The 71,852-nt window shown below is 43.6% G+C and overlaps 2 protein-coding genes across 4 annotated transcripts; both read right to left on the reverse strand.

Moving 5' to 3' along the window:
• Nucleotides 1–5,940: 5,940 nt before the first annotated feature.
• Nucleotides 5,941–39,543, reverse strand: BBOX1 (gamma-butyrobetaine hydroxylase 1). 3 transcript variants are annotated; one of them, XM_084270762.1, is made up of 8 exons: nucleotides 39,483–39,543; nucleotides 33,939–34,372; nucleotides 32,295–32,409; nucleotides 19,176–19,374; nucleotides 12,488–12,593; nucleotides 10,693–10,889; nucleotides 9,406–9,572; nucleotides 5,941–7,592 (listed from the first exon to the last, which is right to left on the reverse strand). In XM_084270762.1, exons 2-8 carry the CDS (start codon nucleotides 34,320–34,322, stop codon nucleotides 7,432–7,434), a joined length of 1,329 nt encoding a protein of 442 aa, XP_084126888.1. In that variant the 5' UTR covers nucleotides 34,323–34,372; nucleotides 39,483–39,543; the 3' UTR covers nucleotides 5,941–7,431. The 3 variants fall into 3 exon arrangements, with proteins under 3 accessions (XP_084126888.1, XP_084126887.1, XP_084126886.1); XM_084270761.1 differs by lacking the exon at nucleotides 39,483–39,543 and adding an exon at nucleotides 38,944–39,023; XM_084270760.1 differs by lacking the exon at nucleotides 39,483–39,543 and adding an exon at nucleotides 38,895–38,998.
• Nucleotides 39,544–47,682: 8,139 nt separating this feature from the next.
• FIBIN (fin bud initiation factor homolog) lies at nucleotides 47,683–49,447 on the reverse strand (the record flags this gene model as incomplete). Its single annotated transcript, XM_084270730.1, has 1 exon — nucleotides 47,683–49,447. One exon carries the CDS (start codon nucleotides 49,445–49,447, stop codon nucleotides 48,812–48,814), a length of 636 nt encoding a protein of 211 aa, XP_084126856.1. The 3' UTR covers nucleotides 47,683–48,811.
• Between the last annotated feature and the right edge of the window lie 22,405 nt (nucleotides 49,448–71,852).

Raw genomic sequence — 71,852 nt, forward strand, 5'->3', positions numbered from 1 at the left:
AGGGTGGGCATGTCTTGAGTCTGCACGTCCTCCTGTGTAGGTGGAGGTGGTGAGGTTGTTAACCAAAGCTCTGGAGTGACATGCTGAAGGTCTCTGGTGGATCCAGCTCTGGATGACACCTCATGGTCTGCTCCAGGTGCATGTTTCCTGTGGCTCCATATGTGTGGGGCTGTGCTGCTCCAGGTGCTGGGCTGCAGCCCTCTGAGGTCCTGTTTCTATCCCCTGAACGAGGATTGCTGTGTTAGGAATATTTCCAAGCAGAGAAAGATATGTTGCTGTGTTTGTTCATGGGAATGAATTGCATGTGTAGAAAGGACATACTGATTTCTTTGCTGCTCTTGTGACCATGTAGTTTGGAGCTTGAGTACAGACAAGGGCTTCCTCAGGCACCTGATGCTCAGGTGAGGTTTGATCATCGTGTGAAGGTGTGTGTTTAGCCATTAGTGCCAGCACAGCGCGGTGCTGTCCCACGAGAAGTCCAGAGCTGTGTGAGTAAATGTACAGCCACTGAAACCACCCTCACTGAACTGGATGTGAGCCTAGCCAAAGGCTTCTTCTCTAAGCTCACAGAAATCCAGTTGCAAAAGAACCACTTGCTGTAACAGACAGAAGGCTAACATGGGAGAGGTGGATTATGCTTACAGCTTCTCAGCTCTTCTGCTATGACCTGTGCCATGTCTGGAAAGAAAAACACTCTAAGTGGGTATTTGTAGGAGCTTTTCATTCTTATTTAGCTATTTTTAAGCATTTTCCCATGAGGTTGTCAATAGCACTACCTATTCATGATTTCTACAGCAGGTTCTAGAGGCTTGTCCTGGGGTGGGCAGCCCTGGCTTCCCCGTGCAGTAAGGGAATGCTCTTGTAGTGCAAGAAGCTGCTGGGAGCCGGACCTCCTGCCAGACATCCCTGTCAGCAAGTGATCCCATGAAGAGTTGTTGATGCTAATTTGCTTAAAAAAATCATTGTGTTATGAGTAGACTAATCCATACTCCTGCCTAACTTGGGCCTCTGCTGTTTGTGGGCTCCCTCCACTGTTGAGGGATGCAGCAATGGTCATGCAAGAGAGGCCAGCAACTTCTTTGTCTCATGCCTACCCTTGCTGTGGCAGCTGCTGTTGGGAGACTCACTCTCCTGCAGAAGGCCGGATCCTGCAAGCACCTTGGGAGCTGCATTGCTGCCTGGGGTGCTTGGGGCTGCCTGGGGTGCTCGGGGCTGCCTGGGGTGCTCATGGTGCTGGGCTCTAAGGCTTTGTGGAGGTTATGTACATTGGCAGCCAGGAGGGGACCATCCCTTCCCAGTGACACAGCCATAAATGGAAAAACCTGAAGGGAATGCAATACATCTGTCCTGAATGGGGGTTGTTTTGGTGTTCTGGCTCCCCGAGATGTCCTGGGACTGTCTGCAGGGGTATTGCCAACAAGCCAGGGAATGGGGAAGGTTTTCCCCCCATGCTGTGAACCGCTTTGAATGGCAGCACAGAAAATGTCAGGGAGGATCACCCATCTGGGAATGCTAGTATCAAGTGGAAAACTTTCAGGGAGTTTTTCAGCTCATCACAGTAATGTGATAAATCATTGGTAAAGTGCTTTTCCAGCAGATGTGGCTGCGCAACGTGCAATGCATCTGACAGCAAACATCTGTCTGGGCTGCAGCAACAACGTGGTCTGTTTTTCCTATCATAGCAGTTTACCTTACTCATCTGATGGAGATAAAATTCCCCTGAACTTTGGCTTCCCCTTGGTTGCTGTGCTTCCCAGCTGAGCACCCTCCATTGCATACACTGAAGCTGGGGTGGTGAGCAGACCGAGTGGCCAGGCCATGATCTACTGCTGAAAGAGCCACTGGCTGGGGCTGGCACATGGCTTCCATCCTTGAGGGAGTTTTAAGATTAAACCTTAGCTATGAGGATTTAAGTTGACTCAAATTGGGTTATGGGTTGCATCCAAAAAAAGGAAGAGGGCTTACTGTCCTCCTCCAGCTGGGCTAAAGATGTCATCTCACCAGCCATATTAATCTCACTGAATCTTAGTGGACCTCTCACAAGATGTTGATCTCACTACATTTCCACAAATTTCATCTGAATTGCTATAAAAAGCAGCTAAATGTCTGATGGCCAAGGTCCCAGTTTAACCGCAGGTGAGCTTTTGGCCTTCACTTGGTTCCCATACAAGAAGATGGCTTTGTACTTCAGCTTGTCTGTATCACTTTTGCTGGGTCCAAAGAAAGAAATGTGAACAACCAAGTGAAATCCACTAGGCTGGTTAAATCCCACAGGGTGGGAAAGGAGCTCTTCCCACAGCAGGCATAGCTGGAAGGAGACTAAATACATGGGGTTACCTCTCTACAGTGCCTTCTTATGCATAAAGAATTAATCTGACTAGAGAAAGAGTCAGAAATAAACCCTTAGCTCTGGAGATGAGTAGAGGGCATTAGAGGAGACACTTCTACCCTCAGACACTGTTGGTTCCTTTAGCTTTGATAGCTACTTGTTTGTGGAGATGGGTGATGAGCAACACGCAGTTCAATATGGAGTTTAGGTGAGGCCATTTCTTGGGTGAAATCACACAGATTATAGACCTTTATTACTGCAGACGTGCAAGCTGCTAATTGGTTACACACACTGTTCACACCCCACTGATTGGTTAGTGATTATAACGAGTTCTGATAAACATATCTTACAGCTGAGCATCCTTAGTTCACCTTTGATGCCTAAAAGCATCCACACACCTGCTGTTTGGACCATCTTATTATGGCTGGTTCTTAACATGTTCCTTTACTCCCAGGTACCTTCCCATAACTGCTTCTTGGTTTAGGGCAGTCTGTATCCCTGTCATCAAGACAGCTGTGCTTTGAGAATGTGATTATCAGGATCCTCTCAGCATGAGTAACTTTTCCTGTCTCATGGGAACAGGAGGATATTGTCAGGGCCTGTGTCTTTGGTGAGGAGAGCTAGGCCACCAGCAGGCCTGCTGTCTTCCCTGACACTTGTTATGGAAAAAATATCATTATGATATTTGAATTAATAATGATGGAAATAATAGCAATGAATAAGAAGTAGATAGTACACAAAGTATATAACTTGTAAATAACAACATCCAGAGTTAAAGAAACAAGTTGGTTGGGTGTCTCTGGGCAAGGAGCTGATGTTGAGAGGGTACCAGAGTGATAAAGTCAAGGAGAAGTTGCAAATAAGATGCACAAAGCTGTCTCCCTTTCTTTTTAGGACATGCCTGTAAGAGATCTGCCTCCACGTGCTGTTGGGGAAACATGAAAGGATAACAAAGGCTCTTTCTAAGTCTTTGCAGTTGCCCCCTTCTCTCCTCCCCCCCCGCCCCCCATGTGATTCTATGATTTGTTTTTCTTGGTGATCTTGTAGATCTTGGGTAGAGTTTTCCCCCCACCTTACCCCAGAGTAGTGCGTTTACTTGTCAAAGTGAAAAGCAAGTTGTAAGGAGTAGTGTGGGAAAGCTTCATCCTGAGCAAGGTGCTCAAGACAGCAGAGAACTAGAGACAGAGATGGGCTTGGGTGGTTAGAAGTGAGAGGGTTGTGTCCTGCTGGTTTTCAGACATGCTGTAGGGAGTTAACCAGCTTCTCTGTCAGGAGCAGCGTTCCCATGGTATGCTACCACACAGCTCACTGCAGCAGCCTGAACCTCACCCGCTTCCTTTCAAGGACGTGTGTGTCTCAGCACATTTTCTCAACATTCCTGTTTGATTTAAGGAAAAAAAACCAGGCCAAGCTTGCAGAAATTGAGTCTGACACGCTCTGAAAATGGCTACATCTTCTCCATGTCCATTGTTCTGTGATCTTTGCGCTTTGAATGCTTCCAAAGAGATGCATGGCTCAATTATTGCCAACATGAATAGTTATTGATCTAAATGGCCTATTGGAAGGAAAGGATGATGAGAACCTACAGTCTGTGACCTCTACTTTTGGACCTCCTGTCTTACTCTGCTTGAACTAAGTGGGGAAGGATGCATCATGGCATGGCAACAAAGAAAACCCTCTGCCTTTAAAGTTATTGGGTGCTTTTACATATTAAAGAAAAGTCATTAAAATGCATGAAACCCTTGACTTTAAACATATTTTCCTAGCTAAAGCAGGTCATATCCTACAAAACACCCCAAAAAGCAGCTCCTAATCTTTTGTTTGACCAGATGCCCTTGATACAACATGGGGCAAACTTTAAAAACTGGCTGGACGTATGATATATATGAAAAATATGAAAAAAATTTGTACATGAGAACAATTCCATGGGATTGGATCCAATGTCCACTGTTACAAAATGTAATGGGAGAAGAAAAAAGCGAGTACAGAAAAGGCATTTGCAACTAATAAAACCAACATACCTTTTCCCTGTCTCTCTGCCCGGGCTGTGAGCACACTGGGTGCAGCCAGATGCTGGCCACAGGCTGGATAGTTGGTGTGTTATGAACAGCACAAAGGTTAATGTGGAGTTGTAACTTCTGGGCTACAACCAGCTAAGCAAAGCCATGTCCATCAGCACCCATTCGATACAGCCCAAAGCTGTTTCAGAGTTGTCCTGCAAACACCTATTACAGCTCATTTTCCCCCCTGGCTGTAGGGCAGTACAGACGCTGTGCCTGGTAGCGCGAAGGCTGGTGTACCCATGCTGGGTGACCTGGACATGTCAGTGTTACAGGCAGATTGGACGCTAGACCTATCTGAAAGCTTTGCAATGTCATTCTTTGCTATGGATTTAGAGATTAAATCCATTACTTTGCTTAACCAGGTACCAGTACAATCATCAGGACACCTAGATTTGCAGAGAGAGAAATACTCCCTTTTCCCTATTTGACTATAGTAATATGCAAATATGTTTAAAATCAAAATTTGTGATGTACATAGTAGCTGGATCCTAGAAAATGAGCAGAGGGTTGACAGCTGGAAACATAAGCTTGGATTGTGTATGAGGTTTGGCTAGGTAGTGTGATCCTTTTCCAGTTAAATTGGATACCGTGCTCATGGGGGTGTTGCAGGAATGAGATTTTGTCTGTGCAGGACTTCACATTTCCACTGAAGAACAGTTTTATCATCTTTTATGCTCTATTCTACAATAAATACTTTGTTGAATATATAGTAGCTTGAATTGCATTTATATATAATACTAAAGGATTTATTTGCTGCAAATTGCGTGCAAGAAGAGTAGTTGTGCTGTTGGGAACCTGGATCCACAGTATTCCTACACCCAGCCATTTTGTCTGGCTATGTGGCATACACCTGTGAGCTGCAAAACTGCCTTTAGGAAAAGAAATAATAACAATAATAGTAATAATTTGTTATTATTTATTATCATCATCATGATATTTAATGTTGACACTATGTATTTTGGAAAAATGTGGAGAGCTCAAGGACTGTGGCTATATAAAGTACAACATACCTCAGGCAGAAAGCATGACCTCTGGGATCTCTTGTGTGAGTTTTTATAGATCCATTAAAAGCCTTGATTCATTCTATTGGGGTTTCATTTGGTTTTGTTTTCCCAAGAGCCATTCAAAGCTGTGTGTTTAGCTGTATGTTAACTACATGTTAAGAATATGATAAAGCTAAAGGAAGGGAGGTTTAAATTAGATATTAGGAGGAAGTTTTTTTACAGAGAGAGTGGTGAGGGGCTGGAACAGGCTGCCCAGAGAGGTGGTGGGTGCCCCATCCCTGGGGGTGTTCAAGGCCAGGTTGGATGGGGCGCTGGGCAGCCTTGTGTAGCTCCAGGCCTGGAGGTTGGTGGCCCTGCCTGTGGCAGGGGGGTTGGAACTCTGTGATCCTTGGGGTCCCTTCCAACCCAGACCATTCTATGATATGTGACAAGCCTTAATGGGTCCAGGTCTAATTGTATTTACAAGCATTTGCAAATCACAAAGATGACTTTGTGTGCAGGCTGTTACATGTGTGATTAGACATGAACACAAACCAGGCCTCAGTTCCATAGTAGTTTTTAATAAACAGGCACTTGAATAAAACAGTTTTTAGAAAAGTAAAGAATAAAAGCAGAAAATAATCTCTATTAACTGTCAGTGCTAAGAGGTCTTGTTTTAAAGTTAAAAATTGCAATTGTCCCTAACTTGTTATACAGTAAATAGCCCAGTACTGCTGGTGCTACATTGTAACATCAAAGCTTTGACAAAACCCATGTCACTGCTTAGTACAGAGGAGTGGACTCAAACCAGGTTCCTGACCAAATCCTGGTTGAGTTTATTGGATTATTCAGCTGAGATATCTGTTGACTGTAAAGGATGAGAAGAAGCTATGGAAGTGTTCACAGGGTGATGATAGGGTCTCACTTGCACTATGATTATTTTATTCTGTGGCTCTGGTTCTGTTGGTTTAGCCTGCTAGGAAGAGACATTGATTGGAGTTTCAAGGAATAGTTTGAAAAATAAACAGTTGAACAGAGGAGATCTGAGGGTGGAGATGTGGTTATTTTGTCAAGTGCTCAGCATGGGGCAGAGGGTATCCTGTTAACTCTGCTTACAAGGGCAGTGAAAAATAAACTCAGTGGACATTGTGCTGGGTAAAAAAAAATAAGTATTTTAAAATTCTTTCTCTTTCAATTTGGCATCTGAATATAAGGAAAGACCACTACTTTGGCTGCAGTCATTTTTACATAATGAGATCTCTATTCAGAATGCAACCTAGAGGAAAATATCCTGCAGACCGAGTCTGTTGGAGGCGTGTGCTTGTCTCTGACATAACAGAAATAGGCCACCACTTCTCTGTCAGCTGTGGAGTCCATAACCACCTCTTGTGCTTTGTGATTTCTAGCTACAAAGCAGCATCAGCATTCCTCTTCCTGCCTTTACTCAGCTTCTGAGCTTACTGACTTAGCAAGGTAGTGCCAGTTACCTGTGGCTGTGACAGCCCTGGCACGTACAGTGGGCTATAGGGAATACAGCATCTGCTGAATGAGCTCTTGTATTAAAGTGGAGTTCTACCAGAGATGCATACCAAAGTAACACTACAGCAGTGATTGCTTATTTTGATACTGAATTTTAGGTACGATTTATGCAATAAAGGATGCTTCTCTGAAAGTAGAGGAGGGTGCTGTTCATAACAAATGTTTAGGAAATAATACTCCTCAGCTCTTTATTGATACTCTGTTCCTGGGGAGGGCAGGTATATCTGTACAGGAAAATGAAGGCGTTGCAATACCTGGCCAGCCCAGTAAAGCAATAATCTTTCAAGCCATTTTGGGCACCGACTTTAAAAACCAAACAAAGTGATGGACGTAGTGATGCATTTTATAGATTCAAAGATCAGGGCACAGATAAATCATAAATTGTTACAAACAAGAAGTTCACTTCTGGGACTCAAAAACATATTTGTGATATTAGTTCCTGAAAACTTTTTAACATTTTATTTATTTATTTATTTCTCCTAGATTAGTCAATCCAGGTTTTGCTCATAGAATTAGCTTAGTCCCTGTTCAGGACCCTCTTCCTGAGGAGCCGGAGCCTTGACATGACCACATCCCAGTCTGCATAAGCACCTTCCAGGTGACGAGTCACTTCTGATCCTGACTGGTAGCTCTGACGACCATGAAGCACACGCCAGTTATCAAATGTCACTATGTCCCCTAGAAAGAGATTGCACCAAGTTTAGCTCTGGTATGTTATAGCTGATTCCTTCACACAGGTAACATTGAGGTAGATTTCTATTGACACCTGGGGAACAAGAATTTCAAGCAGCATATCTGGAGATACACATCAACGACACAGTAATTTTAATTTAGCTGGGCATTCTCAACCAGTGAAGGCAGGTCCCTTGCAGCCTCTGCTTCTTTTCTTGTATAACCAGGACTTAAAAAGCCCAGTGATAGGGGAGTTTCTGCTGCAAAAAGCAACTACAGCAAATCCACAGGAAGGATGAGAAAGGTGAAAGCCACTGGGATGATTTTGGTTTGATAAGTCTGGTATGAGTTGTACTATAGACATCCTGCATTACTTTCCTTGATAAGAAAATTTTATAACAAACTCAAGCCACTGAAAGTTAGGAAATTGCATAATTGAGGCTAGTATGCCATTTTAATTTTTCTCCCTTGTGGGTGACTATTATGATAAATCTCTAATTAAAAAAACCTTATAGTCTTTCTTTTCTTCTCCCCCTTCCCTCTACCTTGGTGTGTTAATTGATGAGAGGGAAGGTACTAATGTAATGTGAGGTACTTTGTTTTACTGTTTACTATGTGTTCTTATAAATTATTTTATTGCATGTTCCCAATAGAGAGATTCATTTCCTCATAGACATTTTGAAGCCGCTAACATCATGCATGAGGCAGATACACTAATGAATTTACTTTTGAGTAAGTCTCTTGAGAGATGGGGGAACTATTCAGATCTTTATATTATTGCTGGGAAATGAAAGAACAGAGATTAAGGCCCAAGTCATTAAATACATGCACGGGCTGACTCTTAAAGAGTGAAGGGCATTTTTTCAGTGTGTTTTATGTTCGAAACACAACCCTGTACAACTCCAGCTGAAATTCAGAGCGCTTGGCACTTCTGCAAACCCACCTCCAGGTGTCTTGCCTAGGCCACCCAGAAAAAGCAGCGCAGCAGCAGTGCCCCAGTGAGGCATCCAGCATCAGGCTGGCGGTGGGTGTCTGGCAGAGGCGGTAGCTGACTCCCCGGCACAGTCCCGCTGCCTGCAGCGCTGTGCGCCTGTTGCATCTGTGTCACCTTTTGGATGTTGTGCAACTCCTGCCGCTTTGGGAAGGTGCCTCGCTGACCAATTAAAGCGTCATAAAGACAGACACAAGCTCTGGCTTAATGTCTGTACTCTGCATCAAACGAAGGAGAGACGGAAAGTGTGTGGTTGTGTATCCTTTAGTGAACAGACACTGAGTGGGATGGCACGGCAGTCTTACACTGGTAATTCCTATCTGTCGTGCCATTGATACACCAAGTCACAATTTCACAGAATCACAGAGTCACAAGGTTGGAAAAGACCTTTAAGATCATCAAGTCCAACCATTCCCATCCTGTGTTAAACCATATCCCTGAGCACCTCATCTACCCGTTTTTTAAACACACCCAGGGTCGGTGACTCAACCCCCTCCCTGGGCAGCCTGTTCCAGGCCTTGACAACTCTTCCAGGGAAGAACTTTCTCCTAACATCTGATCTGACCCTGCCCTGTAGTGTAAAGATGCCTTGGACTAATCCATAGACATACTCCCCACACCCCCTCCTTTCTTTTATTCTTTTTCCTTCTAGCAATGTACCAATGGCAAAAGAAATCCATGAGATGGAAGGATGGATGCAGCATGAAATAAAATAGGTCGCACAAGGACTGAAATTTCCTCTTGGTACCAACACTAACAGCACTCGAGTGTTTTGACTGTTATGAAGAAAACAGGGAGAAGAATTGTGAGGAGCAGCAACTTACTGACCTGGTTTCAGCTTGTAAGTAAACTTGTGTTCTGTGCTGTTTAATAGATCATTAAATTCCTTCAGAGCCGTGTAAAACGGCCTCACTTTTTCAGCTGGTATGTCAAACACTGTGTCTCTTGTCGCGTTGTTATAATTGATGCGGACTGCTTGGCCTCTGGAATCCACACTGAAACAGAACGAAAGGGAAAGGAAAAATAATGTCTTATTTTGTTACTAAAACATTTCAAGACGGTTAAACAACAACTGAACTCTCCTTCTGGAATTTCAATATGGTTCTGTAGTGAAACACAGGTTGTTACTGGTTGGATCTCGATAACTAAGCCTAACTAGGAAAAGGGATAATCAGGAAAAAGTATAGATGCTGTATTTCCTCAAACATCTATGTTCTAGACACTTTAATTGTCAAGTTTTAAATTTTTTAAAATTCAGACTAGATTATGGTCATTTGCATTTCATCTTTTTATAATGTATAGTTGATGATCTAAATGTTTCAAATTGTCTCTGTGGTACAATACACCTGTACGTCGGCTGGAATTCTTCTTAACAGCCCCAGCTGCTGTTAACCTGTGTCTGTACCCAGGAGTTGGTCTAAGTGCCACCACCTCGTGCTGGTGTGTTGGAAAACCACATAAGCAAAACTGTGTTGTGGTGGTACAAAGCAAAGAACAAGGGATAAGCTGGCAAAAAACCCCATCCAAACTACAGACCAAGTTAAGCCAGGGCTTCCTTATAGAGAGTCCAGAGGAGGCTACGGAGATGATGAAGGGCCTGGAGCATCTCCCCTATGAGGAAAGGCTGAGTGAGCTGGGGCTGTTCAGCCTGGAGAAAAGAAGACTAAGGGGGGACCTTGTTAACGTCTATAACTATCTGAAGTATGGGATGCAGGGGCAATGGCCAGCCCCTTTTCAGTGTCTGTGGGGACAGGACAAGGGGCAATGGCTGCAAGTTGGAGCACAGGAAGTTCCGCACCAACATGGGGAAGTACTTTTCCCCAGTGAGGGTGAGGGAGCCCTGGGACAGGCTGCCCAGGGGGTGTGGAGTCTCCTTCTCTGGAGAGATTCCAGACCTGTCTGGACGCCTCCCTGTGCAATATGAGCTGGGGAGCTGCTTTGGCAGGGGGGCTGGACCCGATGAGCTCTCGAGGTCCCTTCCAACCCCTATGTCTATGATTCTATTCTGTGATTCTATGATTTCCCACAAGGTGGCAGGAGCAGACCTTCTTCTACCAACATGAAATCCACCGCACAACAGGGGTTTTGTTTTTCGGTGCTGTTGAAACTACTCACTCTATAATCCTTTGTTTACATTGCACAGCAAAATCACAGTAGTCCACCCCAACATCTGTATAGTCTACCGCAGTAGAGGAGAGGATCTGATATGCTTCAGGATTTTGTTTCTTCAGCTTGTTGGAGACGTGAAATCCATCTACAACTTCGCTTTCACCTCCTGCGGCTGTTTGCTTTATGCAGTGGAGAAACTGAACCTGGAATGAATTAGCATCTCATTATGAGAAGAATCAGTTTGCATATTTAGCAGTTCATTAGTATCAGTTCCTCTTATCTGTGGTTCTGGCTTTTGTTTTTTTGAGCACAAGACTGAGCTCCCACTGCTGCATCTTCACAGTGCTCTTTCCCTGCCGTCACACCGCAGAAAATTAAAGTAGGATGTTCCTAAATTCATCCCATTTGGGATAGCTTCTGATGCTTGCAACCTGTGAGACAACCGGTCTCGTTTCTTCCCTCTAGGGCAGTCATAATTTTTAATGCATTGCAGTCTTGTCTCAACAAGAAGGGTTAAATTTCTCTTGCTGACACAAAAACTGCTGTGAATTAACCTCCCCTGGGGGGGGGGGGAGGAGGGGAAAGGTGGCTCTTGGAGAAGGCAGGAGGCCCAGTGTCCATATCACAAAGTAGGATTAAGATAGTTTCACTTTGCAGTGAAATTGTCAAGGCTAAGAGAGAGCAGGAAGCCTAACCTGGGCTCCTGGCTGCACCAGTGCCAATCTGAGCTGCTGGCACAGGCAGTGAAATTCCATGCAGCATTAGCGAGGCCTGCATCACACCCAGCTTACTAACCGCTCATCTCGGCCTAACTGTGTCAAACACGTGTCCTACCAATGGTTACAGCCTTCACTTCCCCCTCCCATGATGGTCAATTATGTTATCCCCTAGGGTAAAAAAAAAGAAAAACCCACAAAACCAACCCAGGAAGAGAGAAGGGCACGGGGCACAGGGTTTGTCCCCAAGTCTGCTCACCAATTGGACCCACAGACCTTGATGATGGTGATAAATCATAGAATCATAGAATTGGGACATTGAAATCCATTCATGTAGCCCTGTTCCATTCTTACTCCACATTAATGAACAGCATCTACATTATTTTAATAGATATCAGTGTGAAGTATTTGGCACTTACCTGTGGATAGATTACATTGGATTTTTTAATTATAGAAACAGCTGATAAGGAAGTACTCCCCAACAAGAGAAGGGGAAGTTATGGGTACAAAGCCTATAAATGCAAATTTTCCCTGGGTTATCTTTATTCCTTTGTACCTGTTCCTCCTGCTTTTCGGGTCTCTGGTGAATTCCATGGGTTAGGCTTTGATGTGGCAGAGAGGGACAAATAAGGGTTTCATTTCAATCCATTTATAGAAAACAGAACATAGTATCTTAATCGTATTTGTTCTCATGTGTTCTCCTCCTGAGGAGAGCAGCTGTGTTGCAAGATGTCATAACTTGCCTACAGCATGTAGACGCTCAACTTTTTCAATATAATGAAAGCAGCATCCAAAGCCTAATGGAACTTTCTCATATGGTAATATGCTCAATGTTTTGTGAGTTTCCATTAAAAAAACTACAGCATACATAGTGGAATTGCTCTGCAGAACTCATATCATGATGTATATATTGCATACCCCTGTGTATATAGCTTTTTATATGTGGATTAGTATATTGTTATTGTGACATTGATCTTTCCAGACAAAACCCCAAGCTGCTGAACGCGAACCAGATTCCACACTATAGGAACATTCCCCCCACCTTTCCCCTTCTATGTGTGAAAAAATCAGTAGACTCAACTTACCCCAGGTGGGTGCTGCAGAACAGGATAATCAGTGTGGAAACAGAGTTTCCCGGTGGTGTAAGCCACGTTGTTAGCATCTGCTTTGTCTTGCACTTGCCAAGTTGGTCTTTATAATGAATGGGAGAAGAGAAACCATGTTAAAAGAGCCAGGCAGTGCACACTGAAACTCTGAACTCACAGTACAAAAGAGTAATTCCATCTTTGAACATCAAAATGTTGCAAATTATAAGGAAACAATAATTTAGCAGCGCGCGTGTGTGTGTCCCCCATGAAAGAAGGCTTATTCTAGCAGTTATGGATCCAAGCTAGAAGGAAATTTAAGTGTCCCCAGGGTCGTCAGGCCCCAGGGTGGTATCTAGAAGAATGATGGTACTTTGCTGAATGCTGAGATCAGATGAAAACACCAACTGAGAGGGATCTGCTGGGATAAATCCTCCTCTTGATACTGAGGCTTCTCAAACAAGAGAATGGAAGTTGGCCCGTTTCTTTTTATCAACCTTCCATTTTTCTCTGCTGGATGAAGCAGATTAGGAATGAAATCTGGACTTGTTAAAGGCTATTTAACTTTCCTCAAAAATTGTTTTTAAAGCTTTATGATAATAGAAAATACAGAGTATCTTTTTTGGGGGTGGGATGTCTCCTGTAACTTGAAGACTAAAAGGAAATGTCTTTGTAACTTCCCTTTCTCTGATGCTCTGAGAACTACCCCTGTTTATAGTGTTAGTTTCTGCCTTGAAACTGACAAGTTCAGTAAGAAACTTTACTAACAGTTGGAGGGAAACCCCCCCAGTCTTAGTTATATGAGAAAGACTTGACTGCATCATGCTGTACAGCAGTTAAGATCTCTTTCAAGTGACATGCCGTGCAGGAGAATTTAAGACCAAGAACCACACGTTTTGTTTGTACAGTCCCATGATCGAAGAGACTCCCCAGCAGATGTGTGTTCCGGATCCAGACGTGGGTCTGGAAATGTGTAGGTCACCAAACGCAGCCCATGTAATCACAAGAGCATCAGGGCTTTAAAAGAAAATGTGAAACTCATTTTCCCTTGTGAAATCCTACAGATGAAACATGTTTTCATATGATGCGTGTCTAGCATTACTTCTTAATAATCATTTAAAAAGAAAGCAGGCTAAAAACACGCAGATCAAAAAATTTTATATATATATATATATATAGTTTGCAAACAGGTTTGTTCTAGGAATGGTATTTAATACAGAAACTATGCAAAAGGCTCAAACTACATTTCTGAAATTGCCAGCAGGAAAACTCTCCCTGAATATTTGCAAATGTGTTTAACTGTCTGGGAGAAATAACTTTTATTATACAGTACAGCACATATTCATCAGTACATGACTTCAGTCCTCAAGTATGATAATTTCAACCACACTTTTGTAGTTCCCAGTTTTACAGCCAAAAACCAGCCCATTATGTCATCCTTGTCATTAGTGCTGGAGGTCGCTAGGTTCACTAGATCATTAATTTAACAGGCTCCAGTGTGAGTTGATGGTTCTAAAACAATTTAACACATTTTAATGGTGTCATTTGTATGCAATATATACAATTTCTGGAAAGGTGGTACTTTCTAAAATGGCTGTAAGGTTTTCCCAGACTGGTTGGTGCTTTCATGCTCTTAAGGCTTTGCGAGGGGAGCCTGGTCCCCGGGTGCTTTCCTTCCATGCAAGGGGCTTCGGTCAGAGCTCAAGTTACTGACCTGAAGTCAGCGACACTAACAGGGAGCTCAGCACTGAATGCAAAACAAGTCTTAACACAGCTGAAGTATCAGCTCAGCCATGGGGAGAGCACACAGGGAGCGAGGGGAGAAAACATGGGTAATGTCAGAGGACTCTGGGCCCTTAGGGAGAGCAAAGCAGGGTGGAATGGTTTATGGGTTAGTAATTAGAGACATATTTTAACATCAGTTGCTCAGACTGTTGGACAGAGGAGGAAATTTGGCACCAGGAAGGTGTAGCAAATTTTTTGCATTAAGTGGCAATGTGGACTCAGTCTCCCTGAGCAGAAAATGAGCTTGTCTGCTGCATCCTTAGTGCTGCCAAAGCTCTGCACTAGGAACTGAAGCCACACTTGAATCACCTGGTCTTGCACTTTGTTAAATTCTAAGTCTTATCTGTGAGAGATTTGGGACCCACGTCCTCTTGCAGCTGAAGCCCTCTGGGAGGTGCAGATGCTTTGGCTAGTTCAGTGGGAGCATTGGGGCCCAAAGGAAGCCCTTTGTGCAAGACAAGCCCTGGGCAAGGCTTCAGAACAGGGGAGGAACACAAGGTCTACGGCCTGAGGAGATGGAGAAATGAATTGTGGTATGACTGGAGACCTTGTTATTGTGGTTGTACCTCCATAATATAAAGGAAAAGGTTGATTTAAAAGTTTGGAACCCCTTGTTACTATATGGCTGATATAGAGAGGTTTCCACTTTTGGCAGTAATGACATTTTAGGTAGTATGTACCAAACTGACATCCAGACAAGGAAAAGGGGTTTTGTTTTTCCATTTGTCAGGGTTGTACTCATTACAGCTATGTTTCAGTTTAAAATTCATGGCCCTGTTGAGCTAATGTTTTATTTGGCAAGCTTGCCACTTCTAAATTTATCCATTTATTTATAATATTTGGTAGGTCTTGTATTTGGCTGCTAGTGAAATAGCAGGGGAAATACCCAAAGTTATTATTTTATTACAGTTGTAAAAGCCACCTCAGAACTGGATGCCAGAAAGAAATGAACTTCTGTTTGAGCGCTGAAGAGAGGGGCTGTAAAATGCTGCTCTAAGTCTGCTGTTAAGACTGAAGACTCAATGGAGTTTCTGCTACTGCAAGAAATATTTAATAGCACCAAGATAACGTATCTGAAAATGAAACAGGTTAATATACTGTAGGAAAAGATGCTTTTCTCTTTCAGAATAATTTTAGGCTGGGTTCCAGCTATACATGGTAAAAAATAAGAAACTCCTATAAAACACTTAATTCCCCTCCCCCAAGAAATATTCTAAAATTAGCCAAATCCATTAGGGTTTTTCTTCCCAAGACTTCACATGATGGATTACACATTTAACAAACACTGGGGCATTAAGATGTGTGAATACAGCACTCTATTTTCTGTATGTTTAGTGTGTTACCACTTCATACACATCTGTATGAAAACATTTGAAACCAGTTTTATGACCTAATTTTCTAAAAATACTTTACTGATAATTTCTTAAATCCCTACACCGAGTGATACAAAGCTGACACGCGATCCTCTTTGTACCTCAGAGTCACAAGGTTGGAAAAGACCTTTAAGATCATCAAGTCCAACCAATCCTGTCCTGTGCTAAACCATATCCCTGAGCACCTCATCTACCCATCTGTTAAACACACCCAGGGTTGGTGACTCAACCCCCTCCCTGGGCAGCCTGTTCCAGGCCCTGACAACTCTTTCAGGGAAGAACTTTCTCCTAACATCTGATCTGACCCTGCCCTGGGGCAGCTTTGTGCCATTTCCCCTTGTCCCATCTCCTGTCCCCTGGCTGAAAAGACCATCGCCCACCTCTCTGCACCCTCCTGTCAGGTAGTTGTAGGTGGTGATAAGGTCTCCCCTCAGCCTCCAGTATTTTCTAGTATGTTAGGATTTTCTCCCTTTTTTCTTTTTTCCCTCCAAGCAGAGCTCTTAAGGAAAAAAACACAGCCTAACGAGTCAGTTATAAATAAACCCAGCCCCATCAATTTCCAAGCAGTAACCATTAACCGCAGCAGGATGGCGATGAGAGCAGCTGATGGTGGACAGGAGGAAGGACGGTAGGAAGGGCGCTCGGTTGACAGCTGCGCAGCACAACACAGACCAACCCTCCTGGGAAGGTGCAACGGGGTTTGCTCTGTATGGCTTTTGCCATTAAAGAACCCCCTTGAAGCAGAGGTGAAAGGTCAGCCAACAGCCCCTCACCGTGCCCTGGGAAAGCAGCAGCCAGCAGCAGTGCATCTGCTCTGCCTGCGACCCGCACCCCGAAATACCTGCTCCGCCCTCACTGTGTGCAGAGGCACGCTCAGCCCAGCGACCTGGGGTAAATCTAACTGCCTCAGCTGGGATGATGGAAACCAGACTCCAAGACTGTCTCGTGCTACAGCTGTGTTTGAAAAGCACAAAAGAAAAAAGCAAAGCAAAACTAAACTATTCTCAGTGTGCTTGCTTTGCATGCAGAATTTGCAGTCAGGTGGAAAACTCCTGTAACGTTGAAACTCTCTTTCGGCAGGGTAATAAATACATGGATTAGCAAAGAGGGTTTGGAAAAGGGAGGAGCTGTATAGCCTTTTATCTCTCCTTTATTGTGAACCCCTAATACTTAAGGAAACATTAAAATAAGGTTTAATCAGCCCCAATAGTAAATCTGATATAAACAGTGAAAGAAGCTCTAACGATTACTTCTCATGTAGTGTGGACCTTAATCTTATATGGAATATTAATGAATGGGAGGTTCTTTGCAGGATGTATTAAAACACTTTAAAATATAAATAAATATTATTATGAATATAAATATATATCAGACTCAGAACTCATCCTGACAAATTGCTTTTATCGAAATCACCTTTAAAGAGAGCAAAGAATTCAAGCTGGCTTTAAGATGAAGTATTTAATGACCATTACTGTATATAATTGTATTCAGGAAGAGTCAGTGAGGGGCAAGACTGATGGTTTTTAATTGGAAAGAAACCACATTGTGATGACAGTGTGAATCCTGTTAGCTGAAGTGAGGGAAGGGATGTACCTCCTGACAGTTCAACTGCATTTATACTGCAGCAGGCTTTCAGGCTCCTGGACAGGGCAGCGTTACCACAAGCTGTGTGCTGCAGACAAAGCTTTAGACAGCTGGGTGTCATTTTAAACAGCAGCAATTCAGAGGTGGGGCAGAGTACCAAGCAAGAAAGGTAGATGTTTTTTAATCTTACAGTGAAATATCAAAACCTTCTGAATGCCTTAGTGAAAAGCACATGACAGGATTCAGCAGATAGATAGGAGGTGCAAAGTGGACTGCTGTGTCAAGAATGTTATTCCAGGTTTAAAGATTATTTATAGTTTTAGGATCTTCTTCTAGATCCAGCCCTTCTTCCCTGAAACTTTTAGGAAAGCAAGTAAAAGTTCTGTTGTAACTAACTTGAGCACACGTCTGTAGTATATGTTGAGGAGGTCGTATAGGGGGGTTTTGTTGTTCTTTGGGCTTTTTTTTTCTCTCCCCTGATGTGTTTTGGAGATCTTACATATTTTCTTTCACTGATATGCTTTAACAACACAATATTTTGATTCTTTGTTACCTGGGGCTTGCAATATTCGTTCCTGACTCAAAATGCTTTTGCAGCTCCCTCGAATGACTGAGCAAACAGAGTGACTGTTTCATCCTTCAGATACCCCTGGAGAGCTGGGAAACACTCTCAGGTGTGATCAGGGTTGGATACCCCTAAGAATCTCCTGGTATCTGTTATTAGGATCACATCAAAACAGAAATAGGAAGTGGTACTAGTTTCATAATGAGTTTTAAATGGAGCCCATAGCAGATTGCCATAGAATTGCCTGACATTAAGAAAACTTTCAGTGGTGAAAAATGTTTCTCAGCACTGGAGGAGGTTTCTGAGTGCAGCAGGGGCTCCTCCTCCTGCTGTATATTTCAGTAGGATTAACCTGACTGAACCTCAGTTAATTTTGAAAACTGCTTTCCCTTCTGGCACAGGAAGCAGAAAGAGGGAAGCCACACCTTAATGAAAGTACATGGGCTTGACTACCCTACTGCATCTATACCTTACTCCCTTTAGAGCTGTACAAGTAGTTATCTTGGCTGCTGGAGCTGACTAAAGTTCATAATATTCCTGGCATTTAAAAGCAGTTATTCACCCCTTCTTTTGGGAAGACAACAGAAAAAGTAGTGAGTGTTAAGGAGCAGGAAATCTTCCCTTCTGATTTGCAGTAGTGAGGGAATGTGGTCTTTCTGGCCAAGGTTGGATTTCTTCTTTCCCCCCCCCCCCCCATGTCTACTTAGTTTAGATTTTTTTTAAACAGAGGAGACAGTGGTTATTGCCCATCTATCTTGTTTGCTTATTCTCTGAACTACAGGTATGTTTCAATGTTACTATTTTTGTCACTTTTCTTTAAAGAATAAGGACACATCCTAGCAATAGAGGGTTTTTTATGTATATTGTAAAAAATTACACCACCACCTGGAGGTGAGGGGCAGGTAGCCAGGTAGAGGTCACCGACGCAGCTCAGCAAGACACAAGTTACTATCATTGTTTCTTTACTTTCCTAGTAAGTACTTGAGGAGCAGAGGTTCAGCTTACCACCTCTTGGCATCAGAAAGACCATTACCAAGTTCCTGCTTGCAGTTCTGCAGGCTGAACTTCTACTTTTGCAAAAAAGCAGGGTTTTTTTGTTTGGCATTACCTGATTTCAGGAATTCGCCCTTCTCTCAGCAGTTAGTGTTACAGCTGCTGCTCCTCACAAACCCTGCCTGCATAGCAGAGCCATTCTCTCATACACAAGACCAACTGACATCACATTTTCTAACATGCAAAGAAGAGAAGATAAAAACCAACCCCAAATTCACCTTGTTTTAATAAGTTAACCCACAAAAGAGGTCTAGCAAGCTGAAGCAGAATAGGGTGGAGGTGATCACGTAGCCAGCAAAGCAAGGGTATGAAAAAGAATCAAACTCACCCATAAAAAGTGAGACGCAGGAACCCAATCCTGTGGCCAAGCTTCACCAGCTCTCCCTGCCTAGTAGCAGCTCCTGTTAGGAGGACAATTCCCACTTTCTTTAGGGTGCACAGCCACTTGTAGGCGCTTTCATCGTTGTACAGGATTTCTTCAAAAGGGATTTTGGGAAGTTGCAGGTCTGAGCCCCAGTACTGGAGTTCTGAAAGGGAAGAAGGGGAGAAGTGGGGGCTGGGCTGGTGCCAAAGCTCAGGACACAGTTGAAGTTACTGGGGTTTCTGTGCCTTTGTGACCACACACTTGCTCCTGCAGCCAACTGCTGGAAACTGGGTCCCTGAGTTGGGCTGGGTAACAAGCAATCTTTGCGATGAAATTCAACAAAACACTGCCCTTACAAAATAAGTCAGAAATTGAAAAAAATCCCCACCTGGAAGGGATTTATTTTTTTTCTGTTACTATCACAGAGATGTGCACCAGCATTTCACTGGCTGAACTCCTGAACCACAAGAGTAAAAAAACCGAAACTAAGACACTTCCAGAGTGTCTTGGCTAAGGTAAAACAGCATGGAGCACCTGGAGATCTCCCTCAGAGATATGGATATAAGGTAATGGAAGATTGTGTTCCTGATGAAGGAACAGAAGACACATATCTGCTTAGAAGCAGAGGAACTACATCAACTGCATGATCAGTCCATTTTCTTCTGTAGCTTTGTCTCCATGACATCACATCCAGTGAATGCTGCCTGATGGTGTCATTCCTTGTCTTTTCCTTTGCAAACTACTTTGTGAACATTTCTCTTATTTCATGAACATGGGAAGGAGAGCCCAAGATGTTAACAAATCCAAGCACTGCCAGAAGGTAAAGAAAATGATGGAAGGATTGAGTGATGATCAAGAAGTTACATTATGCCCACTCTCAAACGTTGTCAATGTCTTTTAAACACGTCAGCAGCTCTGTAACTGCTGGATGTAAGGGTCGGGATGGGAAGATGTACAGAGCGATTCATCTGTACTGGATAAAAAGAGAGCTGGAGATTTTTTTCTGGTGTATCCTCCTCTTGTTCCCCAAATAAAACTGACCCCTGAGCAGCTCTGGGCAGGGGTCTCTTGCTGAGAAAAGCCCAGGGCAGCCGATGTCATCAACTGTCTTTTTCCTTAAGTTTCCCCCAGCCCTTGCTGAGAGTGCCACTTGCACACGCCAGCGAGGTCAGCAGGCAGCGTCTTGTCCAGCACACCCAGTAACCACACACTTGCCTTCCACGGCTTTCACCAGAACTAGGAGTGCTGCCCTGTGCAATTTGGTGCCTTTTCCCTGGGAACTCCATTGTTACTCCCACTGGAGCTTTTATGAGTTAACCTTTCTATTCTTTTATTATGCAACAAGGGTTCTTCTCTGCACGGCCCCTGACCCTGCTCCCAGAACTGCCCTGCTGAACACGCTCAGCATCATCCCATGAGAACCCACCCATTTTGGCAGACAGCAAACCCCCACAAAGAACCATACTCAAGGTTTGAAAGACTTTTCAAGAGAGATGTGAGTAACTTAAATTGCTCCTTGCTGGAACTGATGCTGTCCTGTTACCAAAGGCTGCCCCTTCTGAAACCAAGGCTGTTTTATTTGAATGGCCAAATAAAGAGGCACACAGAGAAGAATCGAAGGCCCAGCTCAATGAAAAACGGTTAGCATAGCCCAGTCAAAATTCCTACATAAGCTTAGGGGAGAAGTTTCAGTGCTTTGTGTTCTTTCAAGTGTGAGGTTTGGCCAATAAGTTGTTCACGTGTTAGAAATGTACATTTGCCATTCCCGTGAAACTCCCCAAGTCTGGCCAATGTTTATGGCTTTGGAAACATTTCACCTTGCAGATGCTCCACAGCCAATTTTTTTCCCCCCCAGTTTGGCAGCTAAACAGGCCAAATATTCCTTTCACACTGAGTACACGCCAGCCCTTGGCTATGGCAGAACCATTGCAAAACAGAGACAAGGAAAGTCATTTCCACGTAAAATTAACAGACTCACGGGAAACGAGGCCAAATACAGCACCAACTGTCTGTCCAGAACCGTGTCCTTCTAATCTCAAACATCCATTCCCCTGGGATTTCTCTCACCTGCCCAATTCACAATATTGCAAAGCTGGAAGAGAGATACAAATGACAGGATTATTCTTCCTCCAGCAATGGGACATGGTACTGACTTATCCTGGACTGACACACCACTGAGTGCAGCTCAATATTCACTTCAGTATTCTACACAAGCTCAAAACACGTTTGTCTGCATGGGGAAGCCAGGATGAAGCTCATTGTTGACACCTGTTCAGACTCCTCCATTCAGGTATTCCAAGGGACTGTCAGAGACAGTTGCAAAATAAAATTATTCCCTTCAACAAAAGGCAGTGCTGTAGCAGTTCATTACTACAGGCAGGAACAACAACTAAATGCCATGAAGCCTTATTTTGGCCTCAATTTTTATTGCTTAAGATCAATTTGTTAAAACAATCAGCATTATTTTTTTCCACCCCCATGTTTTCCCTCCCCAGATTAATCCTCCCATGACCACTTTTGTCAGACAACACCACAACAGGCAGCACTAAATTTTAACATCTCCAGGCAAGAACTCGAGAGACTGTTAATGCAGACAAAGTGAAGAGGCAGGAAAGTAACTGTGGAGCCCAAAGCCCAGCTTCTCACCAGGACACCTTCTAGAGTCTGCCTGTTGTTAATGCCGTTGACTTTAGTCTGTCCAGAGGCCACTGGAAGCACCAGCTGTGGGTCACATCCAGTACTTGGCAACCACTAGTCATCTTCTGCAGTGGCAAGAATTGCAGAGAAGAGTGCTTTAAAATACCACTAAAGCATCCTGACTGCTAAAACCCACCCTGGCCTTTTGTTTATTCATGGACATTCTAAAAATAGTACAGGGAGTTCAAAATAGTGAACTAGCAGGGTTTGATGCTGAGCTGGAGAGGAGCCCATGCACCCACAACTAAGCTGCCACAGGGAGTCAGCAGTGGTTTTAGTGTTGCAAACTGAGCTTGCACTGCTGGTACAGTCAAAGGGAAATGAGTACAAGTTTACAAGTGTAAATCTTAGATCAAGTTATAACTTTTATTAAGCTGCCTTGCTAGAAAGCATCACCGGTAACTTTTCTCCCTTGCATGTGCACTCCCACTTATCTAAGCATATTTATGATAGCACATACATGCAACACAGTAGCTATAATATAATATAATATAATATATAAAAATAAAATACTACAGAATCACAGAATCACAGGGGTTGGAAGGGACCTCGAGAGCTCATGGGGTCCAACCCCCTGCCAAAGCAGCTCCCCAGCTCATATTGCACAGGTCGGCGTCCAGACAGGTCTGGAATCTCTCCAGAGAAGGAGACTCCACACCCCCTGGGCAGGTTCCCTTACAACGATTTCCTGATGAGGACAGCCACGAGGATCAGCGGATTCTTAGAACAAACTGAGTGCACGTGTAGACTTTTTGCTCATGTTTGAAAAAAAATCCAGCTAAATCTCTAACTTCTCTAATTTTGGTGACTGAGGCAATCTCAGAAATACATTTTGGTGATTCCCCTGACAATGCCCTAAAGCTTGCTGAGGTACAAGTCCAGAAGGAGACTTGGTAATAGACCTTCTTACAGCATCACAGCTGAAAGCATCCCCAGTGCTGTGCTGCCCAGGCTGGAGATCGCCTGCAGCTGCCTTGAGCTGTGGATAAAGATGAGAAGAAAGAAGGCTGAGAGAATTGGGGTTGCTCAGCTTGAAGAAGAGAAGGCTCTGGAAAGACCTTATTACAGCCTTTCCATACTCAAAAGGGGTTTATATAGGAGATTGAATAGAGTTTTCAGTAGAGCCTGTAGTGACAGGACAAGGGTTGATGGTTTTAAACCAAAACAGGGTAGATTCAGACTAGATATGAGGAAGAAATGTTTTACCATGAGGGTGGTGGAACACTGGCACAGGTTGCCCAGAGAGGCAGTAGATGTCCCATCCCTGGAAACCTTCAATTCATTGTCTGCCTCCTTGCTCTCTTCTCATTGGTTTCCACTTGTAATCTCTCATAAATTTGCAGACTGACCTGTTTGTGTGCACAAATACACCCAGACACAGGTTCAAAGCAAAGACCTTGCACAGTGATGGGCAAACAGGTCTGAGATGCCGTTCATTACATTTTGTGTAAATTGTTGCATTGACTCTAGCTGGTTTTTGCAGCCTGGAAACATTAGTGTTTGAAATCAAGTATTCTCCTGAATGGAGAGTCAGAGCTCTCACTTTTACCCTGAGGACAGAATTGGTTTCCCTCTCCTTGATGTATTTTACCCAAAGCTTGCTTATGCCTGAGAGAGTGCACAATAAAGAACGAGAAGCTTTTACCTATTCCACAGAATCACTGTTCTGTTTAAACCACATCTAGCTTACTCAGTGCTTTAGCTGATACTCAGTTAACTTGTCCACTCATCAGCCACAGAGATTAGGTACTAGAAATGAGACAGCAGAAGCTTTAACAATTCAGACAGCATCACTTATAAAAAAAGACTCTATTCTGACACCCCTTCAGCAGACAGGACCAAAGGACCTACTCCATATGCCAAGCAGCTTTCAGAATGGGAGCTCTGGGGGATTCCACCTGGTGACTGAGGGACGTGCTGAGCTGCAAAGAGATGTGAAGAGCCAGATTTGGGTTGTGGTGAAAAAAGCAAACCCAGGCACCACGTAGTTACAACATTTTTCAACAGTTGCAGAGTCTGCAGATTTCCAACCAGCAGTATTCCTCTCCCCTTTGGCTAAGGGTAGTCACAGAAGGTCCAAGAAACACAACACGCACACCCGAATACGAGCTATCTACACAGAGCATCTTTTATGCTGCACCCTGGATTTCAAAGGAGCTGCAGCACGACTGACAAGCTGCTGAATTTCTTATGTCCACAAAAAGGCAAAAAAACCCCTCAAGCCACAAGGAGGGATATAATCTCACCTCATTAAATTCCTCTCCATGGCCTGCTACTCACTGCTCCAGTGTGTTTAACTCAGTGTACATCCTTTCACACACTTGGGAGGATGGGGAAAAAAATAAAAAAGAATGTTTTCCTTTTTCTCTATTAAAAGTTATGAAATTAAAATAGCTTAAGGTATGCTGCCTGAGCTGCCAAGAATATCCCTTGAAAGACAGATTTAAGCTTCAGACTCGGTGCAGGTAAACTAATGGAATATTGAAGTTTCAACTTTTCCTCCCCAGTCTTTCCTGCTGTCTTGCTAATAAAAATTTTCCTAAACTTCCTTATAGAAAACCAAGATGGAGAGGAATATTAGTATTTCAAGGAACATGCCAACAGATATTTTTCCCCCTTTAGGAAAAAGATATATGCACCTAGAATTTATCTGCAGCACCAGGAGCCCCTGGCTTTCCCAAATACATGGACAGTAAAGTCCTCTTGTTCAAATTCCCAGTTCCCACTGTACTTGCTATGGAATGCCCCTTCTGCAGCCGATGGACGGGCGCTGTGGTGTTGGGTTTTGGGGTGCTTTGGGCTTTTTTTTTGGCGCATGCTCAGAGTCCTGTCTGGGACTCTCTGTGGTTTTGGCATAAAAAAATCTGCCAACCTTACAGCTAAACGGGGGAGAACACTGGAAGAATACCAACTAACTTGGTCTTTCTCCCAACCAGGACCTCTGCAGTTCCACCATCTGGCCTCACATCTCCAACTCTATGGGGTCAAGGCAGACAAAGGCTAAATACAAAGTGTTCCTGTCAGTAACCTGTGAGAGCAGTCTTTTCTCTGTGTAACAACTACCAATGATGTGAATCCCACTAAGGCTACGGGAATTTATCCCTTCCCAGACTCTACAGAGTATTCGGGAGTCAACACTGCCTGTGGACTGGTGAGATGTTTAGCCTTCACAGTGCCACTGGAATGTGGGAATCACAAAACATCAAGGAGACTGAACTGTTCACTGATGCTCTCTCCAGTGAGACTAACACTGGGAAATAATTCAAGTGCTGCTTTGGCTTTTTTCTGGTGTTGAGCTACTTTGTATTAAGAAAACCCAAAACACCGACACCCCCACCCCCCCACACCCTGCAAAAAAGCACCAAAAAAACCCCCCAAAGCCCAAAACCCAAAAAAGAAATTGGTAAATATAGTTAAATCCTGCCTGGCAAGGCTATAAACTCTGTCCTTGAAGTTCCAGTCCTCTCGCATGAATTCATTTCCAGTGACAAGTGCAGCCGGCATCCCTAGTGGTTTGGGTTTGTTTTTCTTTTTAAGGGTGTGGGCTGGTACACAAATGCTTATAAATCCTACCTTGTGTTTCAGGGAAGAAAGGCTCCAAGTTCCCAGCCCTTTAGTGACACCCTGATGCATCTTTGAGCTACTGCAGGAGTAACCTTTCCCCCCTGACATTAGCCAACACACTCTGTACTGACACTGTGGTAAATACATGCCAAAAGCTGAAAACACATTGCGTACAGCTCCAAGCATTACTAATCCCGGGAAATGTATGGAACGCACCAGCAGTTGGTATCTGGGAGGGAAAGAAAAGTAAATCCAGTGTGGCTGGTAAAGTTATTGCTATTAAAAACCATGCCCTTGCTTTCTGTTTTAAAATCTTCCATTTAATCTGCAGCTTTTATGCTTTGTCTGAGCTCGAATTTTTACCTGTTCTAACTGGCATGAAGAAAATCTGCTCACACAGACACACAGGTGCTCATACGGTGACCAATCTCCAAGGAACATGGAAAACTAACGTTTCCTTCTCTCTTGCCCCCACCCACACTTGATTCACTTATTTAATGTTCCTAGGCCATTAATCACATACAGGGGTTTCCCATGGACACTCTGTAGTCTTTCTTGATGTATGGTGCCCAAGACTGACATACGCTACAGGAGCCTTATTCCATCAAAGAGAGCAGAAGGACATCACCTCTCCTGCAGGTTAGCCTTCTCTTTGGACTCACCTGGAAGCAGTATTTGCCTTTGACATCCAGACTGTGATGGGCACCAACCCCACCCAACTCTTATGTCCCCACCTTGCCCTCAAGCAGCTGCTGAGCTGCAGGATCCTACTGGAAGCCCTGACACAATGGCTGGGGGTGCTGAGGAAACAGGAAGGAAACGGACTGCGCGAGGGGCTCAACTCACGTGCTTTTTACTATTTGCTGCTGGAGACCAAGTATTAGGGTAGTTGAAGTAGTCACCTGACCCACTAAAGCATTTTTTAAATGTTTTTACCATTTTTTCTATTTGTCAAGGTCATTTAGAATTGTAGACCTGGCCCTTCAACACATTTCCAGTCAGTCCCTGGTCAGCATCACCTGTAAATGTCACGTGGGGATTTCCTTTCTGAAAATAGGGAAGATCTTCCAAAGCCTGTGCTGACACATCATTCTGTCTCGATGGCAAACCACCACAGCTACTCTAGGACTATTTAAAAACAAAAAACACAAAGAAAACATACAAATTTCCATAGCACATTCATGAAAATTTCACTTGCATTGGGGTCAAAGGCTTAATGCTGAGATTATGAATGTGACCACTTCGTTTAATACAAAATATGCCAAAGGAAATTATGAAAAGCAATCAAACCCAAACTTCCACACTTAGAGCAGAAGCCAACCCGCTGTCTTTACAGTGCTGCACAAGCCTTTCAGAAGATGGGAAAGGTATCATCCCCATGAACAGAAAGCAGCAGAAGAAAATGTCAGAGCCATGACTGAAATAAAGTGAATAATTTGCAGCAAATAAGCCATGCTAAGTGGGGAGAAATTTTCAGCATTTACATCCCAGCCCAAGACTCTATCCATAATTAATGCATTTACTGTTAGCAAAGAGGAAATTGGCTGACACCCATACTGTCTCTCTGCAGTTGATGGCAACTTCATCACCTTAGCACAGATTTTCTTACAGCCTGTCTAATCTTTATGTGCTACATATTAGTAATTGTGTGTGGGGTCCTTTTCCAGGAAGGTGTTAATTCAAGTACAGTAGTGACAGTTTTAACCTTGTAGTAGCTGCAACGGATCTGAGATCTAACACTAATACCTGACACAGGCAAGAACTAGTTTTAATATTTGTAGGAAAAGCAGTGAAGGACGATGACTTCTTCTCACTAGTCCTGGAGACCATGATAGCCAGGTAACAACAGTAGTAGTAAAGAGAGAAGTCTACACTAGTTGTAGTAGAGAAGGTCCACATTGAAATAAGCAGTATTCATAAAGATTTCCTTCTCCTCAGCCATGGACAAAAATGTTATATCCTGCTCAATATTAACAAATTGATGAATTATCAGCTCCATAATTCTTTGGAAAAGGGACAGAAAAGCATACACAATCATCTCAAAAAAGATGCTGTGAAAATATTTCAGTTATTCTACTTAACAATATTTTTTAAAATTCTTTATGAAAAGTCTGAGAAAAATTGTGTGCCCTGCAGGGCATGTTATTCTCCCATACACTGAACAACAGGAACTTTATCCCTATTTTTATCCACAAACCCAACCCCCCACTTCAGTCTGAAAAATCTATCGCGAAGCTGCCCTGAACAGGGACTGTAGGCTTTCCCAGTATTTCCTGCTGGTACTTGATCTCACGTTCTTCATTATTCCCTCACGTCAGCCTTGCAGGGTTTCTTCCCCCCACTGTGTAACCACAGTGCATCTAGTTTCCACTGTACCAGAACGGAAACCGAAGAATATGTGGGCTGAAAGCTGAAGGGGTCAGAGAGACGGGAATGAGCCATTAGTGCCTGGGCAGCCTGAGGTCCCACTCACACAGCGCAGTCGCAGCTGCCAAATCAGAAGTGTGGTTTTGCAAACAAGCAGATGAACGATTTGTAAGGGAGAAAAAGAAAGGTCTTGTGCCTTTATTGACCATTTATGTTATGACTAATAAAACCCCAGATCTATCTGCTTTGCCAAATGGAAGAACGAGCTGCCTGGGGGAGAATTAATGAGTCGCCGCCTCTTTCAACTTCAGAACAGGGGTTTGTTGGGGTTTTTTTTTTTTTGGAGGGGGGGGGGGGGGGGGGGGGGGGGGAGAAGAAAGATGACAAATAAAAAAAGAATCCCATTTCTTGATCATAGCAAGCTAGTCATGAAAAGGCACCTATGCCAGAGTTCATCCACAATGAGGAGGTGGCTCTGCCTGGTTCCTGAGGCAGTGTGCAGGCATCAGCAAACACCTGGAATCATTCAGCGCTCAGCAGGCCGAGCGGGACGCTGCTGGTCAGAACCTTCTGTACTGCAGTCACGTGGGAAAGAGGTTTAAAGACCACAGGTCAATTTACTTAATCTAAAATGATCTTGTCTACAATGTGTATTTTAATGTCTGCTGAAGGCCAGATGCATTTTTGCTGTATTGTGAAGTCTGAATATGTCAGCCCTAGTCATGGAGGCAGCTCTTATTACTACAGGATAAACTCAAGTGACCAAAATCTTTTAGTAAAAGACAACTTTTTAACTTCCTCCCCCTAAAATTATTGTGTCTCAGGACCTAGTAGAGAAACTGAAAGCACCTTGGTGCTGTTAACATCCTAGTTCGGACTTTGGAGAACCTGTTACCACGGTTTAAAGCTCTGTCATCGTCTGAAACCTTTAAACTTTGGTTAAAACCTTAACCTATCCTAAGGTTAAAAATATTAATTGTGCAAGTCGCCCCAGGTACTATCTCTGATTAATCTTCTTCTCTTCCACCCAGTAGGAAAAGATCGTTGTGGTATTATTTCAATTTTTTCCCACACATCTTGTTGTTGGGATGCCAGCATCTTGGAAAATGTGCAACGGGACACAGTGAGATACTGGAAAGCACCTGGTCTCAACGCCTCTTCCAAGTTTCTTCTACCACAGAAATAAACTAAGCTACAGAGAGAGACCTCATGGGGTGGTAAATCACTCCTGTGGCATTTGTTGGGGAGAAGAGGAGTAAACAAGAGGGAGAAAACAAAAAAAAGAGTATCTTTGAGTAGGAGGTTGCTCGTTTGCCACTCTTTTGGAACTGTCTTGTAAGCTGGGCTGAAAGGAGCCTTGATGTACACAAAGAGGAGACTGAGTACCACATGGATAGCCACTGTTTTTAAAGGGAGGAGCTTGTCGCGTCGCCACTGAGCTATTTACAGTCACTTCCATCGCACAGCGAAAATCTGACCTCCTCTTCTTCTTGGGTTCAACACAAGCCTGACATCTAATTTTTTTGAACTTATGATGAGAAACCATCATAAAAGCAACATGAATAGCAAATAGCCACTTGCAAAAAAAAAGGGGGGGGGGGAAGAGGCCACAGCTGTGGTAATGTCAGCAGTGAAGGTTAACCTCTAACCTCAGCAGTCTGGTGAGCTTGCTTTTGTGTCTGTTGAACCAGCATGCAGGGCTGGCATTTCATATCTCTGTCTGTAATACTATACTGCTGGGATATGATTAGCTACTTAAGGGCATGCAATTTGCAGTGGCTCCACCGAGCAGAAGGAAGTGAATTCTAAACTTACCCTGATTCACTAGGAGAAACAGCCAGCAAGCAAGCTCACATGCTTTACGACTGCAGCCTTTTTTGTAACTGAAACCTAAGAAAAACTGGGAGAAGCTGTCCATCAGGTCTCCTCTGAGAACATGGGAAAGAGCAGAACGATGCTAATAAACAGAGCCAAAGTTAATGCATGTCCCTACTTTGTGTAGCTCAGATTTATTCAGATCTACCATGGAAAACAGAGTTAGCAAAGGTATTGCTCAAAGAGTAAAAGAAATCTTTGGTGTCTATCTTACCTGGACTGCTCCACTGGAGAAGAGGAGCAGCAGCACATGGGGAAACTGACCTCCCACACAAGCACTGTATTTAGATGCTGAGTAAGCACTGTGTAAATCTCTGTGTACAAAGGCAAATCACAGCCACTTGGACTTCACAATGTGTGTGTGTGTGTGGAAGTTGCACGACAGCTGAAATACTGAAATCTCAGTTATCGGTACCTTCGCTAATAATATAACCACAGATCTAGACTAATTTGCCTGGGCATTAAGCAAAGCAACATTTGATTTACACCGATCTCCTCAAGAGCTACAGAACATCTTGCTAGCTTCCACAGCACCTTCGTTTCTCCAAATAAAAATTCTTAGTACCTGAGAAATTAAGTCTAGTTTCCCTGAACGAGGTGTGCATCTTTACCATGTTCATTCTGGGAACACGCCCGACCCTCCAAAATAGTAAACAGCATAGTTGTTTATTCTTGCCAAGGCTAAAGCAGACATGGGCTTTCACATCACTAGGGAAAAAAAAAATCCATTCTGAACTATGTAGAGTCTGTTACATGATCCACTGAAATCATAGAATCACAGGGGTTGGAAGGGACCTCCAGAGATCATGGGGTCCAACCCCCTGCCAAAGCAGCTCCCTGGGACAGGTTGCATAGGTTGGTGTCCAGATGGGTCTGGAATCTCTCCAGAGGAGACTCCACACCCCCTGGGCAGCCTGTCCCAGGGCTCCCTCACCCTCACTGGGGAAAAGTTCTTCCCCATGTTGGTGTGGAACTTCCTGTGCTCCAACTTGCAGCCATTGCCCCTTGTCCTGTCCCCACAGACACTGAAAAGGGGCTGGCCATTCCCCCCTGCATCCCATACTTCAGATATTTATAAACATTCATAAGGTCCCCCCTTAGTCTTCTTTTCTCCAGGCTGAACAGTCCCAGCTCACTCAGCCTTTCCTCACAGGGGAGATGCTCCAGGCCCTTAATGAACATGATCCACTGAAATATGACTTAAGTTTTAAAGTTGAATCTTAAGACCTGACTTTTGTTTAGAAAAATGGGTGCTAGGAGCTATGGAATATTTGGCCGGTAGAAACTGGGAAAGATAACTGGCAGCTTCAGTTGTCCCTAAAGTGCCAAGCAAAGCTCAGATGCAGGAGGTATCTAAGGCCATAGATTTTTCCCATTTCTCATCTTTCAGAAAAAACAAACCAAAACAAACCCACAACCAAACTTTCTTTTCTTTGTTAGAATAAAAAAACACCCAAGAAAAGGAGCATAAACCAATCACAGATTTGCTTTTTTTGCTGAGCTCTGAGGAAGCTGATACCTGGATCTAAGTTTCAGTCCATCAACCTGCCTCTGGTTTCTTTTTCCTAAAGTAATAACTTGTTCTGACAGCTCCCACCTTCACTCTGAATACAGATCCACAAGTTTCTGCAAGAGCAGATCTCATGGGAACACCATCAAGAGCAACAGCAGAAGTCTCTCAAGCTTTCACAAGTTTTCTGCTCACGATCTGCAAGGCTGCCAACAAAACGATGACATGCATCAGGACAAGCCTAGCTGAGAATCATTCACTCAAAAGGGTGAGCGATTCATCACTGGGTACATGTGACACCACTTGCACAAACTGTTCCATGACCCAGAGGCAGCCAACTGCTGCAGTAAGCACAGGATGCATCGCAAACACAAGCTGGACTTCAGCACCAGACACTGCTCAGCTACACAGTTCGTTTTTAACAGGACGCCACGGGAAAGAAATTTTTAAAAATTTCAATTATCACTCCCCTGCAAGTCTAAATAATCATTCTAGAAATAAAAATGGAAGTAATTCAAACAGCAGACACATACTTGCATTGTCACGTAGACTACTGCTGGTCTACAAGGCTCTTACTAGCCCTTTGTCATGTTTTTGTCCCAGCTGAGAGCTGAGCACCACACAGTCGCTTGGGGAAGGGAAGGGAAGGGAAGGGAAGGGAAGGGAAGGGAAGGGAAGGGAAGGGAAGGGAAGGGAAGGGAAGGGAAGGGAAGGGAAGGGAAGGGAAGGGAAGGGAAGGGAAGGGAAGGGAAAAAACAAAACCAAGAAACCAAAAACCCCATGGGTTTGGATAAGGACAGTTTACTAGAATTGCAGAAAGATGGATATAAACAATGACTACAGGACTTTATAGCAACAAATATATGAAACTGGCGATAGACAATGCAGTTTCTCACTGAACCACACAACTCAGGCTGTGCAGCCCATAGCCGTCCCAACAAACCGGTTGTCGTCCTGGAGCCGCCTGCTCCTCCTCCCACCAGCCCCCCTTTACACCTTTAAACCAGGAATCTCAGGGCCAGACCCCTTGTGTTTGAAACAGGCATGACAGATGTGGTTTGAATTCCTACCTGGTAAAAATAAATCTTCTCGCATTTCTGCTCTGGCTTCTGCAGAGAAGCATCGTTTTTTCAACCACTCAGCTTCGTATTCACTTGCGTGTTCATCAGGCCATGTAATAGAAATCTTCCAGTATAAAAATGAAAGATAATTTTAGAACAAACAAAAAAAATTAAAAAACATTACCCAGAACAAACAAAAAAGTCCTTAGAAACTCCAGAAATTGTTATATTTAGATTAATAGTACAGCTAAATCCTCCCTGTAGCATAATGCCAAACAAGTAACAAAAACCCCAACCTGAACCTCATCCAAATCCTAATGCCTTTTATAAATGATCATTTTCACATGAACCCATGACCTAATTGGCTGGTTGGTGTCAGCTGCTTTCACAGTGGGAGCTGGGCTTAGCAGAAAGAGGAGAATCACTGAAGCAGGCACATATAACTGGGGGGAGTGCTATGCCAGAACAGCACAAAAATATCCTCTTCTTGTTCAAAAAAGGACAAGGCGGGCAAAAAAAGAAATAGTAGGAGATAAATCCCTCTCCTAATTCTGAAAAGCCTTTTCTCTTTTAAATAAGTTTTAAAAAGGAGGTGGTGGGGTTTTTTTAATTCCTGAAAAAAAACCCCAAGACATGGAAAGAAAGCATATGGCTTTACTTGTCCTGAACTGAAAGAGCTGAGAGCAGCACGCTCAGCTGAATTCTCAGGGCTTGTTGAGTAGGTATCGATGACTCAACGTTTCACATCGCCACATCTGCCTATGTGGAGGGTGCAATTTTGGTAGGAAACAACCCGCTTGGGAGGCTGGAATGCCTCAGTGCAGATGCTAATGCTGTGGCTGACCACGCTCCCACACAGGTCAGCCTCTGCCAGCACAGCCTGCAGTGAGGCTGTCCTGGCTGCTCCAGGGCTCACTGCAGCATCTTTAATATACTTAAAACATCTTTAGAAGTGTCCCATGAAGGAAACAAGCTTGTGTATCAAAGGAGAGACATACTGCTTTTAACAAAACCTATAAAATCTAAATGGTATATTAAGCTTTTGTACTGCAGGAGAGATTAAAATTCATTGGGAGGGCAGTTCCTGGCCTCTCTTGCCCAACAACCTTCTCGTTTTCATGAATAAATGTTGATGTTGGTATGTAGATACAGATACAGACACTAGGGCAACTCTAGACATTGAGTTCAACTTTGGCCTTTTGCTCTAAGATAAAGTCTTTTGCACATTGGACATTAGCTAATAGATGGGTGTTTTTGTTACAGATTAAGGTCAGCTTCACTTTGCCATTTGTTTTTCTTTATTTTCAAGCAACTTCTAGAATGGGGGGGGGGATAGTGTAATTACTGTATTTCCTTTTCAACACCTGGTGATGAAGAAACATACAGGAGAACTTAAAAAAAAGCACAATTATATTCTAAAAACTGACGCCTGGCTTTCTGCATAACATCTATAAAGTGACATTCATACACAGATGGGAAGATCCGAATTCCCCAAACCACAGTTATTGCTTAAAGCTTTGCAAACACACGATAGGGTTTGCAGATAAACAAATTGTGGTGACAGTACAACCTGGGACTGCCTCTAATTTACAGGTTAGCGAGCATTGCCAGAGAATTTTCACAAGAAGGTGGCTGAAGGTTTGCTTCAAATACCTTTTTTTTATCTGCCAGAGCGACTTCCTTCACCACGATGTTCACGTCCAGGTCCTCGAAGACCAGCCTGCGTGCCCTGGCTGAGTGCAGGAAGCAGCCGGGACACTGGCAGTTGTCCCTCAGCCAGACGCAGGGGTAGCGGCTCTCGCTCCCGTCCTCCCACTCCACGCGGATGAAGTGACCTGCGTCCGAAGCTTCCACCTTCTGTATCCCCAGGTCCATGCTGCGCGGCCGGGCAGCACGGGCCCCCAGCGAGGCACCCTGCCAGCAATGCCGAGTGGTCCCAGCGAGCAGGCTCCTGCCCTTCTGCGCGGGCGGCCGGCAGCTCGCCCTGCCTCCGGGGACTTTGGCCATCGCCAGGAGGTTAGCCACTGCCCTCCACATTCTGGGTCCTTTAATGAAATCCTCAAAGGGTGAATGTCTTGCTGGAGTTCCTAAAACACCACGAAGGGCTGTTTATTACTGAAGAAGTATGTATAGCAAAAACACCATTTTAAGATGATTGTCCCCTCCCTTTGTCCTAAACCTTTAGGAGCATTCATTATCCAACACTGTCTGACTTGGAGGGAATGTGTTCAGACACACCTACTCAAAAATCCCTTTTCTTAGCAAGGCTTCAGTTTGATTCATCATCTTGTCCATCTTTTGTTTCCACAGTCAGTCCAGTATGTATTGTACAAATAGCCTCTTTCAAAAAGACCCCTTGAGATGAGCTTCACAAACCAAAACCAGGAGCTACTACAAATTATGTTTAAAAGCTAAAGCAGTGAAGTACATATACCTTAATTTCTGCTGTGGCTACTATGGAAAAGAGAACAGCAACTCATCTCTTGTAAACATGAATTTTGCAGGAGCTCCTTTCTCCTTTCACAGCCAAAATGCTTTCTATAGATACAAACTCTTTTACCTAAAGCTGGCTGCATACTGTACCACAGGAAGGTAATGCATCCAAATCTTAAATTAGAAATTAAGTTCTGGTCTGATGTTTTTCTTATTCATAAAAATACATAGCCTCTCCCTGAAAGAAGAAATCATTGCATATATTTTTAACAGTGTTCAACCAGTTCAAAGTCTGCATATTTTCATTGTCTTTTTCTGTTGGTTTTGTTCTTTAACTCACAGGGAAACGTACTGATGTGCTGCCAGGACTAAAGCCTCCCTCATTGTCTCTGTACAGGGAAAACCTCACTGGCTTCAGTATTTTGACATACTAAGATCTACTGGAGTCAGAAAGTTGTTTTTTTAAAAATTTGTTTCCTTTGCTACAAGTTAGAACTAAGTTATGCAGGATCCTTGGGCTTCCTTTGTTGTTGTTGTTTTTTGTTTCATTAGATTGAATAAACACAGCAAAGCAGAATACTGATTTCTGCTTTCTCTTGCTTGCACGCAGCAGTCCCGTCAGAACCCAGTCATTACCAACCTTTGCTTGCAGTGCAGCCCCAAGCCACAGCTACAGTTTTGTGCGTACAGACTTAAACCTCTTTTATCCAAAAATGAATTAATATCCAGATGTACCATCTTTCCTTTTATATATGAAAGGTAGGTACAGAAATATACATATGTAAATGCATATATACATGTATCTCTACCTTAGCTCTCCGCTTAATTCAAGTACTGTGATTTTCTTCCTAACTGTAGAGCACAGCAAGCCTGACTGTGGTTGCCTTCTGAGACTTCTAGGACAAAGTCTTATTGTGTATGACTGCAAAGATACCGTATGTTTTAAGGTTTCTGACAGGTGACAATGGGACACTTATTCTAATCTCCTTGAAACAAATGACAAATAGGGAAACAGAACGAAAGTTTCCAATATGCTGGAACTTCAGAATGTTTTCTGATTTCAAGGGGGGGAAAAAAAAGAAAGGATGAGCATTTAAACATAGTGTAAACCTTTGCTGCGTGGTTTCGGGATCCACTGTCAAGGCAGTGGATTATTTGAGGACATGGGTCCGATCTACAAATACACTTAAGCAACCAAAATATAGTTTAAGTGGAATTAGGACAATTAAGATGCAGGAGCACAAGTCAAAAAAGCGTTGCCTAATAGCCTAGGCAACTCAGAGACTGATAACACTTGTCCTTCTGCACATGAAGATGTCTTGATCCCCAGAATGCTGCTACTGCCCATACCTGAGGTCAGCAGCACGCAGAGAGCTGAGTATCCTCACACATACCCCTTAGCCTGTTTACCAAAGATTGGCAAACAGGTAGCTGCACACCAGAAAACCTTGTAGGGCATTATAGGGTAAGCAAGGTGAGAAAATTGTCCTGAATTGTCCATCACAAAGCAGGGCATTCACATCCACCTGAATTTAAGAACACTGCTACAAAGTATATGAGCAACATAAACAGTCAGATCCTTTTATTCTGCCTCTCTCTCGGTGTATAAAGGATTCAAACACAGAGCCCTCTTCCCAGAACCAACTACCCAGCTCCTCTGGGGACAAGAATGCTTTTCTCTGTGTACTAAATGTAAGCAGATACTGCAGTAGGTATCTGCTTAAAACAAGATTATAAGAACCGTAATTTGCTTCTGAAATTTAAGGCCACCACAAAGCTCCTCTGCCTTAGCAGAGAGGGGCAGAGAAAATTCCAGGAACTAGATAGACATGACACACTGATCCAAATAGTTCCTTACAAAGTTTGCCCATAATACAGTGTTTTTCCTCCATCCATCCAATAGTTCAGACACGGGTTTTGTGCACAGTTTTCCCATTTTAAGTCGCTTAATTTAAGTATTATTCACCCGCTTGGTGTCTAGACTAAGCAAAGGCTCTTCTTTTAACTATAACGAGCTGTAACTACTTGGGTATTACATATGAACTTACTTCTTCTGAATCTTTTTCTTCAAAATGGCAGAACAAGGGACAGGAAATAATATTTCAGCCTTTACTTTTGAAATGTTTTTCAAGGAAGGTTCATCACTGTGAAGTCCTATATGAAGTCTGCCAGATGCAAAGGACATCTGGGCACCTCACGGTTTACCATTCAATTGAGAAACCTGAACTTGCTTCTAACACACTCCACATGGCACCAGAGAAAACCACATCAGAATTCTCCTTTATGGCAAGGATTGGGTGAGTTTATTGTCTTGCTATCATGGACATTGCTTAACTGCTATTTGTCCACCTGGTAACAGATAACTCAGCCACACAATAATGCATGTAAGGCAGAATCTCTTCCAAATCTATGATCCTTAGTTTTGTAAACACTTTAGAACAAAAGGTCAAACAAAAAACCCCAAACAGATGCAGCCAATCCTGCCAGACACAATTTCTGGATTAAAAAAACCCCAACAACAACCCAAAAAGCAAACAAAAACCTTCTGGAAGTTACTGAAGTTAATTTAGGTTACAATGGGGAAGGCCATAAACGAAACGGGAATTTTCACCTTTGCTTGGATGCACGAAGCTTGTAAAGCAGGGTTCACCTCGACAAACTTCAGACATGTACCACAGTGACCTACACCTGAACATCATATGCACCATCCCCAGCATTCCTAACAGGTCAGCTGAGCTTGTCAGGAATCCCCTTTAGGTTGAGACAAACCAAACTCTTATTTCTCTCCACTGACTACAAAAAGGTGTGTTTGTCTAGAAAATGTGTGCTATTCCTGGCCTCTAATTACGTGAATGGAAGGGAGGAACTACAAACTAGCCATACCAGTATCTTCAGAAAATCCTGCAGTCACACACTTAAATGTACCACACAGAAACCAACTACTACCTTCTCACTTGCTGACAAAGAAAACATTCCTCCCCCCTTACCAGTGAGTGTATCTTTAAATGGTAGAACTGTGCAAAGTGACCATGACCTTTCCAGATCAGTGGCTTTGCACAACTGTAACTGGTAGGTTATACTGCTGTTTTCCCAAAACTTCATGTTGATATAATAATAAATACCAGAAAAATACATCTTATGCCTCAAAAAAGTAATAAAAAAAATAAATGGAGTCCAAAATGGCAGAGCTGCTGGTAAGAAAACCAAAATGCCTGGTGCTATTGGTGCCGGACCACTGCAGGAAACACATCTCCTGTTCTAGGACGCTATCAAAGATGCTTGATGGAATCAGTCCCACAACCTGTGGGTTCTCCTGTGGTGTTCAATGTAGCTTTTCAATTCTTACTGTTGTTTAAAGGTTTACCTTGTTATTTCTTTTTTTTTCTCCTTAATTTTTATAACGAAAGCAGGATGCTAATCTCAAACTAATGAAGATTAAATTACCTGCAAGAGTTCAAGGAGTTTTCATCCCCTTGCCCCTCGAAATGTTGAGGTGGACACTGCTATTTTACACTTGAAATTGCACGCTGTACTAAACTAGAAGCAGGACTCGCTGCTTCACCTAAAGTTAGCATGTTACTGTGTAACTCTGCTCAGTTATCAGACCCGGATTTGCCTGGTTTAAAACAACTGCTACCAACAGCTCCTGTGAGTCACACCCTCCCATGCCAACACTGTCCCAGGCTCAAGTTGCTGGACGTGGATTATGAACGAATGATGAGCATGAGGAGGGTCGGTCTAGCTGCTGCCAGACTTTAGGGCTTTAAGGCAGTGCCCACCACCTGGAGCCCGGGCTTTCAGTCTTCCCCAGCTTGCCAGGTGAAAGGTAGTGCTCACTGTCTCTTGTTCAAAAATCCCTTCAGCCTCCCCCAACCTCAGCAGACATCATCCAGACTCCCCTGTCTCCTGACATCAGCAGTATGTTTATTAGCATTCCCTGCACAGCTACTTAAAGTTTGGTTCTGGTTAATGGTACTTTGAGATAGCTGAGCTGAGCTGTTCTGGGTAACACGAGGCCCCTTCGCAATAAGGTTAAGAAGCTGTAGAGAAACAACCAGTCTGTGGTAAACAAGTTTTAGCCATGCCTTAAAACCCGCCTGCTGCAGCAGAAGCCGGCCAACGTAACCAGCATGTTACATGCAGGATGTAGCAGAATTTAACAGGGATCTGTAAAACCTTAGGCACCGGCAGGGAAAACGAATTCAAGCTGCAGAAAAGGAGTAACCTGGGCTAAATCCGGCGCCTGTCCCTCCTTTAATCGTGAGGCCGAGTCTCCCACACGGGTGTACCAAAACGCCTCAGTCGGCAAACACCTGATGACAAGAGAAACAAAGCAGCACAAAGAAAGAACCAAATATGCTCCACGAAGGGGGAAAAAAACCCCGGACGTTTACATTCCTTCACGTCCACTTGTAGCTGGGTATGAAGGCGCGGCAAGAGCCGCTGCCGCAAGGAGTCGTGCTCGGGAACCCTCCAGCCGTCAACCTCCTACACCGGTGTAACGGCAGGAAATGGCGAAGCAGCTCTTTCAGGCGGGCACCCTCAGCAGAGGGGACGGGGTGCAGGCGCCGTACGACTCGCTTCCCCCGAGGAAGCGCGAGGGCGGCGTACCCACGGCCGTGCTCAGGCGTGGGGCCGGGGAGGACGTGACGGCCGGTGGCGCTGCCGGCGGTGGCCGCGTTAGCGGTTCCGTCACGGGCTACCGCGCCCGCCTCCCCCCCGCCGCTTCCCAGCACCAGGAGCCCTGCTCCCGGCTCCTCTTACCTGCCCGGCCGGCTGCCCCCGCGGCGGGGCTCGGCGCGGCTCGGCAGGCCCGGCCCCGGGGAGGACCCGGCAGCGGCCGCCGCCGCAGCGCCCTCCCGCTGCTCGCCGCAGGCCTCCCGCCCGCGGAATTAGATTCGGGTTCTCTTTCAGCCTGCGCGGCTCCGTGTGCGGCCTTTCATAAACCATTTGGAGATGGGGCTCCGTCAGTTCCTGGCTACCGCTGGTGTGGCCTTGCACTTGGCTGGGGGGGGCGGGGGGCATTAAAAAGGCAGTTGGCCTTGATTTGAAGGCAAAGCGGTGTGAAAACCATCATTCCCACGGCATCTTATTTGGTGGGTGTAACAGACACTTCCCAGCACCTCTAGTGTCTGTTTTTGCTGAGAAGAGACATCAGAGTCAGAAGCCTCTTTGGGCCATGGGACCAAAGCAAAGACCTTGGAATAAAGACACCACACACTGTCCTGGCCATCCTCACATGATGAGCTGTGTGCCCTTACAAAGATGCAAAGGGAAAAAAAACCCCAAACTACAAAAAACGAAGAACAAACTGGGGGCTTTATATACCCTTTATATGCCAGAGGTAGCCTGCAGCAAACATGACCAAATACAAAAGATGGCCTTTAAAGGCAAGATTTAGTGAGGCTGTGGGCAAACAGAGCCTATGTTGTGGTATAAAACATCCCTCATCTGTGTCCTCCCTGTTAATGGTACACGTTTGTGTCAGAAACAGTGTGGCCAGCAGGCCCAGGGAAGTGATCGTTCCCCTCTGCTCAGCACTGGTGAGGCCACACCTCGAATTCTGTGTTCAGTTTTGGGCTCCTCACTACAAGAAGGACATTTAGGTGCTGGAGCGTGTCCAAAGAAGGGCAACAAAGATGGTGAAGGGTCTGGAGCACATGTCTTAGGAGGAGCAGCTGAGGGAACTGGGGTTGTTTAGTCTGGAGAGGAGAACATAGCGCTCTCTACAACTACCAGGAGAATGGAGCCAGGCAAGTGTTGGTCTCTTCTCCCAAATAACAAGTTAAAGGGCAAGAGGAAATGGCCTCAGGTTGCATCAGGGGAGGTTTAGACTGGATACTAGGAAATGTTTCTGAACCAAAAGCGTTGTCAAGCACTGGAATAGGCTGCCCAAGAAGTGGTGGAATCACTATCCGTGGAGGTGTTTAAAAGACTTGCAGATGTGATGCTTAGGGATGTGGTTAAGTGGTGGATTTGGCAGTGCTAGCTAGTTGGTCTTGATATCTTAAAGGTCTTTTCCAACCTAATCGATGCAATGATTCTATGAGATGATTTTACTGCCCCACAAACCTTGGGAGCAATAAGCCTCAGGCAGATAAGCTTCCTGGGAATAAATTTAAAACCAGAATTAACATACCCTCATTATTTAGTGCCAAATACCTTCTTGCCTGGCAAATATGTTAACGCTGCATTTACTCTACCAGTGCGTTTCTTGTGGTTGAAGGGAAGGAGGTTCTGACACGCAGAAATACGGCTTGTGCAGTTGAAAGGAATGGTGGGGTGTAGCACCTACCAGTTTTCAGTTGGAGTGGCCCTTGTAGGTCTTCAAGTTTTCAGCTTGTGCTGGACTAGAATCCCCACCTTCTTCAGCGTGTATAAGCTGGCGACAGACTGACGTAAAGAAGAGCCGAACTAAAAAAAAAAGGAAAACCAAACCCTTTATTTTCCTCCCATTAAGAAGCTTTTCCCCAGCCCTGCAAGAGGCACCTGCTCCACCAGACACTCAGTGGCTGTACTGTGGTCTGCAAAACCCCCTGAAAAGTCCTGGTGCCTCAGTATAACCAATAAAGGGAAAACCTTCAACATAAATGTTGCCTAAGCAGCACTTTTCACAGACAGGAAAGCATTCACAAAGATGAAAAGTTGGCTAGTTCGATGGAAAGGCGTATATGCAGAACTGAAAATATTAAATGACTGTTTAGAGACTGTCTAAGCATTCTGGCAGTTAAAAAGGGCTGAGCGTGAGCCTGTGAAATAGGAAATTAAATATTTTTGTTGGTAGTTATCATTCAACATCAGTAAAAAACAATCTTCACGTGCCAAAGTGGTGCTGTAATGCATGGAGTTGGACGCATTACTTTCAAGGAAAGAGGGCTAGAAATTAATTGCTTTCAAATTAGGTGCCAAATCCATTTTCCACCTTTCTTGCACGTTCTTGCCTTGGTTCCCTCCCCCCATCCCTCCCCACCCCCTTTTCTCATTGGAACACACATATTTTTACAGGAACTTGAAAATTCTCAGTTATTTTCAAGGTTCAGTAGATTGGATGCAGGCAGATAATTGGGTTCATTTCACTCACACTGTTCACAAAATCCATACTGTTTATGCAGATATGTTATAGAGAGTACGTATACCTTATTCCTTGTTTCAATTTCTAATCTGCAAGTAGCAGCTCTTAGGAAGGGCAGTTTGGACATTCTGCCTTTGCTGAATATAGGCTGTTGCTGAAGAAGCCAGAGTTTTTAATTTCCTGACCCTTACGCTGTTGGCTTTGCAATCTATTACACTGTTTCTGCAGCATTTTTGCTTCTTTGTTGTCTTTTAAACCAGTGCAGACACTTATTAAATGTATCCTGGCTGAAAGAAAACATTTTATGGTATCATAGAATCATAGACTGGCCTGGGTTGGAAGGGACCCCATCGTGTTCCAACCCCTCTGCCACAGGCAGGGCCACTGACCTCCAGGCATGATCTAGACAAGATATGTATGTTTGTAATTAATTTATTGGGTTTTCTAATTAAAGGGAGACTCACGTGATTAAACATGTGCCAAATGTGGGGAAACAAATCAAGTTGTGCCTAAGAGGTTTTAGTGATGATATCTGTTATTAACATAAGCTAATTAAGTAAGCATACATATAAATCCTCATCAGACTGGAAAAAAAAAAAAAAAGAACCAGAAGAAATTTTGTTTAGAGTTTCAGAAGAAAAGCTCTACATAGACCAAGAACAGAGACTTATTTTTTTTCAAGCTAAAAGGGGAACATTTTGAAGTATTGTAAGCATAATAAGGAGGGTGTGAGATCTGAAACCGTCCTAAGTCTCACTGGGTAACAGGAACGCTCCAAGGTGTTTGCAAGACTGGGGCTCTATTTTTATAAGGAGTGTTACATAATATGCAAGTGGAAAAGTATCCTACCCTAGTGGAAATGAAAACAAACTGCCCTCAAGATGACATAACTCAGCAAAATATGAATCATTAGCATTGTGCTTTTATTTGCTGAGCATCTATAAATGAAAGAATTTTAGGAAAGAGAGGTCAGAAGTGCTATATAATGAAAATCTGGACCTTATTTATTTTATAGTACATTTACATGCCTTTTTACTCTCACTGGAGTGCAAGATCAGTTCACCAACTCCTTTTGGGCTTTACTCTGTTGCTGTCATTCACATGGAGAAGTCCAATATCATAAGGGTTACACGTAGGTTTCCATGTGGCTACTAGTTGCGCAGGAAGTTACTGCCCAATACATTTAAAGCTGGCAGCAATGAGTAGGTAAAGGGCATTGCAAAATTTAAAGTCACAGGCTAACATGCAATGAGCATAAGAAGCAGAACACCCTTAGGAAACAAACTCTGATGTTTGAAAGTAAAAGGCTATGAACTAGACCAGTATTCCCAATGGAGTCAGACACAGCAGTAACCCTGGGAGCTTTGGCTCTGCACATGTGCTGAGGAGATACAAGCAGCAGCTTAGAGCGGCCCAAGATGCCCGTGTGTCAGGGCAGACTGAAAGGTGGTGTAGCAGCTAGAGGGATTCATATTCAATTCAGTAAGACTACGTAGGGAAATAAATACAAGGCAGCCTGCATATGGTTGCAGAACCAGGCACAACGGGGAGGTGATGATGATAGAAGCTATAAATTAATGTTTGTGCAGCACAGTCTGGCTTTATGAAAAACCCTAATTGCTACAGAAATAGAAACAAAATCTGAGCCTGGTTGCAAATAAGCTTCTAAGGTGAATGAGAACAGGGTGAACTTCAGTTCATTCTTGATGTACACAGTCAGATTTATTCCTCTGCAGTCCTATCAGGAAAAACCAAAACTGAGTGTGATTTACCTCCTGTTCATTCACTCGTTTATTCCTAGAATCACTCTTCTGAAATTAGAGGATATGCAACCTATTATTTAAAATTACAAACCTAATAGTATCCTGAATTATGTGCTGACAGACTTATGAACTAGCTGGTGTTTTGTTGTGCCTCTGTTAGAATCCAGAGTTGATTAAGTATATTACTTTGTAAGAAAGCATCAAAACATAATTTGGAAGGTATTTAACATGTGCACTCAGTGTCTAAAGGGGAAACTGGCCAGGAGGAGGGATCACTGCTTGGGGAGGGGCTGGGCATCAGGTTCCGGGCACTGAGCAAACTGCAGCGTGTATCCCCCACTCTGTATATTCTTTTATTAGAATTGTCATCGGTATTTCCCTCTTCCTTTGCTGTCCTCATCCCAACCCACGAGCCTTAACTTTTTCTTCCAAGTCTCCTCCCCATCCTACAGGGACAGGGGTTGGGGAGGAGCAGACATGGTGTGTTTAGCTGCAGTCTGGGACTAAACCACGACCCTACAGTGAAGTTTCCATTATTTATACTAATTAATTAATGTGGGTAACTCATACCATAGTTAAATGTTTGCAGCACAGAAGAAGCATGGAAAATACAATACAAATACATACTTTTTTTGTTCATCCTACACTTGCCAATACCTAATGCTGGATAAGGATTGTCTTCCTAAGCCAACCTTCTCCAGGGACCTTCCCCTCCCCTGAAAGTTCAGACATGAATGATTACTGCTATATAGGCAGTTTCTAAGCATTTAAGAGAGGCATACATACAGCCTAAGGAAGTTTGTCATCTGAGAAAATATGACACACTTGGCATTGTGTTTTCTTATGAAAGAATGTTAATGGCATGTTAGAGACCGCCAGCAATACCTCCCCAAGGTAAGGCAGTTTTTGAGGACGAATGACTCTACAAGCCATGAACGACTCTGTCCAAGCCACATCATTAAAAATGTAATGATTATGGAGACCATATGTTTTTTCTTGTTACAAAATTAGTCATTACACTCTGCCTTTTCCAGTTGTAAACCAACCTTGTAGGCAGGATGACAACTTTATGAAGAAAATAAAGTAAGCACAAGAGTTACAGTCTTTTTATATGTATCTATTCTAATAAAAGCTTTGTACAAAAGCACGTGGTGGGGTTGGTATTTTTACCAGTTTTGCATACTTCAGGAATGAAATACGGACCCACAAATTGTTCAATTTTTGCTAATGCCTTGCCAAAACCCAAAGCAATAGAAACATCAATTCCCCAATGAGCTATAAGCAAAAAATACATGTTAAAAGACAGAAAAAGTCCAGACTCTGAACATACAGGATTCCTTCAGGAATAGTGGCCATCAAAGACATTTCACTCCAGACCACTTCAGTGTTAGCTGAAAGCTTCTCTGCCCATCGCAAAAGTGATGTATCAGAGAAGCAGAAGCGGTAAGCAGGTGAAGTGATGGGGAGTCAATCTAAAGAAACACCAACAGACGCGCCCAACAGAATTTCTCCACAAAATACACATTTTTCTAGGTAAGTTGATAACCAGAGCTGACCCTTTCTCTGTAGTTCACCTGATTGTTTCTACTAAGGCAAGTGTGTATTGTGTTCTGAGGTACCGATCTCACAACCTGCATCCGGCACGTGGCGGAGCAGAACCAGCTTCAGAAAATCCGTACTTCCAGCTTTGTGCACACACAGGATTTTTTGTGATGCTTACCGTGTTTTTGCAAGCTTCCCTTGACTCCACTGTTTTTCAGGATGCTCCTGGGTAGGTCAACCTGTGAAACTTTGGAAGTTGCAATTTAGAAAGCCACAGTTTGCACCGGCACTGCCTCCACCCCCACCCATTCTTAGCCATTGGCTCATCACAAGGTACACACAGACTTTTCTTTCCCAAGCTTTTATTAGCCTGAGCTGCTTCTCTTCCTGGTATGTATCACTAGACATAGGAATGTCCACAGCAGAGCTCTGCCTTCAAAAGTAAGCTACTGAAGACACACTCCTCCACTCCTCTCAATGCCTTGCTTTAACTCTTGATTGGTTAAATCACAGGCTGAGTGGTAAAAGAAAACTTAAGTTCTCCAGGACTGTTGCAGCTGATTACTTATCCCCCCCCCCCCCCAACATTCTCATAGCCATCAACTCTTTAATAAATTTAGAAAAAAATACATATTTTAAACATCTCCAGAACTCCACCAGAAAGACCAACACAGCTTAATCTTGGTCTGAACTTCTGCATTAAAAAAAAAACCCAAACAAAAAACCAATGCAATATTTAAATACAACAGGAGGAGCTATTGGATCAAAATAGATGCTACAATCATTCTTTTAAAGCTCTCTGCTTAAAAGTCCTTACTGAGTTTTCAACGATGAATAGGACTTCCCTAATTGAAATAAGACATATAAAACCATAGGATCTTAATCTCTTCTAATTAAATATGTTTTATCAGATAAAAAAGCAAAAGCATTAAGATTGCACAGAGGGCTGCAATGTAGTTTCCGTAATTTTTAAATAACTATTTTGAATTTAAAACTTTAAACTTCTAGATATCACTAAACACCTACTTCTTGCAGGCATCACAGACTTGTAAAGGCCATTTAAGGTACCACCTCTGACCCAATATTGATGCATTTAATGGATAGATTTTATATACACATGTGCCTAGACCAGCTGAAGTGATGTAAATTCAATTCTTGTGGATTTAAATGTCCTTAAAGAGTTTTGTACTGGCTTCATCAAATCCACATAAGATTGACCCTTTGTACTAAAGATGTGAACTTACCTGTAGACCAGATGCAGATGTTCTTCTTTCTTTTTGAAAGGGAATATTTAATACCTTCTGCAACCAATGCTACAGAGCAGAATTCTAATTTTCAGTTCCTAACATGGAAACACTTACATTTTGCTGAAATATAAATCGAGGTATTTCCATTCATCACATGCAGCGTTAGCGTGGAGCTGAAAGCACCATGGCTTTGTTTCACTGGCTGACACTAACAGCCAGGGGCAACGAGCAGAATGAGCTGCGCTACCAATCTCCCCAGGTCACGCAATCGCCTGCTTTGAGGAGTGAGCGCGCTGCAAGCATTTACTCTCTGGGTATGCTGTGTATGTTGGGGTGCTTTGAGCTTGACTGGAAGTTTGCTACTGCAGACAGAATGTGCTTGGAGCAGCTTAGCTATTCGAGAGGCTGTGCTTTACAGTACTACTACTGTTTTCCTAGTAGGATTTGAATACTGCTCTCAAATCCAAGCATTGCCTGCCATTTTAGCTTCCTTACTGATTACAATCCATGCTATAATGAGTGACTAGGAAAGTGAGTAAGCAGTGACTAAAACTCGCTTTGAGAAGTACAAATGGCACTGCATGACATCTTTGGCACCTACTTCTAAAGGGTTAAGATTCAGAAAGGGGAGACCCTTAGCCATTTCTAGAGCTTGGTCCATTCCAGAAACGTCATGTAGTTTGCTGTGACAGTGGGCAGACAGACTGACTCAGATGGCCCTCTTCACTCTTAGCTCATTGTATCTATATGACAAATAAATTTAATTTTTAAGAGCTAGAACCTGCCATAGCTTCTGATGTGACAACATACCTGAAAACAATACTGAGCAGTTCCATTGAAGCCATTCAATAAAATGTTTCCATTTTTTTCAGCCAAATCTCCCAAGATCCAAAGGTGCAAACTGACATCCAAAGTATCCTGTTAGGAGCAAGACCTCAAAGCCATTAGCAAAAGCAAGCTGCCTAGATGGTCCAGAGGTTCTGTAAGCACATACCTTCATCAGACATTGCCTGATTCCTTCAGTGCTGTGGTCCCAGGTGAAGTGTGCTGACCTACCAATGCTGCTGAGTAACTTGCTCACTGGGTGGTTTGCAGACCAAAGTGTAACTGAACACGAGTAGAGTTAATGAGATCAGACCTCAAATGTGCATCAAACAGCTTCTCACCCAATGCCATGAGGTTGCTAGTTTCCTAAAAAGGCTTACAAACTCACAAAAATCCACCCTACACACCCTTCTGTGTGATTGCATTTAATGATTATGGCTTACCTCTTGGGTCTGTAAATGTTTATTCACGAGTTATTTCATTTGGCAGGATCTACATACAACTTTTTGCTGAAAGGACATATTACAACAGCACATTCTAAATCTAGAGCATCTCAAGCAGAATAATAAAAGATGTGCTTTAACATAGTTTTCAAATGTTTATTAGAACAACATAAGAACTTTTCCAGACAGTGATTCTGCCTGCAGTATCTGTAATCTAGTAGCCACATTACCCCAAATTGATAATTAAGACAGCAATGAGTCTCACAAGCCAAACGATCCTTCCCCTCCTTCTCACTAGGCACTTCTGCTATTGTCTAGAAGCACAAATAACTTTATTAATAGCTTTAGCTAGCAAAAGTACAAAGGCACCAACAGTAAATGTCACTGGCACAGAAAAAAACCTTTCTCTCTGCTTCAGAAAAACCCTCTAAGAAACCTGGCTCTCAGATTTGGGATCTGAAACTACAATCATTGCTAGGGTTCCTGCTTCTTACTATAAAATTCAAGCATTAAAGCATTCCCAGGACCTGACCTTTTTATGCTGACTCTTGGGGTTGTAAAAGTTGAGAGTCACAGATAACCAAGCCTGGAATAGTACAAATCCTGCCAGAACAGTTCCGGTCTTTCAAAACACAAACGGAAATCACAGCTTAAAGTTACGTAGTAGAACAATGTTTAACGTGCATAGAATACATACCGTTACAAAAGGTTAAGAAAGTTAAATAGAGGGCCAGAGGTTTCACCCTGAAGGACAGCAGCAACTAAAGCAATTTAAGCGAGTGCCACACGCGGCGAGCAACATGCTTTAGCCGCGTCTGTGGCAGGTGAGCTGCAGTAAAGGCGATAGATGGATATATATCAACGGAGGACAGGGAATCGGCAACGAGAAAACTTACTTTGTAACCAAAGATGGACGATGTAACACGAGGGATGGGATATTAACTTACAACGTACCTCTAACCTCCCGGTTTATAGAAACGCACTATGTGTTTAGGAAGTCAAATATAATAAATAAGTTTTTCCAGGACGATGGCTGCATTCGCATGACGAGGTGCTTCTTCCAGGCAGCCCCCCGATCCGCGACCTCCCGCACCCCCGGGGGGCTGGCGGCGGGGCCGAAGGCGCCGTTTGATGCCCCTCGCCCCCGGCGGTGCAGAGAGGCCGGGGTCCGGCCGCGGTGGGGTTGAGGGGGTGTCCCGGCTCACACGCGGAGATAGTCGTTCTTGAGGCGGCTGAGGCGGGCGCCGTGGCTGCGGACGGTGAGGGCGAGGAGGTCGTGCTTGTCCCGCAGCCCGCTGGAGATGTGGCGGGTCTCCCGGAGCAGGGCGCGGGCGTGCAGCAGCAGCCCCAGAAAGCTGTCGCCCAGGCGGGCCTCCTCCCGGCCCCCCTGCTCCTGGCCCTGACGGAACTTGCCCTCCAGCTCGCTCAGCGACCGGTCCGAGCTGGAGTAGGCGTCGCTGATCTGGGCGGACTCGCGGCGCAGGTAGGTGCTGTAGCTCTCCTCCCCGTCCAGGTCGTAGGAGATGCTCTTGCCGATGCCCTCCAGCACCCGGCCCGCGTCCTCCACCTGCCGGCCCAGCACCGTCAGTTCCTCCCGCAGGCTGAGCCCGCCGCCACCGCCGCCGCCCGCCGCCGCCGCGCCGCACCGCCGCTGCTCGCTCACTCTGAAGAGCAGCTGGCACCGCTCGGGGTCGTCATTCTCCTCGTAGTCCCCGTCAGGGACGAAGTAGTGGTGCAGGGTCCCGTTGGACATCTCGGGGTACAGCGGGCCCTCGAAGTACCCGCGGCAGAGGCTGCAGAGGCAGCCCAGCCACAGCAGGCGCAGCGCTGCCGGCATGCTGCGGCCGGCGGCGGGCAGCCTAGGGGCGGGCGACGCCGCGCTGCCCCCGGCCGCGCCGCGCACGCCCCATGGGGCTCTCCCCGGCCCCCGCCGCTGCCGCCCCGCGGGCACGGCCGGCTCCGCTGCGGGCAGGGCCGGGTAGCGCGGGCGGAGGCCTGGCGGCGCTCTGGGGCCGGCTGCCGGCGCACCGCCTTTAAAAGCCGGGCAGCCCGCGCGGAGGAGGAAGCGGCCCCCGCGCCGCGCCGGGCCGCCCCTCGCCCCGGGCATCGGCTGCCGGGCCCCGGCGGGCACCGCCCCCGGGCATCGCGCCCCCGCCCCCCCCCCCCCCGGCATCACCCCCGGGGGTTGTCCGGCGCGGGGATGGGGGTATGGGGGGAGGTCACACATACACATTTCTCCTCTTAATAGCACACCCCCCAGCCGGGGATCGCTCGGTTTCTCTAGTTTTCCCGTTAGAAACGACCTCTTCGGAAATAGTCTGATTTCCACAGCGGCACCGCGTGTCCCTCAGCAAACAGGGTGCGGGGCAGAGAGACCTCCCAAAGCTGCCAGCACCTTTGTCACCCAAGCCGCACGGTCTGTCACCGATTAAAAACTTGCAAGGGGGAAAACAAAGCAGGTTCAAGTATGGGGTGTAACGCAGTAAACCCTGGTAGGGCAAAGATAGGGAAAGGAAATGCAAAATCTGTTCTAGAAAGCGTCAGATGTGTTTGGGAGAAATCCAGCTCCATAGTTCACCCTATGTAAAATTTTAAGCGTTTCCCTTTCATGAAACAATATTCTGCATGAATCCTGTCGCTGGATCACAGCAGGGTCAAGCCTTTCATGTAACTAGCATATTCTGGTTTTGCTGTTTCTGAATTATTAAATCAAGGCGAGACTGAAAAAAGAAAGGGTCTGGAAAGTCACAAGCTCTGTTCATGACATCTGTCCTCTTTCACAGAAAAATTCACCAGCTAACAGGCATCATTCCAAATCCCACAGTCATCCAGAGCTGAGGCTCACACTGCTGTTGGTGAGAGTTTTACATGCAAAAATATTTATGTTGCCCCTTTAATGTAAATATTTTAACTGTCATCTTGATCCTTTCTGCGTGTTGTAAGTCACTATGATGCTACAGTTAACAGGCCAGACACTCGTGTTGTATCTCTGCTTTTTCTCCCTATTATGCTGGGCATTGAAGACTAGAGCCCTGTGCGTCACAGGGGCATTTGGCTCTACTGTTTCTGATGCTGTCCATGACTTTAGACACCTACATTTCCAATGCAGGGTCTTGAGCCCCTTCCCTCATGGCAGCTTTGTTCTGTAATCACAAGCTATCCTGTTTCTGGGGACTTGTGAAGCAAGTAGCTGCTGTGGAGACCAGCTGCTCTTCTTGAGCGTGCTGAGCTCCACAAGCTGCTCCTTTCTTCCCTTTACAGTGCCTTGAGAGGATCCAATGAGGCCCCTGCCTCCACGGGCCTGCTTTGGTGGCTGGCTCCTGATTTGGCTCCCTGGTGCCCCCGCTACCAATGGGTAGATTGGTAAGATCCTGGGAGCTCAGAGGGACCTTTAATAGGCACTTCAAGGTACAATTCAGCGGCACTGTATGCAAGTTCTGACGTTAATACTTAATGATAACCTGTGCTGTCTGTGTCCCTGCGTATCGACTTTGGAGCCTGCTGAAACGCTTCATGTAGTCTTGTGACTGCCAAACACTAAGAAACAAGAGCAAAAACTAAACCAGCCAGTCTGTTGACCAACAAGAGCCTAACCCAGAGACAGCAAGGGTGATAGCTGAAGCTTTCAATTCTTGAATTGCTTTAAGTAGACTTTCCAAGCTTCTCACTCTGTTAAGATCACGTGCACATACACCTCAAGGTAAGCAGTGTTTGCACAGCCCAGGCAACTTCTTTGGCACTGCTGAAGACCCAGGCTAGACAAGCTATCCAAACAGAAACAGTCCTTACATTTGGAAGCTTTTAAAATTTGTAATTAAGTTCAGAAAACACTCATATAAATAGGTTGGATTAGGCTAAGCTTTTGTGCCTCATCTTTCTATAAAAGGTTTAAAGCTTATTCAACTGAGCCTACTTGGCATTTGTCCTTTGTTTGAAAGAGCCCCTGTTGGCAAACACAGACCATTTTATTCCCAGGACACTCTTCTTTCACCTAATATTTTATTTGGTTCCCAGTTCTTTGCCAGCCATAGTACTTTATCTACATAAGTTTCCACGCCGGCTGGTGTTACTGCCAGTAGACTGGTTTGGCTGATACTTGGGTTGTGGTGGACTCCACTTTTGAGGTCTCTTCGTGCAAGTACTGTGCCATAAATCACTCAGCTATAGCTTTGTCAGCATGGTTATGCTTTCACCAGTGCCATAGTGGGTAAAAAAATTCAGCCTTAGTAAATACTTTTTCTCCGTCTCGTCATACATTAAGAGTCTAAGAGGTGTCTGTTGCTCCCTGCTGCAGCTGCTGACTCCTGGCCACTGCTGTTTTCAATCCAGTATGCATTAGCCAAGTTTTATTTAAATTTTACATCAAAACAGTGTCTCCCCAAGTAACCCATTTGGAATGTCTGCTTCTGAAGGAAGTCTGCAATATGGGATCTGTGGAATCAGTGGGCAAAGCTTTTGTAAAAGCTGGAACTCGCTGAAAAGGTGCACAACAGCCTGATCCAAGGCAATACCTCTACAGTTCAGGATTACAATGCAACAGTTTTAACTGAAAAGCCTGGAGCACTGTAAAATATGTAGGCTCACACTGACAGAATGGTACTGTGCATGAGTAGTCATTATTTGCTCAAAAAAACCACATTTGAAAGACAGAAGTCTTTAGATTGCATTGAGATAATCTTAAACTGTCCACAAAGCTGTGTCTATACACGAAACACAGATTTTTAACTATTTTTTTTTAAAGACATGGATCGAAAATAACAATTACCTTTGTGTAGCAAGATCTGGGTTGTAGGGTCGGGCATTTCCATCACAGTTAATAGCATCAGGAACACCACGGTAATGGCTGAAACAACAGCATATGAACCAGTGTCAGTGGAGAGTTCTCAAAAGTAGTTTCCGCTAGTGTCTGGGAAACACAGAGGGCAATAAAACCGAAGGAGGACAGAAGGGGATTTCTCAGCAATATCAGAAACACGGGGTGGAGAGAACCAGGGAAGAGATGGAGCTGTTTTCTGCTGAACATTACTGCATTTTCTCCTGGGAACCCATAGGGGTTAGTTGTACGAGATCAGATATCTGGGGAGATTTTGGGATGCATCCAAGAAACAACTGCTCCTTGTGCCATGCTCCTGTGAAGGCCCTCATTGAAACCCTGGCATTGTCAAAAGGCTCATTGATTTCACCATGACAGTATTTTACCCTCTGTGCCTGCTCAGGCGTTTAAAATTTCCTTTGCATAGAATGAGGAAAAAAAAGCACTGGAAACAAAAATAAAGCCGTATACTGCCACTGTCTTCTTACCAGTACTTGGCATAATACTCTCCACTGTGGTAAAGCCATTGTTTTTCCACTGAGCAGCGTTAGGTTTATAGTACTATAAAGAACTCTGCATAACCTCTTATGCAACCAAAATCAGTCTCCAGTTTTGCCCAGAAATTGCCTATAAACTGATGGCAAACATGCAGCTCAGCGCTGGATTCCGCACCACACTTGCATAATCTTTCTCTGCAAGCAGTGCTTCATCTCCAGCTCTTGGCTTGTGCGTGCTTGCTGCTTCTGTCACAGATGACAGTAAACTTCACAGCATCAGAATGTTTCAGATGTAAATGGCCATTAATTTAGAGAACAGATAGATGTTATATGGTCCTAAAGGCCCCACAGGCTTTAGGGTATAAATGTTTTTTTCTGACTACTGGCGCCTGTTTTCCTGCTGTGACCTGTTCTATAGCTTTACATAAAGATACCTTGTTTAAAACATGAGACCAACAAGTATGTGTGTGTAATTTCTAATTGTAGGGTGCAGTATTAAATGCTCGACTGGCATCAAGCTAGGTGGGCATGAAACAGTCCGTGAAAGAACAATGCCAGATTTTAAGGAAAACTGCCATAAGAACATACCAGAAATTCTGCAGAATTTAGGAAAAAAAAAAAGTTGAATCACACTTTTATAAAGCACTTACTATTCATTCAGTGAAACTTTGGAACACAACAGAAATTAAGAATGACTGTGCTGAGGTACGAACCATACTGACTGCTCCAGGACCATCATGCTTATTGCTCATCCATCATCACATATGAAAGTTTGAATTTCTCAGAAAGGCATGTTTCATTCAGAATTTAAAGGGCCAAACAAGAGACTTCTCAAAGACAACTTTAGAGAAAACAACTTTGTTGTTAGCTTGTGTTTAGGCCAACAGATACTTCTAACCCTTTTCCTCTTCACAGATCTCATGCTGCAACCATAGCTGTGTCTGGGCAGAGTCTTCTGCACGCTCTAGCACTGCCCCTTCTTGGATAAGCAATACAGAAAACTGAATTAAAAAAAAACAAGTAGCTGTAGGGAGTTTTGGGTATGAGGCTTAATACAACTAATAGAAAGAGTCTGTCAGGCTGATTGTCTCAGAAGGGTGTGCAATTAGTATTGAATCAACTTCAGATTGGGCCAACACCAAAATGAGCTCAACCTTGGCAGAAAAGTACAGAAAGAGATTTTACTACACCCCCGCTCTGCAGTGGGTGCTGGTTTCTTTCAGGTAAATCTGAATTGCCTAAAGCACAAAATTGAATATGTGCTCAGGTTGTTTTTGAAAAGAGAAATGATGCAGCTGGATTCTTCCTAAGGAGGGAAAGGGATTAAAAAAGGGGTGAAGAGGGGGGAGCATTTACTGGTATTACACTAGTGCAGTTTCTGTCTGTCACTGAAAAAACTCGAACCCCAGAAGGGATATCACTAGTATTTCTTCAGCAAGGTTTCTGAAGTGGAAATAATAACACTTCCTTGGTGGAAATGAAAACACTTAAAAAAGAATCATTGGCCAGCACATGGAGAAGTTTTCCTATTACTGTAAATGTGGTTTATTACAGAGACAGCGTATCGTGCTGTTAAAATGTTGATTTCATTTTCAGTCCTTTATGTGTTTTTTTAATGCTCTATGTCAACATGAAAAGGCTGTATGTGAAAACATATACTTTGCAGATGTTATAGAAACATAGTTCACTAATTATTCACGATAATGCATTTTCCTTGTCTCTAACCTGTTAGGAGAAAAAAACCCAAGATTTTTAATTTTAGGAATATTATATTTTTCAAAACTCAACCTTTTACTTTTTCTTCTCTTTCCTTCTCTGCCTCCTTTACAAAATAGAAAAAGCTTTTAACCTGGTATCTTCTTCTCTGGCAGAGTTGGAAAATAATTTGAATAAAAGCCTTGGAAGAAGTCTAAGAGAGTCTGGTGGGGAAACACTGATGTAATTTCCAATGGGATTAATCCATTGATAGAGTTGCTCAGGATTTGCAGTGCTGTGTTCTAAGGCATTCGTTTGAGGCAGGGTCCTGAAAACAACTAAATTTTATGAAAAATTAATTTCACCAGGCCTATTCTCTAGCACCGCTCCCCAACAATATATGTCAATTTTAATGCCTTTATGAGGCATTTTCTGATTTAGACATGTAATCTTATTTTATGTAATAAGATTAGGGATGAATTCCTGAATAAAAGCTAGATCCTGGCACATTTTATATTGACTAGTCACCAGGTTTCCTCTTCTCACCAATCCTTTAAAGTCCCTCCTTGCGAATTTAGTGTGGGTGCCTACGAGTTCAGTTGAAACAACTGCACGGAGTTTTACTGAACATGACTCTGCAGTGGTTAGCTTTTCTATTTTCTGTCTTAGCTAAAAAAGGAATATTTATAATAATATCCTTTGTGCAGATAAAAGTGAAACAAGATGGAAGATTTAAAAAAGAATAGTTTTCCTGGAATTTAACCGGTTTACTCTCCTCTCAGCTCTACCTTTCCTGATGTAGCAAATAAAGAATAAACCAAAACATGCTTCTGTAGCAAAATTCACTTGTATTCCCAGGTCTGTTTTTTTAGGAGTTGGAAAATGTCCTTTCTGTATCCTAACACATTCACTCAGGTTTTTATTTAGGTGTTTTTAACAGTGTATTAAATTTAAAACTAGACTGACTTTGCGTTTGAGCAGCGTAAGACCAAACATATGGTTTCAATTGAAATATACCAAAATCTCCCCGTTAAAAAAAAAATCATTCCCTTTAACAAACATTCTTATAAAATTCTACTTGAAGAAGCAGGTGAAGGGGTAGTATTTACAGTTAGCTCTGTATTTATTTTTGTGCAGTCATGGTTGACTGTTCCATGGGTTTTTAATGACTCGGTGCACACAGAGCTCTCATTCAGCAGCCCTAACAGTGTGTTATTCTCCCATGCCTGAGGTTGGTGAAGTTTATCGATAGGGGATTTATACCTCCTACTGCAATTTACAACTTGCATTGAGAACGGTGTGGCTGAGGAACCAGTGTGGCTCTGCGAGCCCTTCTGCAAAGGATCTGATGGGAGCTGGTAAGACTTGTCTCTGGAGCTCGACCGGGAGCCCCAGAACCGTTCTTTGCTGCGACTGACATTGAAGCAGAATGCACAAGGTGCTCTGCAGAGCTGCGGGAATGCAACCTGCCTGTTTTCATGCTTACAGTCAAGAAGCAAAGCTGTATGATCAGTGTGAACAGGAAGAAGCTGGATTGAATAGTTTATGGGCTAATTTAGGCTCTTCCAATGTGGTTGCTTTGGATGGGAAAACCCTGGTCCTGCCACTGGCATTCTGAGCCTCTGAACATCGTGTTTGGTCTCATAAATTGATGCGAACTGGTGCTTTACTGGGATTTATGCTCCCAGAGCCTGCGCCAGTCTATCAGCCCACTTCTCCCTAGGCACCATCTTGCTGGGGCACTGGAGAACCAGACGTAATCAGTGCTGTAGTGCCATGGCAGACCTGGGAGGATTTCCTCTGGGGTTAGGCAGATGATGCCTGAACATTGCTGGAGAATCTCAGTGCCCAAATCCACAGAAGCACAGAGAGGCGCAGCTTCCTCCTGGTTACAGATTAAATGCTTCTGTTTCACAGTAGACAGCTTTGGAGACATTCAAAACACTTTGCTTTCTTTTAAAAGCCTTAAGAAGGTTCAACCAAACCAAAACAAGGCTATGACAACTGTTTGAAATTAATATTAAGAGAGTACATTAAAAACCAAGACATATCTGGAAGGCAAGGCTGGACAAGCCATCCTCTCTCTGCGAGAGCAACCAACAGGCAGAAGACCTCTGTGGGTTAAGTGGCTCCAACATGCGCTGTTTGTCCGGTGCCAGCAGCCTTTGGAGCAGAGGGAGCCTGTCTGTGACCTGGGGGTGTGTCTCCTTCCCCTCCCACTCTTCTCCAAAGGAAGAGCCTGCATAATTAAGTTTCCAGCATGAAATCTATGGATGGCAGTACAATGGCTGACCAGAAGGAATAGTGGAAGCGTGTGGATGCTTTCACCTCATTTTCCAAATAGCTTAGGGCAAGCACATTCAGAGGCACAAATACTGCTTAAAAAAAAAAAAAAGAAAAAGGCAATGAAAAGCACTTTCTGCCTCTCCTGTTGTACAGTGTGATATACTAGCAATAACTTCTGGGTAAAAGCTGACCCCTGGCACTGTGCCATACCTTTGGTGGGAGGTGGATTTCACTGTTGTTTTCAAACGTGCTAAATCACTACTTGCTCTGTTGTCTTACATGTTTTGCAGGTTACGCTCCTGGAGTGCTATTGCATTGGATTTCAAAATCACTCTCTTTCTGTAGAAAGTCTGCACATAGGTGACATACCCCACATTTTTTAACCTCTTGTTGCACCAGAGTAATTCACATGAAAATTTGATGGAGCAGTTTACCACAAATAAAAATGCTAAGAATAGCAGCAAAGATTTCTGTGGGTTACAAAACCATATAGATTCTTCCATTTTCCTACTTATCTTTATGCTTACCTCTGAAAGTACCTTGTGCAGAGTAAAATTTTGAGATGCTCCAGGAAGCTGCACTCTCAGAGGGACTGTGGGGTTGGGTGGCCGTCCAGGCACAGTTCTGAGGATTTGCCACTCCTGCTGCAAGTAAGAGAAATTGTAGTTAAACCTGCTCATATGTTTGTAAGTATTTATCTACAAAGAACTACATTTTGCTCATATTCTCCTGTTGTTGATTTTTAAAACAACTTTATACATCTGAACCGATCCAACGTTCAAAGCATCAGGCCAAGATCTCTAACGTTACTCTATGAAGATTCATAGGTGGTAGTTTCTGATTACTTGTAAAACCAAATAATGTGGACTAGCAAGGAGTTGCTGAGATGGACACCCTAACCAAAACACACTCAGACATCTATTAAAATGAACCTACCTTTCTTTTGGAGTAGTACTGCTGAGATCATATGTAACTGTGGGCTGCAAACTCAAGTTTGTTTTGCGGTGGTTCCTTGCTTTCCTGAAAAATGTATGCATAGGATTTTGAGAAGTGTTGAAGAGAGCAATGAGCATTATGATACAGCTTTTGGGAAGACTTGCAAGATATAAGTCATAGCTAGGACCGCTAATTTTGTGGCAATAATTTAAATCGTGTAGCTTGCAGGGTATAAAATCAGTTGCTTGTCTTACTCCATTCATGAGTATTATTTATTTCCCCTCCTTTTTTTCTGAACGTGACTGGTTTTGTCTCACTGTCAAGCATGTGAGCATGTTTCTGAGAAAGAAGGGTTTCTGGACATTTGCTGGTGTTGCTTCTGCCACAGTGACAAAAAGGGATTCCAAAGCTGCTTCAGCATAAATGGAGAAAATAAATACCCCAGTAACTAAGAGACACTGAGGACTGCATTTTCTAAACAGGTTTTCTCTAACTCTTACTGAAAGGGATGGGGACTCTACCTGGACCTTTGGCAGGGCAGAGTCAAAGATGAATCTTGGAAATACTGTGCTCTATATTGTAGCTGGCTTGCTTGCACTTGGCTTGGTTGCAAATTACTTGCAGACAGTAGCCTTTTCTCTTTATTTTTTTCTTTTGGGCTGTGAGTCATTTGGGAATCAGCACAATGAATAACACAGGACCCATTAGTTGTTTCTGGAAACATAAGTTTCCAGAAATGTTAGGCATTTCCAGATCTGAGTAGTAATTCCTAGATTGTTGTGTTAATTCCAGATGATTTAAAAAAAAAAAAAAAGCAACAAAACACCCTGCTATTTTGAATCAAATTATGGCCAACATAATGCTTTCTGACAGTTCTCTTTGACCACCAGCTATTTGGTATTGAGCAGCCTTAGGACCGAATTGTTGCACAAGAAAAATCATCATGGCAAAGAATACTTCTGGCCCAAACTTTCAGCAGAAGTTCATTTCTGCTGAGGTGTACAAAAGTGTTGGCATTTACAACTGGCTTTGGTCATCAGACATTTTCAAACAATTAGCTGTGTGATTTGATTAGGAACAGCTGAGGGACTGAAACTGTTTTTTTTAACTAATGCCAATAGAACACTTCATTGCCTCAAGTGTACAACCATAATGATAAGAAAAGTAAATAAAATCTAACTGGGAGACTAAACTATCTGGACTGAGCCCCTTTCATTCTGTTGCTTTCCTATTAAAATTTCTAATTTCTTCTCTTCATCAACTGCATATAGAGCTGGGACTCTTAACTAACTGGATATATAGTCACACCATGTGTGATTCATATATAGGAACACAATAGCAATCTCCTCAAGACATCATAACTTTACCAAGTTACTTCATTGGTTTCCAAACATTTTCTTTTTTTTGTCCAGATGTTACAGCAGTAAATGTGTTGGAAGTGGAATGTATTAGCAAATAAAACCATGTCTAATCTCTGCAATGGCACAATAATATTCTCTTTCATCATGTTCTCCATGGCTATTAGAAGTAGAAGGGTTTATAGGTGAAGTAAGATGGTGAAGAAAACCGTATCTCACTTGTTGAGCCTAAGACAACAGTTAATAAACAGAATATACTAACGTGTTGAATGTGAATATCAGTTCTCACGTAAGCGGACAGGACTTTAAAACCTTAAAATAATGCCTCTAGAAGCATCAACATTTTAGCAGTCACCAAATTTCACACTTCTGGGCACTGCTACCAGTGTCAGCAGCTGTAGGATCTGTGGGAGACAGCACAGGCATACCCTTCCAGTCGTTACCTTCCCTCCTCTCTTGGACCAGATGTTGACAGGAGGCTCCACTGCCAAGTTCCAGACTCTGGATCTTGAAGATCTCTGTCTTTGGAGAGAGGTGGTCTGTGCCAGGAGTCATTGGGGATTACAAAGCAGGCAGCCTTAGCAATAGGATCTTTTGAGAGCAGCCAGCACATGTTTCTGTGACACTGTAACAAATCCAAACCATCACCTGTAAATCAGGCATGGCAGTGAAAAAGAGCAAGAGATGGATAGATCTCTTAAAAATAGAGGGCGGCAGAGAAAATCTTGACAGGTAACATGAGGGTGGAGGTGTGCCTTGCCCTCCTTTGGAAGCAACATTTTAGGCAGCATGCCATTCTGAGAGGAGGATGGAGAAAGCCATGGCAATGGCCTTGCCAAAGTAATCTCTGGGAATTCTGATTTTTTTTTTTTCAAATGAGTAAGCAGCATCTAGCAACATACTAGAAATATCTAGGGTTACATCTTGGTCATGTTGACACCAGAGAGAAAGCTTGGACTGACAGTGGAAAGGTCAGTGTTGCACTTGTGCAGATTGCTGTGTGAGAAAACCCTTTCGGTTACCTCTCGGCAGCTATCAAACTCACACAGTCAGAACTCAGGACACATTCTCAGCTCCAAGGGGCTCTTCTAAAGCTGTCCTCACTACCTTCCATTTGTTGGTTATCTGTTTTATGTACCTGGTTAAAATTGCATTGATCCCTACGTAATGTGAGGTGACGGAGCATGCTATGACATAATTCCTATAGATTCATAAGGAGAAAAAAAAAATGGACCTGTTTTTCCATCTGTGCTTTTGGACAAATTAAGACAGAAGGCCACATTCCCGCCTGTACATACCTGTGTTCCCATACACAGTCCCACCAAACTTGGCATGGCTGGTTATGTTCTGAAAGTAAAGTATCTGCCGAGTCCTCACATGACAAGGCTCTGAGAAAGCAGATGTTTTCTGTTCATCCATCCCTGCCAATGGGTCGCCCCGCAAGCTCCAAACATCATGGGTGATCTCCTGAGAGGTGGTCTGGAAAATGGGTTGACCATATATGGTCTTTTCAGGCATCTCAGCCCTTTCTCCCTAATTGTTTTATGCTTCTGAAGCTATGTTAGTCAATGTAAAGGTAACCCACGAAATAATCAAGGAAATTTTGTTTTACTGCGCCTTTTCTATTTAAACTACATGTAATACTAGAAGCTGCCCATATCAGAACAAAATACAAACACATATAAGCTGGAAAAAAGTGAACATAGCTTTGAGTGACTATGAAGACGATAAAGATAAATATGAATAGAGATGCTTGCAAATTAGCAAAGATCAAAGAGACTATATGTCTGGAAAGTGTATTTTTTCGTTGATTTAATGGTGAGCATTAACCAAATATTTTCTTTCAGGAAAATATCCATGTAAAAGATCAACAGTTGAAATTGTTGAACAGCTTCTGAGGCTGACAGCTATTTAATATAAACAAAACATTGCCTTTCAGTAATGTAATCTATGAACAAGCCAATATCCAGGGTTGCTGCTACTTGCACCACTCAGACATGATAAAGTGTCAAAGCTTTCCTGAAGGCTTTGCTGGATCCCAAGGCCCACTCAAATGCTCTCATGCTGGTATAGGTCAGAAATACCAAGGCTTTGTCCTTGCTTGATTTGGTCTCGATGTACTTGGGCCAAGTATAAAAAGCTTAAAGGCCTGTACAAACATGCAGAGTCAAAAGCAGGAAGAGTAGTACCTCTTTACTCTCCCTCCCCACTTCTCATCATTGCTGCTATGTGAGATCCCTACAGTGCTTGCCCTCAGCTAAGACACACACGCAGGGCCTGGGTGGCACAGAGGAGGGGGAGAGAGGGACAGCCTTGTCAGTCTGTCTCGCTGCAGGGCATTCGACCGCTTGCTTTGAGTTTACATCCAGTTTTAAAACAGTTTCTGTTTACTTTCTGGGGCCTGCAGAGAGCTTCTAGATGCTTCCCGCAGCAGCCACCTTCGCAGCCCCCCCGTTCTCTACCAGTACCCAGCTACGCAAAACTGTGACACTGACTAAATGCGATTCCTGCCATGTATTGCAGTCTGGAATCATCTTTCATTTTGCCATCAAAACCTTACCTTATCTGGTATGCAGTTTGGGATACCGAGCACAGAAATTTGGTTTGCCCTTGGTAGGTGTGAGGACGATTACCGCCTTGAGAAAACACTGTGAGGACCAGGCAAGCACTGGAAGTAGCAATTCATAGCCTGGGCGGCTTTAAGAATGTCTTATAAGCAGTCATGAACACGTTCTGCCTTTTGTTGGCTTTTCCCTTTGTAGAACACAGATAACAGTACACATGTTTTACCTTAGTGGGGTTTGCAAGGATTAGTTAGTGGGCTTTTTATGTGTACACTTTGACTTTCGTGGGCGGTATTTGGCAATGGGATCACGGCGGCTTAATTCCTCGTAGCCGCAGGGGGACTGCAGCTCCTGCACCAAGGCTGTGCAGGGATGTACGCTGAACGTTGCAGCACATGCCAAGGCCCAGCTGCTCTGTGCCACACACCACTTAGAGGCACAGCAGTAGCTGTACAGCTAAAGTATTGTCTTACCTTTTCCATTAAATTTAAACCAGAAAAAAAAGGACTTAACTTCCTGCCATGACATCGCTATGGAATATTTAAACCATACAATCTCATTTTAAAGTCAACTTTTCCCTGCTGTTTGAATGGAATCCCTTATATTTTGCTAAAATATCTGAGGACAAGCAAATGTTTGGTTGGCGCTTGATACTAATCCATTCCTTGCACTAGTTCTTAGCCATGTACACAGCCAGAACCACTCTAGAGCAGAATATCTCCTGTGTGTGTATCAATCTCTCTAGCACTAGCTCTGCCTCTATCTTTATCTATACAGTGCCAGTTCAGAGGCTGGTAACTGAAGTGCCTTGAGATCAGTAGGTAGCTGTACCAGGCCTCCATTTCACCAAAATTTCATGTTTTAACCACATCCTTTTTCCCCCCACCAGCAGCCTCAGTGCCTCTGTGCCAGCCTGGCAGCTGCCACCTACATGCCACAGGGCTGACAGTGCTGCCTGGGTGCTCCCACACTAGTCAGAAGCCATCCCTCCTGCTTTGCGACAGCTGAGCCCGTGCAGGAGGGAACCTTCAGCAGCTTTGTGCTTGCAGCTCAATCAAGCAGCTGTTCCTTGTCTCCTCCAGGAGAACGGCAGTGGGCCAGATCTGCCTGTGGTCAAGGCAACTGGTTTGACCAGACTGACCTAAGCCTTGAATGCCTTCATAGACTGGCCAGATCCTTAGCAGCCACATCCTGCTCTTAAACAGGACAAAGAACATGGGAGAATTCAGAGTCCATTTCAGAGAAAATGCAAACAACCCCAAATCTCAGTGGTAGTATGACTACCATCACAGCAACACTCAGAGGGGCTTGCAGCAACATCCATGACATATATAGTAATAAATTACTACAACCCCCCTCAGCAGTGCCTGCTGCGCGCAGGCCAGCTGATGGGCATCAGTTGCATGTTCAGCATGCAGAGTAACAGCCTAGGTGGAGAACCTGGCAGTCCCCAGCAGCTGCCCTAAGTGCTCTGCCTGCAGATTTGACTAAACTGTGCACAGGGAATTACAAATGTTCAGTAGAAACTGCTCTGAGAGATGCTGACATAGGATGATGTCTGTTCGTAGCTAATTTAGTCAGGAGACGCTTTGTTCATACAGTTAAAGATATCAGTAGAAACAGGTCATATGTTTGCCAGAATGGTCCTGTGGGTCCACAGCCCACCTAGATGTAAGTTTGTAAAAGACCAGCAGCCTGCAGTCTCACCTGATCCACCTGAAGACATTGTTGCAAGGACCCTTGCAAGTAGAGGCTCCCACCACCATCCAGACAGTGACCGGCCATCCTGTTTGAGAGATTTGTTCTTTGCACCATCATCACCTGTGCAAGAGATCCCAGTGTGGTAGGAGGGGTTTTGTTCCCAATGAATGTTCTTTCCAAAGTGTCTGTGTAATGGGCAGAAAATAGAGATGCTGAAAATTGGCAATTTCACCACTGAGTGCTGGGCATCAAAGTGCAGCCCAGAAAGCCCAGCCCTTCATGCGTGTTCCATGGCAGGTGGGGGTTCCAGACTGCAATCCTTCTCAGCGCTGTGTCGGCACTCATGAAGATAAGGTTTACCACTAAAGGACATAGAGAAATAAGCTGACCATTTCTTCTTTACCCTTTTGCCTTTGCATTTATCCCAGAAAAAACCCCACACTGGCTTGCATTCAGGAGTGGGATGAGTTCTCTGAATCGCTGGGTCCTTTTCTCTGTGCGTACATTTAGCGCATGATGCACAGATGTTGCCCTCCCACTTGTTTATCTTCCTTAAATGATTCTTTTGTGATTGTACTTCATAACAATATCTGTTCTAGGACAGTTAGGGTACAACTCTAGAAGAAGAACCACCGTCTGATGAATCCATCATTCTTTAGGTGCAAATTCACGCTGCACGGCACATGAACCACATGACTCTTCAAGGATATGAGCTAACAAAGGTCAAGCTATACTATTCTTGCTGTATTTTTCTTGGACACATGCTTGCTGTATTTTTCTTAGACACTTGCTCTTCCTAGATAGCAGTTGGAAGCTGTCTTGTAATTGTTGATATATTCTGTAAATACGGCAAATTTCTCTGTGCTCCTGAGTGCTGCCTGAAGCGGTACATGTATTTGAATTTTGGAATGATGGACCTAGTGCCAAGAATCTAGTGATTTCTGAGAACTGAAAGGGCATCAGGCAAGAAACACTTTGGTCTTAAGAAAAAACCCCACTATCATAAAGAGTTCCGCTAGATATGCCCTTTACCTAACTGCTTACTGAAGGAGTATGTAAATCCGCACCTTGAGTGTTGAGTCTGGTTCTGGGCTCCTCACCATAAGAAGGACATCAAGGTCCTGGAGCGTGTCCAGAAAAGGGGGGAAAGGGGAAGGGGCTGAAGGGCAAATCTTAGGAGGAGTGTCTGAGGGAGCTGGGGTGGTTTAGTCTGGAGAAGAGGAGGCTGAGGGGAGACCTTATCACCACCCACAATTACCTGACAGAGGTGGGTGATGGTCTCTTCAGCCAAGGGATAGGTGATAGGAGAAAAGGAAATGGCCTTAAACTGCACCAGGGCAGGGTCAGATTAGATTTTAGGAAAAAGTTCCTCACTAAAAGAGTTGTCAGGGCCTGGAACAGGCTGCCCAGGGAGGGGGTTAAGTCACCATCCCTGGATGTGTTTAACAGATGGGTAGATGAGGTGCTCAGGGATATGGTTTAGTAGAGGACAAGTACAGTTGGACTTTATGATCTTAAAGGTCTTTTCCAACCTAGTAATTCTGTGATTCTGTGATAAATCCTTATCCTCAGGAGAGTTATCAGAATGGTAACACTGAAGACTGAAATCAGAGATCTGGGCTCCATGCTGGGGAATTACTGCCCTCTATTCCAGCATTCTCAACTGCATTCCCTTATACAGGCACGGCTTCTAGACTTGTTATCTTGGAAGTACTGAGAGCAGCTATCTGTGGCCAGATCTCAGCTCAAGATAAATGTCCAGGTATTTACCCAGCTTCCCTCATGACACTGCATATTGCAGTGAGTTCTGGATGGCAAAGGCTGCACTGCTAGCGAATAATTACTGAGCTGCCTGGCTCACAGCTAGCTCCTGCATCTGCACCAGCTACCATAGCTATGTTTACAGTAATTTGGCTAAAAAGCCCTTTCCAAACTCCAAGCAAAGTATTTTCCCAATATGGGGCAAAAAAAGAAAGCTAGCCTGGAATTGGTTGAAGTATCCACCCTGGACATTCCCTTTGGGGATGATGACAAGGGAAGGTTTAAGCATTTTGTCTTCCATCTGTTCATTTTCGTTACCCACAGCCACTATAGAAGGAAAAAATCTCATGTTTGTATGATGAGGCACTGAGGGAGCAGGGGAACTTTTGCCTACATGGAGATTCCTTTATCGCCAGCTGTTATCAGTGATCAGGAGCAATGAGGTGATAAAAACCCAAGGCAAACTTTATGGAGAGCACACTCGGAGGAACCAGACTAAAGCAAGCAGCCAGGTAAATTTAAACGGTTTCTAGGAGTTTTCCAAGGAACCCAGAGGAAAAGTAAATCCTCACATAACTCACTGAGCCAGAATTACTCTACTGAAAACCTGAGACACGCCCCTTCCACCCCAAGGCCCCTTTTCAGTCAAAACCATAGACCCTCTTGGCTTTTAAGATCTTTGAAACAAAATACTGGAGAGGAACAATGCAATTGTTAACAACAGCTCTCAGAGGTAACAACTGGAAAAAACATCTCTCTGCTTCAAAATAGCTGAGACCACTTCTAGAAAGGGGCACACCTGCTTTTTGCAATGCACCAGAGAGGAGGCTGAAGAGGATTATTCCTCTGGTACTGTTCACTTGTACATAGGGAAAATGAGAATCATTAAGCATTGTGAATACAATAGTTTAAGAGGTTAGCACAGTCCTGTGCATTGGACTATGGTGACTCATTCACAGTGGGTTTGCTGGATTTGGTAAGAGGGATGTCTGGGAAACCCATAACTATAACTCATGAGAATTTGCTTATTTAAGAGTTAGCCTTTTCTGCTTTACCTGCTCTGCTTGTCTTTTTGTATGGGTGTAGCCACAGTCTCACTATTACCCAGCCCAAAAAAGAGCATGAAGTCCAAACCACTTCAAGTCATTTAAGTGGTGGGAACGTGAAATATGAGAAAACAGACTGATGTACCACTGAGGTGTTGGTTGCACTTCTTATTATCTCCTGATGCTTTTTCTTATTTACTTTTCACCAACAAACTCTGCTTATGAATAGTAATACCCTGTGGCACCAAGTTCTGGACAAGCAACAAAAAAATGACAATCTCTACCTAGAGCAATGCATCAATTAAATGATAACCTCTAAACCAGCTCTTTTTAAAAATGGACCTCAGACATCTTTACCCCTTTTTCTCAAGACAAACCAATTAAGACTTCCATTGTTTCTCTCTCCAGTGAATAAGAAAGTTTGTGCTTCTCATTTTTCTTCTAGTATATTTCAGATATTTTTGTTTTGGGAAACTACTACTTTCTTTATGTTGTTTAACAGTTTAGTCTAAAATATTGTATATCCTCAAATGATTCTTTCTGACATTTCTTTCCTCTAACTAATGTTTTGAATTACCATACTGTGGCTTTGAGTTCATGTGACCAGGAAATAAAGCTGCAGAGCTCTGGTTGCATAATATAATTCATTATAGGCTCACAAGCTTACTGCAAAGGTAGCATTTTCCTGTAACAGCCCAGTCTCCCTCCTTTCTTGCAGTTGTCATACCTACAGTTGTGTCCTACCCTAGGCAGCTGCTAGCAGTTTCACAGTTCTAGTGCTCCTGGGATGGGAAGCAGGGATAAAATGAAGAATAAAGGCTACACTATTTGCCATACTCTTCGCATCAGGGAAAAAACACAAAACTATAGGCAATATAATCCTGTGTTTAAAGCATCAGCTTGGAAGGACAGAGCTTCAGTAAACATCCAGCACAGAAAAAAAAAAAACCCAAGAAAAAAAGAAAAAGAATGAAAACTATCAGGTTGAGATCATATCATTCTTCTCAGAGGAATGAGAAATTCTCATGTTCAGTTTTCTCAGCATGTCTCTCTAAGTTGTGGCAGCTTCGACCAGTCAGGGATTGCAGAGCATTTTTGCTTTAAAGGTCAGCTGTTTCAAGGAGATTGAACTCAGTTTGCCCTGAAATTTGCTTTGTTTGGTATGCTGGGGGTAGGGCGAGTTTGCCCAATATCAAATGTTTGCTTAAAAGAGTCTTCAAATATATATATATACACACCCAAACCCTTAGGATTTCCCCAAGATTGACAAATTATAGCAATTTCAGTGCATGCAGGCTCAGTGATCTTGTTCTGGCCCCCAAAGAGCATCCCCATCTCCTGCAGAACCCTCGTTCTCTGGGCAGGGCAGGGCAGGGCAGAACCACTGCAATTGCTACTCAGAACAGGGCTTTGCAGCTGTGAGTCTCAGAGTAAAAACCCAGCTTTATATCGCATAGTCGGGGAGACAGGAGCCCAAAACCTTTCTACTCTGTCTGTTCACTCCTGAATACCTGCTGTCTTTATACGGCATGGCAAAAGAACTTGGCTGCAGGCAAACACCTTTACACAGAACCTTCTCATCTCGGAGCAACTGCTATGCTTTGAGGTGTGCAGCCAGACAAGAAAATACATCTTTTCATCAGCAAGATAAGCCTGCTTTTGCTACTTTGTACTCCCTGCCTTCTTTTGCAGGATGTGTTTGGTCTGTTTGCATCTGTTTATGGAAAGAGAACAAGCATTTCAAGGGAAAGAGAAAAAAGAGCAGCAAACTGGGAAAATGCTTTCTCTGTCAGCACCGCAATATTAATAGTGCTTGCTGTTTCACTCAGCAATAAATAACAAACCATTCCTGCCTTACAAAAAAGCAGCAGCAAGAACACACCCTTAGCCAAAACCATCCCAAGCAGGAAGGCCAAGTTTCCATAAGTGCAAGACTACATTAATTATATGTCTAAACAGTCCACGGTGTTTGCAGAAAGCAACTGATCTCTTTCTGAGCTGTTACTTTTAAAATATCTTCTCAGTGCTTGGCAGAGCTGATCGACAAAACAACCGCTGTTCCTAAGGAAGCTTCTATTTCGGTGGGGCTGGGAACACTGGAACTCGGGGAGCAGGGAAGGGGCAGGGCCCACTCGCCAGGCCGTGGGGCAACCCCACGGTTCGGTTTCTTCTCAAATAAAACAATAAAGCCCTGAACCTCTGCTCACACTAATTCAGGGAAAGAAGCTCAATTAGTTCTTGCTAATTCATAGCTGTGAAATGTTGCTGTTCAAGCCGCCTGTGTCTTAACTTTCTTTTTAAATCCATATATAGTTACAGAGCGCCTGTCCAGCAAAGTTGCTGATCTTAGCTTAGCTCTTTCCTCTGGAAAGTTTGACATGTGAAGCAGCTCTGTAAAAAGTTAAAGAGGCAGTATCAAATGTACTTTTAAAAAAAAAATTTTTTTTAATATTTGTGTTTACCATCTGTTGCTAATGGAACGGATTTGGCCCATCCCTCAGTAAGTGAGTTACCTGAGGGTTTAACTCCAAAACCGTACTCACAGTTAAGAACAAATTTGGTATTAATTTTTCATGGTAGTTTTTTTAAACAGCATAAACTTTTTTTTTTTTCAAAATAAGAAGAAAAGTATTTTTAGCTACCAAATTTACCACAAAAATTTGTTAAAAATCACCATGTGAAAGTAACACATGCTTCTGCAGTCACATCTGAGGTGTGATGGAGTTCGTAACCTTTTTTCCGTTCTTCCTCAGGCAGAGCATGAGATTTGCTCTGGTTTGCCTCAGCCAGAAGGTACTGATTCCCTTCTCAGCTTGGAGCAATTAGCCAGAGTAAGCAGCTTCTTCTGAAGTGAATTAAGGGTCTAAACTAGATTGCGTTCATTGTATTTCTAACATGCCACCCTAAGCTTTTTGCTTGATGAAAAACCAGACAAAAAGAAAATTTTGTATCAAAGATGTCAGTGGCTTTTAATCTAGATGAGTGATTTTGCAGCCACCCTTTGGGTTGTGAAAATACCACTGGTGTCACACCAGCTTTTGGCAGATCTGCCCCAGAACAGTTTCCACATCACCAAAACGCCCAATAGCAACTGATGGGATTTTATCAAATTATTACCTTAAATCCTGTATACTATTAAAACTGAAGTTGCAGGGGTGTTTTCACCTTTGCCTTCACTTCTGCAGAGCACTAATAGTAGAGGAGAAATAAAGCAGAGATGGTGCGATTAAATGCTACCTGTGCGACCTGTCCTAGGGACCCTGCTTTGGCAGGGGGCTGGACCCGATGATCTCTGGAGGTCCCTTCCAACCCCTATGGTTCTGTGATTCTGTGAAATAAAGATATCTTAATGGTGGAGAAAGCATGTTCCTGACGTTTATGGGTGTGCTTAGTTTGAGGGTAGATCTGCCTAAATACCTGTTGCTCAGGAAGACACATTTCTGCAAGTTGCCAGAAGACAAGGGAAAAATGAGATGGAAAATCATGGCATTATGAAAAAAGAAATAAAAAAATAAGAAGAAAGAAGTGCTTACAGATACTGTTTTTTGTTGGTTGTGTTTTAAAATTAATCCTATATTAGATTGCAGTGGAATATTTCCCCAGATTACAGCCACGTGCATCAATTTCCCAAACTGCTTGCAAATAGATGGTTATCCTCCTTATTTTGAGAATTAAAACCCTGTATTCCCAGAGCTCCGTGTGTCTGAGCACTATCACCAATATGTACGTGGTTTGGTGCTGAAAGACTGTTCTCTTTCCCAGACTTCTAAAGCATATTGCATAGGACAAACAGTTTTTTGTCTTCCTCGATACTTAGGTTCACTCACGATTTACTGAGTGGCTGTCTCCTTCACTTCACCTCACAGGGGTTTCCAGGTGGAAAAGTTAAAAGACCCTGTTCTGCCAGCTCAGGGAAAGTAGTGGAGACACCATGAGCTAGGAATCCCTCCACGTTTCCCTAACTTGCCATTTTTCTGGGCTCTGCCATTGCTTTGCTCTACACCCATGTGCAAGCCACCTAAATTTTTTGTACTACTGATATATTGAGAGCTCATGGGGCAAGTCTTTATAGGAACACATCTTACTCTCTTGGAACTCACACCTTCATGTAAATACTTATAAGTAACAAGGTATGAGGAAACCATATGGAATGAAATACATCTTGATCAGATACTACAGGTGCTGGGGTACAGTTTTTGGAACAGACACCATCTCTAGGGCCGTCTTAGCTCAGGAACATAGTTGATTATTCTGGATATAACTGGAATTCGAATAAAGATTAGCAGTTAAAGCCAACATGCTGCTATACTAGTCATAGGGCAATTCAGATGGGACTTCAAACACAAAAGTGAATGTAGAAACAGAATCAGACAAAAATATCTACTAAAAGTATGGGCCTGAAATGCTTTTTAGTGTCTCAGTTTCAGCATGTTTTCACTGAAAGCAAGACAGAGGTTTGTGGATCCCTGGAAGAGCATTCCTGGTGCTGCAGCAATTAATCCCCAGTTCAGATGCAGACATTACAAAAGAAACCACCATTACTCATTAGCAACCAAATAGTAGAATGACTACTCCAGTGAGCAGCTTGGAGAGCTGCTTTGCTAAAAAAAAGATTCAGATTTGGTTTGATTTAACTCAGGCTGAACTTGAGGAAAACGTAATTTCCTGCAGGCTTGAAACCTGATGTCTCAGGGAGCTCCAGGAGAGCTGAGATCCCTAAGGATGGCCCTTGGCTGCTGGAGGGGCCAAAGCATGTAATCCTTTCCATAATCTGACTGCATGCCTTCTTTTGCAGGATATAGTTATCAAAGATTGGCACATCAAAATGTCTTATGAGCAATTTCATGGGAGATCAGGTTTTATTAAATAATTACTCAAAGTAAGAAACCATCTAGGTCTATTAAAAGACCACCCTTCAAGGCAGCCTTTAATATTTTTTGGTCAGTTACTGGTTAAACCAAATCCACATACTGGCTCTGCTCCTGCTGCCCAGCTCTCTCCCTGGTACCTGAGGACTGAACATAAATTAAATTTTCATTTCAAAGGTCAAAATGGCACTTAAGTCTTGCCTAACACTTATGCTTGGCAAATGTGATCCTAAGACTCCAATACTCACACAAAAAACCTGTTTCTTGAATATCAGATTGTACCCTTACATTATGGCAAAGCCTTTGGATTAGAGGCGGTGATATCAGTAGTTAACACAATGTTAGGATTAGAGCTGGACTAAGCCCCTGTGTGTCTCAGTTGTGTTGGTTTTCCATTTCCAGTATTTTGACCCTGTGAGGAGCACTAGGCCTTGTTTAGGGCTCTTGTCATAAAATACCTGGAAAGCTGCTTATGAAATTCTGATGGCTCCAATTTCTGCCTGGCCCTTTTTTCTTGGTTTTTTTTTTCCTTACCTTTCTTCATACAGTGCAGGTAGAAAAATCCCATTATCTTATGAATGAGTGAAAATTAAACTCAGAGCATCACCTTAAACTGATGAGTACAGAAGCCAGATCAATTTTCCCAACTATCAAGTATTTTTACATCTCTGTGATCAGACTGCTACATTATGTTTCATTCTTTGATTACAGCCGTTC

Source organism: Gallinula chloropus, assembly GCF_964237585.1.
Source record: "Gallinula chloropus genome assembly, chromosome: 14".
In the NCBI taxonomy this organism is placed as follows: Eukaryota; Metazoa; Chordata; class Aves; order Gruiformes; family Rallidae; genus Gallinula; species Gallinula chloropus.

Excerpts from the sequence above, each read along its gene's own strand:
- BBOX1 (XM_084270762.1), bottom strand. The coding sequence starts at position 34,322 with ATGTGGAGGGCAGTGGCTAACCTCCTGGCGATGGCCAAAGTCCCCGGA. Across the intron at positions 12,594-19,175 it reads CTGCGTCTCACTTTTTATGG|ACCAACTTGGCAAGTGCAAG; the intron begins GTGAGTTTGATT and ends TTCATTATAAAG. Across the intron at positions 9,573-10,692 it reads TGTAAACAAAGGATTATAGA|TGTGGATTCCAGAGGCCAAG; the intron begins GTGAGTAGTTTC and ends GTTCTGTTTCAG.